Source organism: Typopeltis vanoorti, chromosome 12, assembly GCF_054136105.1.
Source record: "Typopeltis vanoorti isolate ZY-2024b chromosome 12, IOZ_Tvanoo_1.0, whole genome shotgun sequence".
In the NCBI taxonomy this organism is placed as follows: domain Eukaryota; kingdom Metazoa; phylum Arthropoda; class Arachnida; order Uropygi; family Thelyphonidae; genus Typopeltis; species Typopeltis vanoorti.
Genome location: NC_143560.1, coordinates 63,449,908 through 63,515,443, shown reverse-complemented (window position 1 = coordinate 63,515,443; position 65,536 = coordinate 63,449,908). Strand labels below are relative to the sequence as shown.

Sequence of the window (65,536 nt, the reverse complement as noted above, 5' to 3'; positions counted from 1 at the left end):
GGAGCCGAAAAAAAAACAAGCAGATAATTACATTAAAGGCAGATAAAATGGAATAATAACATTTCGACGGTGTAAGCGACAACTGCATCACTCGTTCCAGCTGAATATATGGCGCGTTACAATGATAATAATAATAATAATAATAATAATAATAATAATAATAATAATAATTAAACTAAAACAACTTGCGAGAGACACAAAAATTAATGTAGTGATTGAACTCACAGGAAATGTTTTATTCATCAGAATCAGGGTCCCATGGACCACATACACGATTTTCAATGTGCTGACCTTTCTTGTGTACAACAAATTGCATCCGAAGTGCAATATGCTGTACAGCTGAGCGTAAGGAGTCGGATTGGATATTCATAACAGCCCGTTTTATGTTCTCTTTCAATACGTGCAAGTTGGGAACGCCACCAACATACACAACGGATTTCAAATACACCCCCCACAGCCAAATGTCACATGGAGTCACATCTTACCGTCGGAAAGATCTAACTGATAACCCTCTCATTACTGAAATGCTGGCGTAAAATGCGCTGTGCTGAACGTTCAATGTGTGGCCATGCTCCATCCTGCATTGAAATTATGGAGTCGAAACATTGTCTTTGCTGCAATGCAGGAATGACAAAATTTTCCAAGATTCGTCGATATATCTCTCCAGTAATGGAGCAGGTTACAGGAGTAGGGTAATATGCTCAAAAAAGTATGGTCCTATTATGAAATCGGTTGTGAAGCCACACCACACGGTTACTGTTGGAGAATGCAGTGGTACTTGCTGGATCGCTTGGGAATGTTCAAATGGCCAAATTCTGCAGATGTGAGTGTTGACTGACGCATTCAGATAAAAATGAGCCTCACTACTCCACAATATTCTCCAAGGCCAGTCATTGTCGACCGCCATTCGGGCAAGAAACGCTAGCGCGAAGGTTCTCCGCTTATCATAATCTGTGGTAACTTATACGGATAGAAGTAAAGCATTTTCCGTAAGATTTTCCAGACTGTACCAAAAGCCATATCAAGTTTGCAAGCTATGGCACGAGCGCTTGGACCAGTACTGGTCCCTGTGTCGTCGAACACTGCGGTAGCAACGTCTGTTACTGTCTCATCTTGCACTGCTTTCCGTCCTCTGCCAGGTCTAACTCCTAGTGATCCAGTTTCTTCAAAATTCTTAATCAGAGCTCTCAGTGCTACAAATGACATAGAATCTGTATGCAGGTTATGAAGTTTTCTAAATTCCCGAAGTGCCGCTACGGCATTGCACTGTTTAAGGTAAAACAACTTAACAAGTAAAACACTCTTAAGCAAGGTAGGACGCATATTGAGCACAAGTCGTCAGTCATTCGTATAACTGCCTGAACGTTCCCAATCCTTTTTTGACTGGTTTCTGCTCCACCAGCGCAAAAATCTCCCCTATCGAAGACTTTTGGTACTAAATCTTTTTTTCGCGGAATTCATCTCCCCCATGCCTTCGAAAGTCTAAATATAAAATGTGGTCTCATTCCGTATATTAGTTTTAGCTACAGATACCTCCAAAGAGGGAAAGTTAATTTCGCCAGTTTTGGTGATAGAGAGCTTACAAAAGGCAATTGAATGTGTGGAATCTTCTTGGTGAGGTTGAGGACGTGGATATAGACGTTTAGTTATGCTTCGAGATGAATAGCCGTTGTTTAAAAATGTGCTTTTGATGTGGTCAAGTTCTATTTGAAGAACTTCTGAAATAAGAGATCTCGCCCGATGGGGCAGAGTGCAAAATAATACCAAGTTTCTGCGGAGGGAAATGATGAGAGGAGGCATTTAGGTATCTGTCGGTGTGAGTAGTTTTACGAAAAATCGAAAATTTGAGACAATTAGGAAACCTAGTGATCTTTAACACTTTCATTGCCAAGCTGAAAATTGGAATTTCGTGTGGTGGCCAACTTTTTTTATTTTTTATTTAGTTAACGACGTCCACGCGATAACGAGTGATCAGCCGTTTGGTGAGAACTCGCATCGCGCGATATCGCGTGTTTGGCAATGTACATGTTAAACCCAAAAAGGCCAGTAGGCCGTTCATCTCGAGTTTGAATCGTCTTCAGTGATGCAAAGAGAGTTTACAGTGGGACTTGAAAGCATGGAAAGTTGTGTTATGGAGCGATGAATCATTCTACACCCTCCACGGAGCAAATGAAGGTGTGAGTGTGACAGATGCCCGGTGAACGTCTCTTACCAGAGTGCATTATCGCAAGTATGAAATTCGGAATTGGGGATATATGATCCTGTTTTTCTGGTTTAGCCTCGGATCTGTGTATGAAAATTCTGGACAATGCAATGCCTCTTACTCTGTGCTGTTTCCACGCAACTGAACATTGTTTCTTTCAGCAAAGCAATGCACAGTGTCATAAGGCTGTTGCTGTAACTGCGTGGTTTGTGAACACGAACGTCTCCAAGCTGTGGAGGCCACAAGTGTTGAGCCCTGATCTCAACCCTACTGAACATCTGTGGGATGAAGTGGAGGGCTGGGTGAGGTCAAGGGACGTCTGCCCCACAACAGTGAAGGAGCTCATTACATGCCTACAAGAAGAATGGTCCAAAATGCCAATTGATCGCTATCTTGCGTGAAAAGTATATCTCGTAGGATTGCTGCAGTCATCGCCTGAAAGGATGTTCTATATCTTAAGTTAGGCTCCATGACTGTTTGTTCCTCACACTACGGTGTCCGTTGACCTCTTTCCAAGCAGTGTCTGTCCACATATATCCCACTGTAAATAAAAATTCCATATATAGAAAGTGAACACGCAATTTTAATTTAGATAGTATCAAAGAATATGGAAGTTTCTGCAGGAAACAGTTTTAGGTCCTTTGGCTATTTTACTCATAACAATAGACATATCATTTCAATCTAAACTTTCACAGGGTGCAATTCGTCTGCAGTCATTAGCATATAGGATCACGAGAGAGAGAGAGAGAGAGAGAGAGAGAGAGAGAGAGAGAGAGAGAGAGAGAGAGAGAGAGAAAGAAAGTTGTCTGCCGCACTGTCTTTCCTGGTTTGCTGTTATTTGTTGATAGGTACTCCATTAAATAATTGCTTGAAAGATGTAGCCTTGCTGCTTATTAATCATCAAAAGTTGACTAGGGTTACTTGAGCTGCACCTCCTCCCCTTTTGGCTTCTGAAAAATCCGGTGTTCCTAGAGAAAGGAAAAAAACTGCTACTTCTATATGAGATCGTCTGCCTCACCTTCAAATGACAAAACCCAAATAAAGATGCCTCTTTTGACGAAGAGAATAGAATTCAGGTCTTTTCCAATCAAACGGTGCAATGTCCCGTTGTTCTTCCATTCAGCTGCTACTCCGAAACTTATATCTCTTCTTTCCATATGGAATCGTATTTGAGGCAATAGGACGATAGTTATATTGCCTGTAATATGTTTTTCAGATTTTGTAGTCTGTTTTGTTTGGGAAAAACCTTGTCTTTGATTCAATCTCAAATAGAATCATAATATGGGAAAAAATTGATACGTTTGGGCGGTTCTATTTAATAAATCAGCGATAAGGGATCCAACAAAGCTACTTTGAATGATATATGCACGTAAACACAAGAAAGATATTTAATTAACCAAATATTTCGGTCTGGAAATAGCAGACAATCCTCAGTAGTATTACAAGAACTGTTTTAAAAAATACAAGCTAGAACACTAATAATAGATCGTTTAAATAGAACAAGCCGTATGATGTTATATCACTAATATGAAACAGAATACAGTATTTTGAAGTAGACACATGATTGAAAAAAAAAATTAATGAGTAATCTTGATTAAACTTTCCCAGATTTTTCATATAGAAATACAGTCATTACGATTCAGGTTAGGAAGATAAAGCAAGGCCTCTACGCTTTCTTTGAACAAATGTTCAAACCTATAACGGGATATATGCAAGAGGCGAATCCTGGACCAAAGAATGCTGTGGTCAATTTCAATCCCGTGCTGAGCCAATCCAGACTTTTATAATTATTTATAATTATAAGATATTTAATTTAGTTTGTTATGAAGAATAGACGATTGATGTTCTTGGATTCTTTTTTCAAGAGAACGTCCAGTTTGTCCAAAATAGGAGAGATCACAGTTGCAAGGAATTTGATAAACTGCAGGAAGAAATAAAGTTAAGCGTTTGTTTTTAGGAGAAGGAAATTGAGAAGTCAATTTGTTGATAGGTGAATAAGTAGCTGTTAAATCATATTTCTTAAAAATTCTTGCGATAGGTTCTGAAATACCGGAGATATAAGTAATTGGCACTCGACATGTTGAAACTTTGTTGTTTTGAGGAGGACTATAAGAATTGAGAAGATGATGAGTACTTTTTTCAGAAAAGCCATTAAGTTTCATGTGTTGTTTGATAGTAGAAAGTTCTTTCTGTAGATAATTAAAAGTAGAACAATTAGTTTTGGCTCTTCTGATGAGGAATTTTATAGTTCCTGTTTTTTGACATGGATGATGGGCTGATTCTTTAAGAATATAACGACCTGTGAACGTTAGTTTCCTGTATACTGTAGTTGTAAGAGTATTTGAAGGTGACCGGATGAGGAGAACGTCCAAAAAAGATAACTGGTTCTTTTCTTCTATTTCCATAGTAAACTTTATACGATGATGCAAGCAAATGATACTGTTTAAAAAGGAAGGTAAAGAGTTTTTGATGTGTGGCCAAACAGTAAATATGTCATCTATATATCTTACCTAAAAGGATGGTTGAGGGAAAATAGATGAGAAGAGGACTTTTTCTAAATGTTTTAAATAAAAGTTGGCTAAAGCAGGAGAAAGAGGGCTTCCCATGGCCGTTCCTTCTACTTGGCTGTAAAATTTATTTTGGCATACGACATATCCAGAGTGTATTACGAAATCGAATAGTTTTATAATGTCTTCAGGAAAGATGTCAGCAAGTAATTTTAAAGTGTCCTTGAGAGGTACATTGGTATATAAAGATTCGATATCAAAGCTAACCATAAGATCTGTAGGTTGGAACGAGACATTTTTTAATTTTTTTAAGAAATGTGAGGAGTTTTTTAAAAAAAAGAATTAGAGTTGCCAATGTAAGATTTTAATATAGCTAGATATTTGGCTATATGGTAAGTAGGAGAATCAACACAATCTACTATTGGACGAAGAGGATAGTCAATCTTATGTATTTTTGGAAGACCATAAAATCTAGGAGGTCTTGCAAAATGAGTTTTAAGTCTTTCAAATTTGTCTTTATCTAAACTGATGACTTCCTCTAAAAGAGAATTTAATTTCTTTAGTTGTCTGTTGGTTGGATTATAATCAATTTCTTGATATGTGGAGCGATCTCGAAGTAAAATAGAAAATTTTCTTCTGTAATTAGCTGAGTCCATAACTACTGTCGCTTTTCCCTTGTCAGCTTTGGTGATAATGAGGTGATTATTTTTTTTTCCCTCAAGGACTGTAAAGATTTCAATTCAGAAGGAGATACGTTGGAAGGAGGAAGTTTGGCCTTAAGTAGAGAAGAAGCGACTTCTAGGTGAAGAGCATTAACTTTATCAATAGTTAGATGACTGAGATTCCATTCAATGTTAACTAGGAAATCTAGATATGGTATCTTCTTAGGAACAATATAAAAATCATGGCCTTTTGACAGAATGAGGGTTTTGCTTTCAGTTAAAGGACGTCCGGATATATTGACAATCCAATTATCTGGAGTTATGAAGGGTTTGGATTGTCTAGAAGAAAGAGCTTCATATTTACGATTTGGATGTTGACTTAGTTTATTATAAGCACGTTGAGTAGAACGTTTAGCCACATTTAGAACTATGTGAGAAAGATGTAAATCCAAATTTGTGGAAATATAGGTGCGCAGATCAGAAATATGATGACTGATATATGATCAGTCATCATATTTCTGATCTGCGTATATACATCATATGCATATCTTTCTTGTGTTTACGTGCTTATATAATTCAGTCTTATGTCACAAGTATCCTTAAAACAGCAAAGCTACTTTGCACAATTCCGTTAGAGGAAGGGTTAATTGGAAATAGCATGAAAAGTTTCAGGAATTGAGTTATAGTTCACCCACCGTTTGTAGACCTCTCCTTGGCATTCCCCGAATATGCGAAAAATTGAATTGCTTAATTTGGTCAAAAGAAACTCGCACATAACTAAACTATTTAAATTCGACATGATGCTCAAAGAGCATGGATTTATAGCTTTGAGGCTACCACCATATCATTGCGATATTAATACTATTGAGTATATTTGGGCAGAAGTGAAAAGTTTCATTCGCCATCGCAACGTAACTGGAGATATTGATATGTCGAAACTTTTTAAGCTTTCAGAACAGGCGATCGAAAGTATTACAGTTCAAAACCGGGGAAAATATTGCTTTCATGTCACCGAAGAATTATGCGAACCTTTGGTGATCAGTTTAAGTGAAAGTGATGGCGATTCGGATACCGATTCAGATGACTCTGAAGATTAAAAGGATTTGATAATGGTATTTTTTTCCGACCTTTTTTTTTTGCATGGGTTTGTTAAAAGAGTCACAACAAATCATAAATAATTAATCGGTTTAGGACATTAAAGTGTCTCAGTTCTCTCAACTGTAAGTTTAGAATATCAAAGTTCATTTGAAAAAGTTTCTGTTTTTCTGTATAATTATTTTTATTTTATAGAAAACTTTCTTAAAAATAAACTTAGTTAAATTTTTGTTTTATGCTATACCTTTTTTAATTTTGTTAATATTCTACGTACATCTGTCCAACTGTTATACAAGCAAAATAGTTAGACTTTAAAAACTACAATGTTCGTAAAAGAAAAGCTAAATTTTCCGACCTGTAAAAATAAACAAACACATCCCAGAAGACAGATTGATTACCCTATTATCGGAATGGATTCTCCTTTTTCTGACATGCGCAGAAGTGTCGAGGGACCGCTAATCGGTGGGTGAACTGTTTGTCTTCTCATTTATGTTTGCGCTTTTAATGGTAGCTATAAATCACGATAAAGTGCAGGTATGATATTTAGATGGATTCGATTAATTCATAGTTTAGTGAAATCGAACAAAATACAGTTACTTACAATGACGCTTCCGTCTTTATTAACAAGGAGCGGCCGAGTTAAAATCGCACAGTTTGCTCCTATCTTAAGTTGCAGGCATTTATGTAATGACATTTCGAATGGGATGCACAATAATGATGAAATAGTAAATAACTGTACTAGTGGAGATAACACATCGAAATCCACAAAAATTCCTTTGACAAAATTACAAACGAAGCTGATGCTTTCTTTTACATGTAAAATATGCAGCACGAAAGTAACAAAATTGATATCCAAACAGTCTTATTACAGAGGCGTGGTTATTGTTACATGCGATGGTTGTCAAAATAGGCATTTAATAGCTGATAACTTGAACTGGTTTCCAGGCTTAGAGGATGTGAGGTAGGTAAAAGTACTATTTCATTCAAAATCTAGCAAAAGTTTCATTTGAGATGTATTCCACTTTGATGGGTTTTATTTATTATCGTTGTTGGTATTTAGTATCGGTAAACCCCTAGGTTAAAGAGACCTAGATTTGAATCCTGTCTGGGACACAGCGTGAGTTAGCTGGCCTCATATGGAGGTAGCAGAGTTTTCTCTCCTAGGAAATCAGATTTTTCATTTCTAAGTGTAAGAAAGGGTGGATAGAGAGAGGTGAAAAAAGATTATGGTAAGAGATTAATGGAATATAAAAGAGCGAGGCAGTATATGAGAGAGCAGAACAGGAAAATGTGAGTGATCAGAGCAGGGATAGAGACTTCTTTATATTATGATCCATTCCACACAAGAGAAAAACAGAACCTAAAGCAAATTAGTAATGTATGAGGATTAAGAGATAGAGAATCTGCTTTATTTTTTTTTAATAACAGTTGGAGACTGTAGTGTAGACCTTCGGGAATAATACTTCATATGGAAGGCTGTTCCAGAGAACAGAGTAAATGACATATTATTATTATTACATGACACCTCCAGAGAGTCCAAAGACTCATCAAGCGAGGGAGGACACCTAATCCACATCTCTCTGTCTCCACCACTCGATCCACTAACTACACCAATGGCATCAATCACCAGCCACCACCACTAGTATTTCCACAGACAATCACAAACATCCATGCCCACGCAGGATTCGAACCCACAGCCTTTTAGCCGGAGAGCGGATATGCCAACCAGGCCGGCTAGTCAGTTGAGGTGGAAAGAAAAGGAGATTTAATGGGCTAGCAGTTGACACTAAATAGATGCTACTTTTCATGTTATTTTAGGCAAATGTAATGGGAGTGATGAATGCTAGTTCTGTAGAACAGAATCTATGAAAGTGCTTATAGACAAAGCAGAAACAGATTGCGAGACATAGCTGAAGTGAGTGGTAAGAGCTCTCTTTAGATAGCATCAAGATTTGATGAGATAGATGTTATTGTATGCATTTTTTTTTTCACCATTTCAGCTATTAATTCATTCATCATTAATGGCTGAAATGGTGAAAAGTAGTGTCTTGAGGAAAAGAATACAGTTTTTTTATTATTTTATTTTATGCTGAAGAAGCTACAAATGTAATGTTTGTGCCAGTCAGAAAAGACTAGCAGTAAATATCAGCTTAAGAAGAGATGCATTGTTGTCTAGTGAGTTGGAGATGAGTGTTATCAAAGGTATGGTGAACATTTTTTTTTTCTCCCTCCAAGAAACAAGACATCTGTGTTTTGGTAGCATCCAAATTGATTAGGTTGTCATTACCCTAATAATGGTAAGAAGATAAGTGTTTAGATCACTAATATAGAAGATCTTGAAACTTAGGTTGTTTGAACACCGCAAGGTTTACCTACTAAGTAGGAGGAATGGAGAGTGTAATCATCAGCAAAGCTACATATAGGATTTGAGGTTAGTGAGAAAAGTTCATTAATATATAAAAGAAAGGGAGTAAGTACAACCCCCCCGCCCATAGGGCACATCTATATTGGTTGAGAAATTTCAAAAGAAGATGTCATTTACCATTGCAAGCACTGAATGATAAGAGAGAAAATTGGCTATTCAGTTAGAAAGTAGACCAACCTTTATGAAGTTTTTTAACTGTAGGTAAGTTATTCAGTCTCGTATGGATGTTTGTCCTTTCAGAAACTTGGATTTTTCATTCCACAACCAGACATACTTTTAGGAGAACACACACTCAATTTACATACAAAAATATATATATATTTAGTAGACATGACTGACTACCTTATCTTAAAATCACAGTTCTGAAAGTAAAGAATACTTGGCAAGTCATGGGCCTTACAAAGGCCAAAGTACCATGGATTATTATTATAAGTCAGACCATAAGATGGCAGTATTCTTCAGTACTATGACTAAATCCACATCTCTTGATTCTTATGCTCTTTGCTAATGCTGCCTGAGATAATAATTTCCCAAGAATTTTTTTTCTAATTACCAGCTGTTGATTTTTCTTTCTATGTTACAATAGCTAAAATCTCTGATAATGATTACCTGCTTTATTTGTTAATTATTCTAAACATCTTGTAGTTGTCACCCTCTGTAGTCTCTAGTTTATAGCAGCATCCCACAAAACATTCAGTGGCTCCATATGTGCCTTATAATCCTCCTCCTCCCATAATATCAGCTATTTCAAGGAAGGGCAGGAGGGCTGCAGAAATTGAAAAGTAACATGTGGGATTATATCACGTTTCTACAGTTTAGCAAGTCTGGTTTTGTCAGCCATGTCATGCCTTAGGAGAGTCGCATGAAAATGCTCTAGACATTCGAACATAGTCAGTACAGACCATAGAATTCTGTGAGACAATAGGAAATGTTTACCTAAAAGTAGTTTCAAATCTAAACATTTAGTCAACTTTCAGTAAGATTACTCATCCCAATTTAAATAGGAATGAACTTTGTTTACCAAAAGTTTGATAAACTGTCATTTTGAAGGAAGTCATTTTGAGTCAAATAGTTTATTAATGTAATTTGTCATTAAACCTGTTATTTCAGCTTTCCCTAATAAATCCCAACAGTGAATTGTTATATCTTGGTACAATTAAAATCAACCAATTACTCATTTACTTTCTGTTGTCATTTGAATTTACCTGTTTCTTTGCACCACAGGTGCAATGCAGTATGCATTATGAAATATTTGCATCTCTTAGTTTTTGGTTAGTCAAGTTTAAAGTTTTACAAATTTAATCAACTTTTTCAATAATACAGTGAAGCTTGACACTACTAGTGTAATGTTTTGGGGGGGTTTGTTTGTCTTCTTGTATCTCGTTCTTAATTTTTATTGTTTCTATATTGTTCCTTTATCTTTATTATTATAATTCTCTTATTCCTACAATATTATCTTTATCCCTATGTCAATTCCTATACCTTTAATCTTGTCTTGTTCCCTTATATACCTCTATTAACTTTAAACTTATACCCTTCTGTTCCTTATATTTTACCTCCAGTATTCTTATTTTTTTTGCCAATGATCTCTAGATATTTATTTGAATTAGTGACTGCGCCTCAGGAGATCCTTTTATGGCAATAAATATTACTACCTTCGGTAAATATCCTTCCTTGCACTTATATACAGTCGTGGCTACCCCCTTACTTTAATTTTGTATTAATTACACAGTCCAACACAATTTTTGCTGACTTATATATGAGACTTGTTTTTTACTAACTTGGGTGCGCTGATTTCAAATATCAAACCCATTTTTCTCTATCACGTCAGGTTTTTCCTCTATGGTGTTTTTTTTTTTTTTTGCTAATTTGTAAGTTTTTGATAGTTTTAAGGAGGCAGTACTATTTAGAGGATCAAAAAAATCGATTTTTTAATATTATTTTCTGAAAGCATGTACTTTTAAAAATCTGTTCCTAAATTTTTATCAAGAAATTCGAAAAATTCCCGAAGATATGGCCTATTATTCAAAGCGGTGCGCAGATCAGAATTGGAGCGCTCACCGCTCGCTTGTTAGTAAATGAATAAATGCGTAAGAACCTGCAATGGCATGCACTGGCGCTTTGAATGCGAGAGAGACCGATAATTAGATACATAACTACTTAAACAATATTCATTAAAAATTACAAGAATATTTATAAAAAAATAACAATTTTACTTACACATGAGTACTTTCCCTGCTACGATAAAAAGTGATCTTCGTATCTTGCTCCAGTAAGTTTTTTCCATTTAATCTTGAAGCTAACAATTCCGATGATTCCTTTGATAGGCCCAAATCTTTTACTAAGTCATTCAATTCCGCTTGAGTAAAACGTTGCGGTCCAGATCTAGAAATTAAATTTTCATTGTCTAAATCAACATCCGGGTCTTGCTCCTCAAGAACATCTGGCATATCCCGATCATGCTCGTTCTCAAGTAAAGGAAGTCCTTTATAAATTGGCACGGCTATTTCATTGGAATGAGCAACTGGCCGAATTGCTGAGTTGAGATTTGGATACACAGTTTTTTCTTATTCTTCTTATTATAACCAGAAGTCTGAACTAAACAAAAATAGCAATCATCTACGTGATTTTTCGGTTCACGCCAAATCATTGGAATGCCAAAAGCTAATTTTTGGCGTTTTCCCTTGCTCCACTGTCGTAAATTTTCTACACATGACTTACACACTTTATTTGGAGCCCATGACTTGTCCTGATCTGCAATTTTTACGTCAAAGTATGCAAAGTACACTTTCTTAACGAAATCAGTGATATTTGTCCTTTGACTGGGAACAGTAAAGCTGCCACAAATGTAGCAGAAGGAATCTAAACTATTGACACAATTTCAAGTAGTAGACATGATGTATTTTCTTCACTGCCGACTAACATGCAATTAACAAGACAAAAAAAACCAGAGTCTTTATTGAAACGTTATAAGCGCCCATCATACTTTCACGATCGATTAACGATTGACTGATTTCAATTGTTCTTTGTCTGCTATGATGCACATTTAGTATTCATTTGTTTTAGGCAGTTGTCATCGCCTACATTTTCATCATCTAAATGTATTAGGTCGGTTATCGGCCTCTCTCGCATTCAAAGCGCCAGTACGTGCCATTGCAGGTTCTTGCGCATTTATTCGTTTACTAACAAGCGAGAGCGGTGAGCGCTCCGATTCTGATCTGCGCACCGCTTTGAATAATAGGCTATATCTTTGGGAATTTTTCGAATTTCTTGATAAAAAGTTAGGAACAGATTTTTAAAAGTACATACTTTCAGAAAATAATATTAAAAAATTTATTTTTTTGATCCTCTAAATAGTACTGCCTCCTTAAAACTATCAAAAACTTACAAATTAGCAAAAAAGAAAATGCCATAGAGGAAAAACCTGACATGATAGAGAAAAATGGGTTTGATATTTGAAATCAGTGCACCCAAATTAGTAAAAAACAAGTGTCAGATCATAATCAGCAGAAAAAAAAATTTTTTGTTGGCCAGTGTTATCTATCTTCCCCGCTCACAAGCTCAGTTTGTTTTTGACAACAGCCCATCAAAAAATTAAATATCAGGTGACACTCTATTAATATATAAACAACAAATTTAATTCACATAAAACAATTTTACACTAGGCTTGCTGTAATAGAATAAATCATCTCAGCTCAGATCTATATAAATCAATTAGTGAAATTCCTGTATTTTAGTCACACACATTATATCACATATCTAACTAGGTTTTCTATTATAACACAAATCATTTATGCTGAGCATTGGTACATATTACTTAACTGTTAACTCTTAATTATCAAGCACATAGACCATATCTTTTATACACAAACGCTCCTTTCTTTTTATGCTGGGAATATTCTATAGGCAAAATTCACCAATTTGGCAAACAGTTACACTCTGACATATTTTGCAAACAAATCTTTAACTGTTAATTATGCCTATTCTGATCAGCCTCTACTTTACAGTCCACTAATAAAAGGTCCCTTAAAAACTCAAAGAAAAATTGGAAAAACAGATACACTCATGTTGGTGGTGACTACCCTCTATTGATCTGGCTTCACACTGGAGCTCTGTTCCTTTTTCTTCTGTGTCAGGTTTTCGCTCCCTGCTTGTGCCGGCGATAGACGTTGACGACCTATGGAGTCAATATCTTCTCGGGACACGGGCGGAGGATCTTCAGTTTACAGAGTAGTTATATGTGCGTAGAAGGCAACAGAGCAATTTCCTTCCCCTTGAAGATTCCTTCTCTTGGACTATAGCTCCCGGCGTAGAGTTGTCATCAGGGGTCTATTCGTTGCCTGGCAGATTGGTTCCTCTCATCCTTCCTTTAAGCCTCTGGCATACTTTCTCCAGACATTGTGTTCCCGATGGCATACTTCTGACGGATAACTGCCGACTGACTAACGATCTCTGGGTCACCGATGAAAACTTCTGGAACCAAATCACACACTCTCCACTCTTCTTTTTTTGATCTTTTCGCCAATGCCTTTTACTAATCCTTGCATGGAGATATGGGACCCCGCACATTTCGGTGAAAACCCTTGATCCCTTTCTCTGACTGACCCTTGCATTGTTTTTCTCCAATACTCCCCAAATCCCATTCATTCTGGCAGCAGACATTTGTTTAAAGCTTTTGTTGGCCCACCTAGCACTGACCTTGAGCGTTTCTATGTAGAATACACATACAAAATTTAATGTCTTTATAAGGAGCTAAAAATACACTGTTTACTAGTGGCAAGGTATTACCTTAATCCTACACCTAGAATATTCCCTTATTTTGTAGAGAGCATATACAGTTCCCATAGGGATTATTTACATTTAACAAACATCTATGTACAGGTTACAGTTCTTACTGGGTTTGACATTGGTAAAATTTCATGTAAAAATGCTTAGTCTTTATGGAACTATGTAAATATTTTTACAAAGGCCCACCCCTTCATGAAAATATTTTAAACCATGAAAACTGATGAAAATTTTTTTTATACTGTGTTTCTGCGTCATGAGTCACATATTCTCTGGATCAGACTATACTCCGGTTTGTCATTTATCTTATGGCAGGGAATGCCATCAGCCCGTCCTGTGGGCTCCTCTTTCTGCGACTGGTGCTGTGACTTACTGTTTTCCTTCCATTCTCCATACTGTTTTATGGTGTTTCGAGATCTCAAGAAGTATCTTGTCTGAAAATGTTGTTTGTTCCCTGAGCCATCATCTGCTAATGCTCTCTCCTGGTGATTTGCACGGTTCAGCTTCCTCAGCCTTGGGAGCCTCCTGCGTCACGAACCGGTAATCGCAGTGCATCTTCTTTGGACATGCACACATCATCTCTCCTCCGATTAAGACAGGGTGCCCTTACCCTTCTCCTCCCCCAATGGCTGAGATCCCCCTTCTTTAACAAGGCGTCAAAAGAGTCACCTAAGCATACAAGCCTGTCATCCCTCTTGTGGTACAACTTCTATCTTTCAGAATGTACAACTGTAATTTTATCCGGCTGCTGTAATGCTCTCTCCGGGGATTTGCACGGTTCAGCTTCCTCACCCTTGGGTGCCTCCTGCGTCACGAACCGGTAATCGCACTGCATCTTCTTTGGACATGCACACATCATCTCTCCTTCGATTAAGACAGGGTGCCCTTACCCTTCTCTTCCCCCGATGGCTGAGATCCCCCTTCTCTAACAAGGCGTCAAGAGTCGCCTAAGCATACAAGCCTGTCATCCCTCTTGTGGTACAACTTCTATCTATCAGAATGTACAGCTGTAATTTTATCCGGGCTCTTCAAGTCTCGGATTCTGAAGTTCACTGGGGGGGATAGCTTTTCCACTATCTCATAGGGGCCTACCGCACTTCTCCTGAACTCCCCCCCCCTTTGAACTGATTTTTGCTCCAACAGAACCCAGTTACCGGGGCTCAATTCTTTATACTTCCTGAGCTTGTTAGCATAGGTTCTGGTTTTGAGTGAGCTATTCCTGCTAGCTTCTTCTATCAATTCGTAAGTTACTTTGTTCCGTTCAACCAAATCATTTAGGTATTCATCTATATCTTCAAACCCGGAGTCAATGTGAGAATGCCTTAAATCACATGGGAAACTAGGTTCAAATCCATAGAGGACTTCCACGGGGCTCTCCCTTGTCACCGAATGAATGGCAGTCCTGCAGGCAAATAGAGCCTGTGGCAGATACGTGTCCCAACTTGTTACCCTAGTGTCAACAAGTTTAGCCAGAGTGTGCTTTAGGGTTTTGAGCCTCTCACACAAATCGTTACCTTGTGGGTGGTATGGGGTGGTGAATATTTTCTTGATTCGTAGCGTTTTGCATAATTGTAGCATCATTTCAGCCGTGAAGTTTGCCCCTTGGTCAGAAAGGAGGGTGTGAGGTGTTCTATATCTCGACACAATAAGTTTCAGGAATTTATTTGCCACTGTCTCTACGGTTTGGTCCTTCAACGTGACCGCTTCTGGGAATCTGGAAAACATGTCTATTGTGACTAAAATATACTTATTTCCATTTTGCGTAGTGGGCAGGGGCCAAATTATGTCTACTGCCACGGCCTGGAAGGGCCAGGTTGGGATGGGAAATGGCTGCATGGGGGCTTTTCCCCTAAAGGTAGCCTTCTTTTGATATATGTGGCATGAAGATACATAAGCTAATACATCTCATCCTCATTCCCCTCCATAGATATCTGGCTGAAATGCATCGCCACATTCGCTCAAAACCCTAATGCCCTGCCAAATCAGTCATGGAATGCATAGAAAATCCATAGGATCATGATTAATGGGACCAGTATTATATCTTTCCATCTTCCATTTATCTCCTGTTCAGTTAGCAGTAACCCATCATCATCCAGGTGCACTGTCTTCAAGAAAGAGAGCTCACTGGGCATGGGCTCTCCCGTCTCAATTCTTTTATGTACAATACCCCACATGGGGTCTCTCCTCTGGGCTGCTATGATAGATGATTTTTCCAAGATTGAAGGTGGGTTTTTTAATTATTATCCTCTAGGCTGTTGATGTGTATTGGGCAGGGATTGTCATTATTAGTGCCTTGTTTATCACTTCCATTATTTAGGTCAAGGGATCTCGACAAGTAATCGGCCACCACATTTTTCTTGCCAGGGATGTATCGAGTGTCTATGTTGTACTCGTGGAGTTCCAAGGTCCACCTAATAATCCTCTGGTTTTTTCCCTTCATGGAGGATAAGAAAGAAAACGGCTGGTGGCCCAACCTTATCACTATTTGTTGTCCCAACAACAGGTATCTTAATTTTCTGAATGCAAACACTATTGCCAAGGCTTCCTTTTCTATGACAGAATAGTTTAGTTTGGAGGACGAAAGTTTCCTACTGATAAATGCTATGGGTCGGAAATCGTTCCCATGCTTCTGTTCCAACACCGCGGCAACGGTGTGGTGTGAGGCATCAGCCGAGAGAAAAAATTTCTCCCCAAATCTTGGGTAAGGACAGAGGTTCTTGTTAATGCTGGATTTAATGAGTCATAGGCATTTTGCTGTTCATTCGTCCATTTAAACTTTCTTCCTTTCTTAGCTAACAGTTGGCTCCATGAGCAAGGAGCAACTTGGGATGAACTTCCTGTAGAAGTTAACCATCCCTGTGTACCTCTGCACTTGTCTTACAGTTCTTGGGATTTCTGCCTCCAAAATGGCACATACATTGCTATTTGTAGGGATTATGCCATTCTCTCTTACTTGGTGGCCCAAGTAATTCACTTCTCGCAACAAAAATTGGCACTTGGAATACTTCAGTGATGATTTGGCCAGATGCAGTCTCTTCAACACTGATGATATTATTGACTTATGTGTTTGTAAGTCCTGTGAATAAATTAACACGTCATCCTGAAAACAGATGCCCCCCCCCCCTTGCCCAGGATACCTGCTAGGACAGAATTCATGAGAGACTGGAAGGACATGGCAGAGTTTTTCGCGCCTTAAGGAAGCCTACACAGTTGGTATTTCTGCCATTTCGTTGTGAATGCAAAATACTTCCTATCCTCTTTCCTTAACAGAATTTGATAGTATCCTGAATTTAAATCGAGCTTCGAGAAGTATTTCGCATTTTCAAGTCCCAATAATAGTTCTTCTATTTTACACAAGGGGAAATCGATCGGCTTAGTGACTTTGTTGACCTCCCTCAGGTCTAAAACAAACCTGAGACTGCCATCAGATTTCTGCACTAATATATATATGCTATTCCATTGGGAGTTCAACTTCTCTATTATCCTGGCTTCCTCATACTCTTGCAGCATTGTTTGTAGTTTCTCCATTTGCTTGACCGGTGTTTGGTATTGTTTTACGTGAACAGGTTTCGTCGTCGTGATATGAATGGTGTGCTCCACTAAATTTGTACAGGATAGTGAGGTGATTTCTTCCGTGAAAACCGCATCATATTGTTGGAACACAGGAGAAAATCTTCAATCCTTACGTTCAATCTCGCAGGTTGTATGGCAAGTGGCATCCCTTATTAGTTCCCCTTTCCAATTGGGACCTCCCTCCGTTTGTCTTGTTGATTTTATTTCCAGTGCTGCATTCGACCCCAAAATTTTTTTTCTTTTGTTGTTCCTTGAGACCGGAATTTTTTCTGAGTTCTACACCACATAGAGACACAGTATTTGTGGCATAATTGCATATGAATTGGTATCTTTTCAGGAAGTCAGTTCCTAAAATTACGTAGTCGGTTATGCTGGTGGTGACTGGGAGAACAATCAGGTCGTGACATAAATTTAGTTGGGCTAAAGGTAGAGTGATGACCACACTTAATTTTGTCATAGTGTGGAGCTCTGTTTTCGCCACTCCTGTCAGTTTGATTGGGTGGGCGAGCTCCAAGACTTGGTTTGGAATTAGGTTCCTAAGCTTATTAAATAAAGGCCACGAGATGACAGATACATGGGCTCCTGTGTCTAAAAGGATCTCACAAGGCACATTCTCTATAAGACCAGTTATGGTCGTCAGTGATTCTTCCTGCCTCCTGTTCATCCTCCCCCCACACACACTCAGCATTCTATATTACTTGAATTCATTCGTACATGCCCTTCTTGTCTTACTTCTGATACTTGACTTAACAGTCTTACATTTAGTCGTTAATTTAGTCCCAACTCCCCCTTTTGCTATGCCCCATTGTGTCTTTTTATTATTCTCTTTCATTTTCCTTTCTATCTGCTGCATTTTCTCCTTGATTTCCTCCCCATCTGTTTTCAGTTCCCTCACTATCAGGGATTTTACCTGTTCTAAATTGAGTATTTCATGTGAGTCCTGTGTTGGATTGTGTGTTGTGAGGTGTGATATTACATGGTCCTTCCTTTCTGCCATTTCCGATTGAGTAATTTTGTTAATGGGGATCTTGTCTGAATTTTCGATTCTCTCTAGTGTGAAATTAGGGGATTGATTAATGTCTCTTAGCACATCCTCTCTTTCCTTTACAACTGATAGCATTCCCTTAAATTGTTAATTTTCTTTTTATACGCAGTCTTTCTGAGTTCTTCTCTCACTCTTATTCTAAACTGCATAAACACTACCCAATCTAAATGGCTCTTTTCCTCATCTGGCACATTCAAGCTGCTTGCTAAAGTGAGCAGCCTATTGTAATAGTCTGTGATAGGCTCTTTATTTTCCTGCTTGCACTTTTCCAGGCTCCACAGGTTCGGACCCACGCTTCTAGTCTTGGAAAACTGGGATATCAAGGTATTTTTGAACTGATTGTACTCAAAAGGGTGCTAGTGAACCAAATGCTGTGGACGCGATTTGAAGAGCTCCTGATTCAGATAAGTTTTACTATGAATAATTAAGTATACATGCGTAATTGTTTGAGTAAGAGCGGCTGTAAACGTTGTACGCTACCGGTATTATTAGTGTGGGGGATTTTTCTTGCCTAAACTAAATTACGAAATCATTATTATTAGACCTAGTAACCTGCAGAGAGGAAAAAAATTGCGGCGGCATTGTCATTCCATGATTTTAATTTAGATTTCAGTTGTTTCGTTAAGTGTGAGGTCTGTTATATGCATTCCTTCGATTACATAAATGATTAGTGGATGTTTAGTGCGGATGGAAGAAGGGTGTGTGCAAAGTGTGACCTGAACGAGGAACTGATGAATGCAAATATGAAATTGATGACAGAAAGTGTTAGTACCGATTGTGTCACGAGTGCACGTTTGAAAGAGAAGGATGGTGAGAAAGAGAGGCGAAAAAATGTTAAAAAATCAGGGAAAAAAAAAGAGCGATTTGAAAACCGTAACGGATGTTAAAAGGGACGAAAGTGAGGTGGAAAGAAACAAAATTGAGAGAACGAATGAAAGTAGAAATGGCGTGATGCAGAAATTGCAAGTGAAAAAAATTGAAAGAATAAATGATTGCGAAAAAAGAATGAATGATGGTGAAAGTTGGACGCATGTCGTACCGAAAGTACCGAAACAAAGAAAGATGAATGATAGCGAAAGTTGGACGCATGTTAGTCCGAAAGTACGGAAACAAAGAAAGATAAATGAGAGTGAAAGTGAGAGGAATGATAGTGAAAGTTGGACGTATGTTGGACCAAAAGTACGGAAACAAAGAAGGATGAATGAGAGGGAAAGTGAAAAGAGGGGGTCGAGAGTTAGAAAGATTTAATGATAGAGAGAATGTGTCACGAGATTCAGAAGGTGAATTGGATTGGATGAGGCAAGAAATGAAATGGATGCGGAATGAAATTAAGAGAATTCAGGTCAAAACTATTAAAATAAATCATGATGGCATGAAAGAGTTAACGAAAGATGAGCGAGTGGCGTTGTATGGCGACTCCATTATTAAAGGTGTGCTAGAGGATAAAATGCACAAGGTATGTTTTCCAGGCAGTAAAATGAATAGACTGATTGAGGCATTGGATATGAGGCGGGAGCGAGCAAAAGAGTTAATTGTATTAATTGGTACAAATGATTTGAGATAGAACAAAGAGCATGTCAAAATGAATGTCAGGAGACTCCTTGGAAATATAAAAGAGAATAGTGTGACAGGAAGGGTAGTCAGTGTGTTGCCTAGGTATGATTGTGGTGAAATGAGGCGGAGAGCAAGGATTATGAATGTCTGGCTGAAATGTGTGAGGAGATGGGAGTACAGTTTGTTAATGTGTGGAATGAGTTTGAGGGATGAAGTGAGCTGTATGGGAGCGATGGACTGCATTTGAGTGGTTATGGTGTGAGTCGCTTGGAGAGACTGCTGCTGGAAGGTAGAGAAGTGAACAGAGAATGAATCAGATCGAGAGGGGGAGTGATGTGGAAGAATAGGAGAGTAAGACAGGAGAGATTGAAAGAAGTGGAAATGAATGGGGAAGTGAGTGGTATGAGTAGAGAAAATGAGAGAATGGGTGTGCAAGAGGAGCAGGGAAACGGGGAGGCTCAGAGTGGATAGGGGGTATACAGCGTGAGAAAGGTGGATGCTCCAAGAGGAGGTGAGAGCATGTGTAGGCTGGAAAGAAATGGGATGACCAGGGATCAAGAGGAAACAGATGGAATTGCAAAGGGTTCTAAAATGAAGCAGAAAAGGAAATGGCCCCAGTCCAGCATGGAGAGATCACATCGAATGAGTGGTATCACTGGAACTAGCTGTAGATCCAGAAATGAGCTGTTGTGTTTATATACCAATGCTAGAAGTATAAGAAACAAGGCGGACGAAATGGTTGCACTAATTGCGTCTGTGCACCCAAAGATTGTTAGAATAAGTGAGACATGGTTAGATGAGGACGACATCCTGACAGGAATAGAGATGGAAAGATATGATGTGTTTCGTGAGGATAGAAGGGGTAAAAAGGGAGGGGGAGTGCTATTGATGATAGAGAAAGAGTTATGTCCATACAAGGTAGAGATGCAAGAGGGAAATAGGGCCAGTGGTTTTGAGGCAGTATGGTGTGAGATAGAGGTGAATAGAATCAAATACTTGGTGGGATGTTGTTATAGACCTGGTAATGTGGATGATGGTGATAGTGAAATGTATAGTCAAATAAGCCAAGCAAATAAGAAAAGGGTGATCATTATGGATGATTTTAATTATGGCAATATAGACTGGAATGAAGAAATAGCAACTGGAAGTAAAGAAAATGAGTATCTTGAGTTTTTGAGGGATAACTACTTCAGACAGTATGTGACAGAGGGCACACGAAGATTAAGGGTCTTGGATTTGGTCATCTCATCGGAGGATGTAATTATAAATGAGGTGTCAAATCATCCACCAATTGGTGAAAGTGACCATGAGGTGATTACCTGGGTGATTGCCAGCAGTGCAAGGACCCCTGTGAAAAAAGGGTATATGTGGAACTACAAGGGAGTGATTATGAAGAGCTCAGGAGACAGCTTGCAGGTGTAGCATGGAATGAGGAGTTAGCTGGAAAAGAGATCAATGCAGCTTGGGGGATTTTCAAAAACTATTTAGTAGATGCAATGTCTAAATGTATACCACGGGTGAGAAGGTTAAATAAGGTAGGTGTGAGATGGATGAATAAAGAGATTAAGCATGCGATACAGAGAAAAAGGGCATTGTGGAGGCAGCATAAGAGAAGTGGAAGTAACCAATTTCATGAGGTCTACAAAGACCAGGCAAGGAGGGTGACTTGGTTGGTGAGAGTAGCTAAAGAGAGGTATGAACAGCAGTTAGCTAATGAAGCCAAAAAGAATCCTAGGGAGTTCTTTCAATATGTAGCCAGCAAAAGAAAGAATGATTATGGAAGGATGACATTGATTGGAGGAAATGGTATAAAGACAGCTGTTGCAGAATGTGTGGCAGAGATACTTAATGAGCAGTTCATAAAGATCTTTCAATCTTGTGAATGTGACATCATGGAGAGATTGAGAGCAGTTGATGATGGGGAGGAGAGACTGACTGTAAGTGAGCAAGAGGTGTTTGGGGAGTTGAGTAAACTAGATATAAATAAGGCTGTGGGACTTGATAATATATCACCGCGTATTCTGAAGGAACGTGCCAGAGAGTTGACACCTGCCTTGATATATTTTTTTAATACGAGTCTTGCACTTGGTCAAGTTCCTAAAGAGTGGAAGGAGGGCAAAGATTGTGCCACTTCATAAAGGAGGTGATCGAACTCAAGCATCAAACTATAGGCCTATCTCTGTGTCAGGTGTTGTGGTTAAGTTGTTGGAGAAGCTTGTGAGAACTAGGATCCAGAGTTGGTTTGACAAGAATGGTATAATCTTTGATGGACAGCATGGATTTGCTAAAGGGAGGTCATGTTTTAGTAATCCACTTACTTACTTACAATAAAGTGACTGCTTCCTTGGACAGAGGAGAAGGATACACAGTAATATACTTGGATTTCGCAAAAGCTTTTGATAGAGTACCTCATGATAAGTTGACAGTCAAACTAGAGCAGATGGGGTTGGATATTAGATTAGTGCAGTGGATTGGAGACTGGCTATCTGATAGGTATCAACAAGTTGTGTATGGGGGGTGCGATATCCAGGAAAAGGAAAGTCACTAGGGGAGTGCCTCAGGGGTCTGTTTTAGGACCATTACTGTTTAACTTGTATATTAATGATATTGGCGAAGATTTGGATGGAGATATTCAGTTGTTTGCAGATGATTCAAAGTTGGGATGAACCATAAAGAGTAGTGAAGATGTTGTGGCCTTGCAAGAAGACTTGAATAAATTGAGTGATTGGGCAAGCAAATGGGGATGCGAGTTCAATGTTGCAAAATGTAAGGTTTTAAAATTTGGAAAACAAAGATGGGATGCAGAATTTATGCTTGGTGAGAATATATTGTTGGAAGTAGAGGAAATAAGAGATCTGGGGGTGATAGTGGATAAGGATCTAAAATTTAGGGAACACATCACCAAAATTGTGAAGACAACACAAAGACTTCTGAGAATGATGTGGAGGACACTGACGTGTAGAAGTAGGGAGATTCTTGTTCCATTGTATAAGGCTTTGATTAGGCCACACATGGACTATTGTGCCCAGATTTGGTAACCGGATTTTCAGAAGGATGAAGAGATGTTGGAAAGGGTCCAAAGGCGACTGACTAAGGTAGTTTCTGACCTCTGGAATGTTGAGTATGAGGAAAGATTGAGAAGATGTAATTTGCAGAGTCTAGTGGAGAGAAGGAAGAGGGGAGATATGATAGAGACCTACAAGTTGGTAAGGGGTTGTTATAAGATGGTGGAAAAGTTCTACAGAGAATAGTGGGAGATCAGGGGAGAACCAGAGGTCATCCCTGGAAACTGTATAAAGAGGATGTGAGTAGGGGAGTGAGAGGCAGGTTTTTTTCGTGCAGAGTTGTGAATGATTGGAATGCCTTGCCTGAGAGTGTGGTGTCTGCAAGGAGTTTGAGTGTGTTTAAGACACGGTATGATGAGATGTGTGTGTGATAAAAGGACCTCCCAGATGAGTCTTTGACTCCATGAGGTCTTGTTTAATAATAATAATAAAAATAAAGTGTCTCTCAGTATAGGAGAGGAGTACAAAAAGTTCTTTGCCATGCCAATCAGTTTGTTCCTTAGTATGACTAGAAGTTGAAAATCCGATCAGCTTCCAATGTTCCTTAGTTCTTCTACAAACTTAAAGAAAGATAAGACATTGTCGTTGTCCTCTCCAGAGAATTGAGGGATTAAAAGGTGAGGATTCACCATTCTGAAGAATTCTCTATCCCCCATTCTTTCAGTACTGGTAACTCCTGAATCAGTATTATTCACATTCATGGTTAAAAGGATTTTCTTTTACACTTTATAAATACTCTCTATAATTATAATTATACACTTTCTTGTTTAATTGCCTGATTTTAATTTTTTGAAACTGTTCCAATCCACTTGTATCTAATTTAATTACTGTGGTGGATGTTATCCTGCCGATGGCTGCACCATTGTAATATTTGGGGGGGGGGTTCTTTGTCTTCTTGTGTCTCATTCTTAATTTTTATTGTTTCTGTATTGTTCCTTCCCTTATCTTTTTTATTATAATTCTCTTATTCCTATAATATTATCTTTATCCTTATGTCAATTCCCATATCTTGAATCTTGTCTTGTTCCCTTATGTACTTCTGTTAACTTTAAACTTATTCCCTTCTGTTCCTTATATTTTACCTCCAGTATTCTTATTTTTTTTTTTTTTTTGCCAATGATCTGTAGATATTTATTTGAATTATTGATTGCACCTCAGGTGATCCTTTTATGGCAATAAATATTACTACCTTCGGTAAATATCCTTCCTTGCACTTATATACAGTCGTGGCTACCCATTTACTTTAATTTTGTATTAATTATCTATCTTCCCGCTCACAAGCTCGGTTGTTTTTGAGAACAGTGCATCAAAGAATTAAATATCAGGCTGAATATGGTCACTCGATTAATATTTAAACAACAAATTTAATTCACATAAAACAATTTTACACTAGGCTTGCTGTAATAGAATAAATCATCTCAGCTCAGATCTATATAAATCAAGTAGTGAAATTCCTGTATTTTAGTCACACATATTATATCACATATCTAACTAGGTTTCCTATTATAACACAAATCATTTACACTGAGCATTGGTACATATTACTTAATGTTAACTCTTAATTATCAAGCACATAGACCATATCTTTTATACACAAACTTTTTTTATGCTGGTAATATTCCATAGGCAAACTTCACCAATTTGGCGAACAGTTACACTCTGACATATTTCACATACAAATTCCTGACAATTATTTAACTTCTAATCTTTAACTGTTAATTATGCCTATTCTGATCAGCCTCTACTTTACGGCCCACTAATAAAAGGTTCCCTTAAAAACTCGAAGAAAAATTGGAAAAACAGATACACTCACTTTGGTGGTGACTACCCTCTATTGATCTGGCTACACACTGGTGCTCTGTTCCTTTTTCCTCTGTGTCAGGTTTTCGCTCCCTGCTTGTGCAGGCGATAGACGTTGACGACCTGAGGAGTCAGTATCTTCTCGGGACACGGGCAGAGGATCTTCGTTTTACAGAGTAGTTGTATGTGCGTAGAAGGCAACGGAGCAATTTCCTTCTCCTTGAAGATTCCTTCTCTTGGACTATAGCTCCCGGCGTAGAGTTGTCATCAGGGGTCTATTCATTGCCTGGAAGATCGGCTCTTCTCATCTTTCCTTTAAGCCTCTGGCATACTTTCTCCAGACATCGCGTTCCCGATGGCATACATCTGACGGATGACTGCCGACTGACCAACGACCTCTGGGTCACCGATGAAAACTTCTGGAACCAAATCACACACTCTCCACTCTTCTTTTTTTTGATCTTTTCGCCAACGCCTTTTACTAATTCTTGCACAGAGATATGGGACCCCGAAATGTTCGGGGTCCCATATCTCTGTGCAAGAATTGGATCAGTGGTGGAAACCCTTGATCCCTTTCTCTGACTGACCCTTCCATTGTTTTTCTCCAACACTCCCCAAATCCTATTCGTTCTGGCAGCGGACATTTGTTTGAAGTCTTTGTCGGTCCACCTAGCACTGACCTTGAGCGTTTCCATGTAGAATACACACACAAAACTTAATGTCTTTTTGAGGAGCTAAAAATACACTGTTTACTAGTGGCAAGGTATTACCTTAATCTTACACCTAGAATATTCCCTTATTTTGTAGAGAGCATATACAGTTCCCATTGGGATTATTTACATTTAACAAACATCTATGTACAGGGTACAGTTCTTACTGGGTTTGACCTTGGTAATATTTCATGTAAAAATGCTTGGTCTTTATGGAACTACATAAATATTTTTAGACTAGCACATCTTAAATAAGTGACCGTAATATCTTTAATGTCATTTTATATATATATATATATATATACATATACTAGGGGGGGGCTCTGTCCCCACTGACACCTACCTATCAAACGTATACAAAGAAGTCCTGCATGTGTAAGGAACTAGAGAAGAATTAGGATCTGAAAGTTGTCCAACTGTATCATGTAGACTGCAGACAAGAGTATGCAAAAGAACATGCAGGTAGATTATTATGTTTATACATGAATGCTAGGAGTATCAGAAACAAAGGGAGAGAGTTTGTTGCCTTAGTCAATATGTTGGGACCTCAGATTGTAGGCAGAGACCTGGCTATCAGAATTAGACATATTTACTGGTACTGACTGTAAAGGTAACAGTATTTTTAGGAAGGATAGACAGGTCAGGAATAGGAGGGGCGTGCTGCTAATGAGGTGAAGAAATGCATCACCAAATATCATGTAAAGCATCACCAATGGGTGCAAAAAAGAGTATTCATAATGGGAGACATCATCAAATTACTGACATGTACCCTCAAGGAGTGTACGAGATATGATAGTACTAAATGAAAAACTTACATCATCACTAACTTCCTAATTACAATTTTCCTCCAAATCAATCTGTTACCTGTCAAGTCTCCAACATTATGAGATCTTATATTTCTGTCTTGTAAGGCACTTTTTACTCTATTAATCCACCAATTTGTCTTCCTCTGGGTCTTTTTCCTGCCAACTTGGTAGTGAACACTTGTTTTGCTAATCTTTCCTCTCCCATTCTGTTTAAGTGACCATACCACCTGGGATTAGCTCCCCTAATACATTGCTGGATGGTAACATTGTTAAGTTCTTTCATAATATCCTCAGTTTTAATATGATACTGCCATTGAAGCCATCTAATCTTTCTCAGGACTCTCATATCTGCGGTATCTAGTTTTTGGTCAAATGTTTTATTTGTATCTCAGATCCATAAGTTAAAATTGGTTGGAACACTGCCTTGTATACGGTAAATTTAGCATTTTGAATAATTTCTCTCTTATTCCATATAAATTTATTCATTTGACTTCCTACCATACCAACTTTGTTGATTCTGTTGTCTATTTCCATATTTAATTTACCATCTTCAATAAAAATCATGCCTAAAGTAGTTGAAATGTTTTTCTTGTTCTATAGGTTCTCCATTCACAATGTAGTTGATGTTTTCAATGATTCTGCCTATTTTCATTGTCTTTATCTTGTTAATGCTAACCTTCATACCATATACATTACTGAGAGGAGACCTCCACATAGCCGTTAAAGGAATGCGGAGAACCGACCAGGGCTTCTGACCTAATGTCCAACTTCACCTTCTCGTGGTGCACCCTGTTGGGTATCTACTTTGATACTGAACAAACAAGGATGGGCTGGCAATTTGGGATTTAGCCGACCAAATTGTATTCTTATTGGTTAAACCAAAATAAAAAAAAATGATGGTACAACATGACAAAATTTCATGCCGGCTGGGGCGTCGCCCTGTTAAACAAGGCCCCCGTTGTTTTCGCCAGGGAACCAGGGCGAACAGCGAAAAGTCAGCTACTGGAACAAATATGAAAACAAACCCCAACTCAACATCACCAGAGTTAAAGATCGGTACTATCAACATTAGAAGCCTGAATGGCAAAGAAATGGAGCTAGCTGAGGAATTAGATAAGTACCAGATCGACATAATAGGGGTGACTGAAACAAAAAAGACCAAAACTGGTGAGATCTTTCTGAGCAATAAATACAAAATGTTATATTCAGGCAATAACAATGAAGGAAAAGAAGGAGTAGCCATAGTATTCAACACAAAATACGAGGCTAATCTTCTTGAATGGCAGTCAGTCTCAAGTAGAGTAATGTGGGCAAATATGAGAATGGGGAAATGGACAATGAGACTTATTTGTGCCTATGGTCCCACAGAAGGTTCTACTAAGGTAGAAGTGGAGGAATTTTTTGACGCTTTAGAAAAAGCAACTGACACAATGAAAAAGGAAAAGTTGGTCCTTGTTGGGGATCTAAATAGCAGAGTAGGAAATGATTGTGAGACATACAAAAATATTTTGGGAAAATTTGGAGAAAAGAGCAAAGCTAATAATAATGGCAAATATCTGTTGGATTTCTGCTCAGGACATGGACTGGTTATTACTAACACCATGTTCCAACATAAAAATGTGCACAAATTCACATCGAGAGAAGAGGCTAGGAATAAGAAAAGTCTCATTGACTATGTTATTGTTGATAGTGATGTTTTCTCCCTGGTGCAGGACACCAGAGTGTACAGAGGATTTGAAATTGGAAGCGATCACTATTTAGTCTTGAGCAGGATAAAATTGAATTTCATATTGAAAAGAATAACATGCAAGAAAGTTTTAAAGCGAATAAAAGTTGAGCAGCTCTCAGATGTGAACTGTAGACTAAAATACAGAAAGATTATTGAAAATAAAATGAAAGAGTTTGAGAACAGGATTCAAACCTTGGAGATTCAGTGGCAAACTCTGAAGAAAACATTGATTGATTCTGCCAGAGAGGCACGTGGTGAGGTTGTGTGCAAGGATAAAAAAATCAGAACTCTCTGGTGGACACAGGAAGTTAAGGAGGTAGTGAAGGAAAAGAAGAAAGCATATCAAAAGTTCCTGGCAAATAAGTCAGCTTTTAGTCTTACAGAATACAGAGACAAATGTAAGAAAGCTAAAGAGTGTGTAAAACTAGCTAAACAAAAGTCATGGAAGGATTTTGGCAAGAATATAGAAAATAAATATCAAGAAGGTGGCAAAATATTCTGGAGGTTGTTGAAGAAGCTTAGGAATCGAGGAAAGAGTGCTGTAAAAGGAGTTAGAGATGATAAAGGTGACATGAAAACAGGAGAAAAAGATATCCCTGAAGTATGGAGTAATTACTTTGAAAAACTGCTAAATGAAACAAGCAGTGATGACAGCACAGTGATAAAAAACACTGACCAGTCAGGAATACATATCCATACTTGAAGTAGAAAAAGCCATTAAAGGCTTGAAATGTGGAAAGGCAGCAGGAGTAGATGATATTCGACCAGAAATGCTGAAGTATGGTGGTATAAAAGTCTTACAGTGGCTGCACTGCATAGTTCAGAAAGCCTGGACAGAGGGACGAATTCTCGATGATTGGAGTAGAGCTCCCATAGTACCCATATATAAAAGGGGAAATAAAACTGAATGTGAGAATTACAGAGGTATTTCCCTACTGAGTGTTCCCGGCAAGATCTATGCAAGTATACTTGAGAAACGGTTGAGAAGAATTGTGGAAGAAAAGCTTGGTGAAGAACAAGCTGGATTCAGGCCAAATAGAGGCTGTCAGGATCAGATGTTCACTTTACGACAAATAGTCGAGAAATCATGGGAATATAACAAAGATCTGTATTTAAGTTTTGTCGATTTGGAAAAGGCATATGACAAGGTGCCAAGAGAGAAGCTATTCAATACGCTGCAGTTATATGGTGTCAATGGGGCATTATATCAAGCAATACTTAGTCTTTATTTGAGTTGTAAGTCAGCATTTAGAATTGAAGGAAATACAGGAAGATGGCTTAATGTTAAATCTGGTGTGAGACAAGGATGTACATTATCCCCTCTGTTATTCAATATCTATATGGATCACATTATGAAAGAAAGTGGTATTAAACATGATATCAAAATTGGAGATGTTAATGTCAGCTCTTTGCTTTATGCGGATGATGTTATACTTCTAAATAAATCCGCTAGAAGTCTTGAAGATTCTCTGACTAAATTGAATAGCTGTTGTTGTTTGTAAAAAGACAAAGACAATGAAAATAGGTAGAATCATTGAAAATGTCAACTGTGTTGTGAATGGAGAACCTGTGGAACAAGTGAAACATTTCAGCTACTTAGGCACCATTTTTACTGAAGATGGTAAATTAAATATAGAAATAGACAACAGAATCAGCAAAGCTGGTATGGTGGGAAGTCAATTGAATAAATTCATATGGAATAAGAGAAATTAGTCGGAACACTAAATTAGCTGTATACAAGACAGTGTTCAAACCAGTTTTAACTTATGGATCTGAGAGCTGGGTCAGAAGTAAAACACTTGACCAAAGACTAGAGACCGCAGATATCAGAGTCCTGAGAAAGATTAGAGGCGTAAACAGATGGCATCAATGGCAATATCATATTAAAAATGAGGATATTAGGAAAGAACTTGACATTGTCAGCATCCAGGAATGCATTAGCAGAGCTAATCTTAGGTGGTATGGTCACTTAAATAGAATGGGAGAGGAAAGATTAGCAAAACAAGTGTTCTCTGCCAGGTTGGCAGGAAAACGACCCAGAGGAAGACCAAGATATAGGTGGATTGATACGGTACAAAGTGCCTTAGACGATAGAAATATAAGATCTGATAATGTTGGAGTCTTGACAAGTAACAGACTGATTTGGAGGAAAATTGTAGATAGGAAGTTAGTAATGATGTAAATTTTTCATGTAGTACTGTCATATCCTGTACACCCCTTGAGGGTACATGGCAGGAATTTGATGATGATGATAATCATCATACCATATATTATAACATTTATTCAATTTAGTCAGGGAATCTTGAAGACTTGTACTGGATTTATTTAGAAGTATGACATTATCTGCATAAAGCAAAGAGCTGAGATTAACATCTCCAATTTTGATATCATGTTTAATACCACTTTCTTTCATAATGTGATCCATATAGATAATGACTAACAGATGTGATAATATACATCCTTGTCTAACACCAGATTTAACATTAAACCATCTTCCTGTACTTCCTTCAATTCTAACTGCTGACTTACAATTCAAATAAAGACTAAATATTGCTTGATATAATGCCCCATTGACACCATACAACTGTAACGTTTTGAATAATTTCTGTCTTGGCACCTTGTCATATGCCTTTTCCAGATAATACAAAATCTTTGTTATATTCCCATGATTTCTCAACTGTTTGTCATAAAGCAAAAATCTGATCCCGACAGCCTCTGTTTGGCCTGAATCCAGCTTGTTCTTCACCAAGCTTTACTTCCACAATCCTTCTGAACTATTTCTGAAGTATACTTGCATAAATCTTACCAGGAAAATATCTCTGTAATTCTTGCATTCAGTTTTATATCCCTTTTTGTATATGGATACTATCAGAGCTCTACTCCAGTTGTGAAGGCCTTCTGAACAATAATCAGTGCAGCCACTGTAAGACTTTTATACCTCCATACTTTAGCATTTCTAGTTGAATATCATCTACTCCAACTGCCTTTCTACATATCAGGCTTTTGATGGCTTTTTCTATTTCAAGTATTTATATGCATTCCTGATTGCATGTCAATTGGGTGTTTTTTAACCATTCTGCTGTCATCACTGTTTGTTTCATTTAGCAATTTTTCAAAGTAATTACTCCATACATCAAGGATAACCGGTCGGCCTGGCTGGCCGAGTGGTTAGCGTATTCGCTCTCCAGCCAAAAGGTTGTGGGTTCGAATCCTGTCGTGGGCATGGATGTTTGTGATTGTCTGTGGAAAAACATGGTGGTGGTCGGCGGTAGATGGCGTTGGTGTGGTTGCGGTCAGTTGGTGGAGACAGAGCTTTAGAGCAGGTGCCCTCCCTCGATGAGTCTTTGGACTCCCTGAAGGTGTCAAATAATAATAATAATAAAATAACTTTTTCTCCAATTTTCATGTCACCTTTATCATCTCTGATTCCTTTTACAGCACTCTTTTCTCCAATTCTGAGCTTTTTCAACAACCTCCAGAATATCTTACCTTCTTGATATTTATTTTCTATGTTCTTACCAAAGTCTTCACATGACTTTTGTTTAGCTAGTTTTACACAGTGTTTAGCTTTCTTACATTTGTCTCTGTATTCTCTAAGATCACAAGCTGACTTATTCGTCAGGAACTTTTGATATGCTTACTTCTTTTCTTTCACTGTCTCTTTTACTTCAGGTGTCCACCACTGGAAGTAAAAAAGTTATGTAGTTCTGATTTTTCTATCCTTGCAGACAATCTTACCACACACACCCCTCTCTGGCTGAATCAATCAATGTTTTCTTCAGAATTTGCCACTGAATCTCCAAGGTTTGGTTCCTGTTCTCAAACTGTTTCATTTTTTCTTGAATAATGTTAGTGTATTTTAATCTGATAGCTGCCCAAGTTTTATTCACTTTAAACTTTATCACATGTTCTTTTTTTCAGTGCGAAATTCAATTTTATCCTGCTCAATACTAAATGATGATCACTTCTAATTTCAGTCACCAGTGAGAAAACACTATCAACAATAACATGGTCAATGAGACTTTTTCTTATTACTTGGTTCTTGAACATTGTATGTTAGAACATTGTATTAGTAATAACCAGTCCATGTTCTGAGCAGAAATCCAACAGGCATTTGCCATTATTATTAGCTTTGCTCTTTTCTCCAAATTTTCCCAAAATATTTTTGTATGTCTTGCAATCATTTCCTACTCTGCTATTTAGATCCCCAACAAGGACCAACTTTTCCCTTTTCATTGTGTCAGTTGCCTTCTCTAAAGCCTCAAAAAATTCCTCCACTTCTACCTTAGTAGACCCTTCTGTCGGACCATAGGCACAAATAAGTCTCATTGTCCAGTTCACCATTATGATATTTGCCCATATCACTCTACTTGATATTGCCTGCCTTTCAAGAAGATTAGTCTCATATTTAGTTGAATACTATATCTGCTCCTTCTTTTCCCTGATTCTCATTACCTGAATATATTATTTTTGTATTTATTGCTCAGAAAGATCTCACCAGTTTTTGCCTTTTTTTGTTTGTCACCCCCAATTATGTCGATCTATCCAATTTCTTAGCTAGCTCCATTATCATTCAGGCTTCTTATGTTCATAGTACCAATCTTGAACTCTGATGTTGAGTTGGGATGTTTTTCAGGATTTTCTCCATTTGGGAGACTGTAATTATCCAAATATTGATTGGGTAGCAGTAAAATCTCATGAGCAAAATGAAACTGAATTTATTGAGCTGCTGCAAGACAACTTCCTCCAGCAGTATGCAACGGAAAGAACTCGAGCTCAAAGAGTGTTAGATTTGATTATAGTGTTATCATTTGTTGTTTTAAGGATACTTGCGACATAAGACTGAATGATATAATCACGTAATCACAAGAAAGATATTTATTTAACCAAATATTTCGGTCTGGAAATAGCAGACCATCGTCGGTGGTATTACAAGAACAGTTTAAAAAAAAAAATATATACAAGCTAGAATACTAACAATAGATCGTTGAAATTAGAACATGCCGCGTGATGTTATATCACTAAGTATGAAACGAAATATTTTGAAGTAGAAACATGATTGAATTTGCTATTAAAAAAGAATCCAAGAACATCAATCATCCATTCTTCACAATAAACCTGAAAAGTCTGGTTTGGCTCAACACGGGATTGAAACTGACCACAGCATCCTTTGGTCCAAAACTCGCCTCTTACATAGATCCCGTTATAGGTTCGAACGTTTGTTCAAGGAAAGCGTGGAGGCCTTGCTCCATCATCCCAACCTGAATCGTAATGACTGCATATCTATATCAAAAATCTGGGAAAGCCTAATCAAGATTACTCATTAATTTTTTTTTTTTTTTTTTTTTTTTTTTTTTTTTTTTTTAATAGCAAATTCAATCATGTTTCTACTTCAAAATATTTCGTTTCATACTTAGTGATATAACATCACGCGGCATGTTCTAATTTCAACGATCTATTGTTAGTATTCTAGCTTGTATATATTTTTTTTTAAACTGTTCTTGTAATACCACCGACGATGGTCTGCTATTTCCAGACCGAAATATTTGGTTAAATAAATATCTTTCTTGTGATTACGTGATTATATCATTCAGTGTTATCATTGATTATATAGGTCAATTCGTACATGTGATATCATTCTCTGTGAAATGTTCATCTCTCATGACATCACTTTCTGTATTCTCACCATCATGTTCGAGGCTTAATGGATTGTATACAGCACTCAGAAAGGATTAAAAACAGAATTTAATTCTTCCTATATTTTGTCTCAGTCAATGAGACATCTTCAGGGATTATAAAAAAACTAATGTAACATAAAAACAAATAACAAACAATACTAAGCCCAACCACGTGGGTGACGCTAAAGTCTTATCTAGGTGGAGTGCCCTTTAAGGGTGGTTGTAGGTGACCTGGAATGCAAAGTGGGACCTCTATTAATAGATAAGCATTTTCCAAATCTTAGGAAACACTTAATGCAACCATATTTGTTGAGATTTGGTTGATTCCTGAGAGCTGCTACTGATTCTAAGAATAGTCTTTCTCTTTTGAATTTGCTGTGGTGGAGCATGGTGGTTTTTTCCCATGAGATCCTGTAGGTCGTATCCAAGACATGGTCAGCCAAGCCTGACTGACCATAGTCGTGGTTGCAGATGTATGACTTATGTTCCTCCAGGCAGATAGTAGCTAATCTGCCTGTCTGTCCAAAGTACGCCAGTTTACAGGAACAGGGTACTTTATAGACTTCAGGCACTGAGAGAGGAGGGAGCTGATCTTTTGTAGAGCTGATAAGGGTAGCAAGTTTGCGGTGGGGCTTAAATGCTGTGTGTAGAGTGTACGTTTTTAAAATCTTGGCTATATTTTCAGATGTGCCACGGATGTAGGGTATGGTGACAGCATTTCTAAACTCTTTTTGAAGAGGAGACCGGGGAATGGGGGGGGGGGGAACCTGATCATTTTTTTAATGCTGTGATTGCTGTAGCCATTGGAGAGGAAAGTGTTGTGTATGTGGTCAATCTCAGTTGTAAGGGTGGTTCCACTGGAACAAAGATTGTGGGCTCTTATGGTATGAGTTTTAATAATGCCATATTGTTGAGCAGGGTGGTGGTGGGAGCATTTGTGGATGTATCTGCCTGTGTGCGTAGGTTTCTATATACCGTGAAGGAAAGTGTACCATTGGGAAGGCATGTAACTAAGGTGTCTAGGAAGGGTAAACAATTGTTCTTTTCCTTTTCCATCGTGAACTGGATTTTTGGATGTAGGCTGGTGAGGTGACTGAGGAAGGCGTCTAATGTGTCTGGGCCATGAGGCCAACTAGAGAACACATCATCTACATATCTTAGCCAGATAGAAGGAAGGTCTCCAATGGCTACAGTGATCACAACATTAAAAAAATAATCGCCCCCCCCCCCCATTCCCTGGTCTTCTCTTCAAAAAGAGTTTAGAAATGCCGTCACCATACCCTAAATCCGTGGCACATCTGAAAAAATAGCCAAGATTTTAAAAAAGTACAACCTACACACAGCAGTTAAGCCCCATTGCAAACTTGCTACCTTTATCTGCTCTACAAAAGATCAACTCCCTCCTCTCTCTCAGTGCCAGGAGTCTATAAAGTACCCTGTTCCTGTAAACTGACGTACTTTGGACAGACAGGCAGATCAGCTACTATCTGCCTGGAGGAACATAAGTCATACATCTGCAACTACGACTATGGTCAGTCAGGCCTGGCTGACTGACCATAGTCGTGGTTGTCTTGTCTTGGATGCAACCCACAGGATCTTGTGGGAAAAAACCACCATGCTCCACCACAGCAAATTCAAAAGAGAAAGACTATTTTTAGAATCAGCAGCAGCAGCTCTCAGGAATCAACCAAATCTTAACAAATATGGTTGCATTAAGCCCCCTAAATTTGGGAAACGCTTATCACCAGAGATCCCACTTTACATTCCAGGCCACCAACAATTGCCCTTAGAGGGCGCTCCACCTAGATAGGACTTTAGTGTCACCCACATGGTTGGGCTTAGGATTGTTTGTTATTTATTTATATGTTACATTAGTTTTTTTGTAATCCCTGAAGATGTCTCATTGACTGAGACGAAATATAGGAAGAATTAAATTCTGTTTTTAATCCTTTCTGAGTGCTGTATATACAATTCATTAAGCCTCTACACACGGACTGTGTTCTCACAGGTTTATGGCGAAAGCATGCCTTCACAACCCTGCTGTTGCATCCTAACACAGCATGGTCTACCTTTTGTTTTTGGTGGTCAGATACATCTTCTGTATCGTTATAACATTTAATAATCCGATACACAAACATTTTACTGATCTCGAGTGTTTTTAGCATGTTGAAAATAACAGATGGCTGCATTTCAGCCTTGTGAAGTGCTATTACAGCTGTGTGGTTCTCATAATCTCTCTACTGCATATTAACCTGCACAGCTAGTCAACTCTCTCCACTGATAAACATGCAAATGTTAGCTGCACACAATGCCACTAACCGAACCGGACTCATGCAATTCTGTTGGCAGAGCAGGGGTGTGTGGAAGTTGTAACAGTATTTATGGCAAGACTGTGTATACTATTTTAGGTAACTGTCAACAGTATTGTTTGCAGAATATTTGCATTTGAAATTATTACTGTTGTTTTTGTGGCATCCCCTTGTGAGGGATGTATGCAGATTACTTATTAAAGTTTTACATATGCTACTGTTAATATATTTCGGCTGAAATAAGTTTGTAGATAATATAGTTTAATTTCATGTTTGATAATTTCTTGCTTATTTTATGCTTATAGAAAAGTGGTGAAACCACCAGATGAATGATCCTGGATGTCATCATGGTGTAGTGGTACTACTCTGCAAAAATTAAACAACAGAAAGGGAGGTTTGTGAATGTTTGTTTGCTCTGATTTAATAAAACATTTCATATCTATTTTAAATTATACATTCCAGATATATATATATATATATATATATATATATGTTCATATTATTTACTGACTGAATTCTGAGAATTAGCCAAACAATTAATTTTAATTAACACATGTTTCGTCGGAATGCCGATTTGAACATTAAAAGCAAACATAAAAATCCATAAAGAAACGTTGTACCACTATAAAACAGACTATGAACTGGCATTAAGTTTGAACTGAAGCTACAGTCTAGGCTAAAGTTCTGTTGTTAGGCATCTGCGAGTGTGTGACTTCATGAGTGCGCCAATATCTGATAGCAGAGCTATATGAATCTGGCAAATTATAACTAAGGTTACTGTTTATGTGATAAGAGTCCAGGACAATTTCTAGCTCTGCTATCAGATAGTGGCGCACTCGTGAAGCCACATACTCGCAGATGCCTAACAATACAACTTTATCCCAGACTGTAGCTTCAGTTCAAACTTAATGCCAGTTCATAGTCTGTTTTGTAGTGCACAATGTTTCTTTATGGTGTTTTTATGTGTGCTTTTAATGTACTCACACCTGAAGAAGTAGGCATTCCGACGAAACGTGTGTTAATTAAAATTAATTGTTTAATTCTCGGAATTCAGTCAGTAAATAATATGAACATATCTACATACCGAGTAAATACCACGGATAATCATATATATCTACCCTATATAAGAATGATAAGCCTTTTTATGTCACATTTTTTGAAACATTTTGAAACTCAGGGGCTACCCTGAGTGTCGAATCATCAGAATTCAAGGAGAACCAGCCTACCAGTCCGGAACTCGGAGGGGTTGGGCGCCGTAGGCACTGGGGGAGGGGCATAGCCCCTAGTATATATATATATATATATATATATATTGCACCACATGCCTATTTCAGTGTGGGTGTGCTGTCATGTGGCTTATGCAATCCTCTCTACAAAATTCACATCAATTTGACTGGATAATTACATTTTTATCGATGTGTGAAAGTTTGAAAAGTACATATCCCATCAGTGTGCATCTTAATTGGTCCAATGCAATTAATTGTACGATCATAAAATGTTATAAATAATGTAATAAAGTGTTAATAGATAGGAAGTTGAAGTTTAGGGGCCATGTGGCAAAGATTGCAAATACAACTCAAAAGATAATTGCAATGCTGAAACAAACGTTCACATGTAAAGATAAGGATGTTATTTTGCCTCTTTACAAGACCTTGATGAGACCTCACTTGGACTATTGTGCGCATGTCTGGTCTTCTGGTTTCCGTTGTGATTTTGATATATTGGAGAGAGTACAAAGGAGAGTGTTAAAAATGATATCAGGATTGTGGAATACTGATTATGAAGACACATTGAGAATTTGTAGACTGCAGACACTAGCAAACAGGAGAAAGAGGGGTGATATGATTGAGACTTACAAACTTCTGAAAGGTTCATACAGGATTTCAATTGATGGAGGGGTGAGGAAAGGATGAGAGGGCATCCTTGGAAGCTGAGAATGAAGGCCGCCAAGAAGGGTATGAGAGCTAGATTTTTCTCTCAGAGGGTGGTGCGTGATTGGAATGGATTGCCATTGGATGTTGTGAGTGCAAGCAGTGCGAATGAATTCAAGAATAAGTATGATAGCTGGTGTAGTATGTGGCCTCCCTGGAGATCTCTCGTAATACATAATACATTAATACATAATAATAATAACTTTAAATACTTTAATTTATCAACTAATTGTAACCAAATCTGTGTAGAGTGGGAGACAATGTGTTTAAGATATATTAAAAAAACAATAATGAAGGAGTATGCTATATTTGGTTGGTATATTTGAATTACCCAATGGTGTACATATAATAGTAAATTTAGAAGAGGAGGACGAAGTTTACCTCCTTCGACTGCAATCATAAAGTCCGCAAAAGCTCTGGTAGAAAACAGGACATTAAGTAGATCATCAACACTGTGTTTCCCATTGTAAATATGGGCAAAAAAATTATAAATTATTTCTAGAAAATTATATATTAAAAACATGTCCATATCAGTGTCTTAAACACGTCAGTTCATGCTTCACACATGTACAAAACAGATGAAACTCAGAAAACAAAAATAGCAACTCATAACAAAAGACATCATCCACTTGGATTGGTTGAAATGATAACCAATCACAGCCACTGATTTCTGGGTGATATTGTCTCTGCTCATGAACCTCCATAGCTCAGTCAGTATAGATGAAGCTTTTTGGTTGGAAAGATCTGGGTTCAATTCCCATTCTTGACGTAAGGAACGTTTATCTGGTTTCTTTTGACAAAAGGTGAGTTAGCTGGTCTCATGTGGAGGTAGGGAGTTTTTTCACCTGGAAACTTGGGTTTTTCATCCCCCAGAACAGGCAAACCGGTTCCCATCAACACATGCATCTACAGACATAGGACACTCTGGGAGGCACAGGGTTACGTAACCACCTTATCCTTGAATTATGGTTGCAAAGTCCAAGAATAGAAGGTGTTGGAAGGTTGTCGGCACTTAAGTGCATGTTAGAAACACTGATGGATGGATGGATTGTCTCAGCACACCCCCTTCCTTGCCTTCTGGGTGGTTCAAAACCACTGGAACACTAAGCATTTGACATCATCTGTATATCTGCTCAAAGAGCTCAACTGTGTCCGTATTTGGGACTGCGAGTTATTAATGCGAATGCAATGCAATGTTTACATGTCAAAAATTTATCCTCTTCATGAAGCAATTAGTATATTGTGTTTAATTCTAGGAATCATGTGAAGCCAGAAAATAATTATGAGAGTCTTTAACAGAAATAAATGCAAAAATATAATATCGATGATACTAATATTCCATGGGTGTGCACCGCACACCCAGAATATATGCCCCTGATGTGTGTGTGTGTGTGTGTGTGTGTGTGTTAAAAAATGTTAATTTTCTTGACCATAACAGATAAAAAGACTTCTAATGGGACTATGTTGATCAAGTACACATAATAAACAACTATGCTTTACCAACTAGTTTCACCAACTAAGGCTGTTCGCATCTTCAGGGTACATAACTGATGTAAGGCACTAAAAGTAAAAAAACTGTTACAAACTATAATCAACCGATTCAAATTATATTAGACAAAAGAACACAGCACGTACAAAACATGCATTGAGCATGCATGATCTCACTTGTTATTTAGGAACGTTCTATGGTTGGCACTGTAATTCAGTTCTGGTGAGTTAAGAGATCTAATAAGGGTCTTCCAGATCACAGGCAAGATTAATCCTTGGTTCCTGTTAAGGTTTTGTGTACAGCAGGCAACTAATGTGGCTTCTTTAATAAATCAGGAGCAGAAGTGCTCATCTATATAAGGAATTGTGTTTCTATCCCACTCTATGACATGGTTCGTTCTTGAGAAGTGAAAAGCTAACCCCGATTTTTCTTCTCTGTTATTATTGACATCACCAATGTGTTCTTTTTGCCTAATTTCAAGGCTCCTTGAAGTCTGGCCAATATAATTCAAGCCGCATGAGCAAGGTATGTTGTAAACTCCAGCATATTTGAAGAAAAGATGGTTATCTTTTGGAGATCTTAAGAATTGTCTACGCGTTTCTGTGGGTTTAAAGGCCACTCTTATTTTATGTGGTCTAAGGAGTCTTGCAATCTTATTCGAAACTGTCCCTAAGTATGGAATGACGATGGTAGAAATATAACGTATGTCATCTCGTTGTCTTTGTGGGGGGTCAGAGAAAAGTACCTTGTGGACGAGTCTTCGAGGAAATCCCTTTCATGGTAAGGTTGTTAGATATCAGGGATAGTTCTTCCTGGAGGTCCTGTTGCTCTGTTGTAAGGAGAGAAGCATGGTTCTTCAGCATGTGCACAATGCTAAGTTTCTGGGAAATGTGATGGGAGGAAGTGAAATGTAAATAACATCCTATATTGGTAGGTTTGCAGTAAACTGAGAGGTTGATACCACCATTCGTTAGCTTCTTAATTAAAGAGTCCAGAAATGGTAATTGGTTATCTTTTTCAAGTTCTAGAGTATTGATCTTGTTTAGGAAGTCTAACAGGTCCTTTTTTGTGTGGTTCCAAACAGTAACACATTGTACAAAAAGAACATTGTACAATTTGAAGAAAAAGAAAGAGATTATCATATTAAAAGCAGATAAGGGTAATTCCACAGTGATTTTAAACACCAGTGATTACGAAGATAAGATTAACAGCTTACTATCGGATACATCAACCTACCATGTCTTAGCCACAGGTCCAATACTAAAAAAACACAGACACCAACGATTTAATACATCATATGGTGAACTGGCCTATAGACTTAAAACGAAGATTGAAATCTATGCATCCACTAACTCCAAGACTATATGGTGCTCCTGAAGTACACAAAAATGGAATACCACTACACCTGATTGTAGATGGAATCAATTTGACCACTTATCTGTTATCTAAACACCTGGCAGGCCTCCTCAAACCACGCGTCCATAATTCAGATACTTGTATACGAAATTCACAACATTTCGTAGAGAAACTGAACAACATCTCAATCTCCAATACAGATCTACTCGCTAGCTTAGATGTTACATCTCTATTCACTAACATCCCTGTGGAGGAAGTCATCAACATTTTAGGAAGTTTGCTCCCACAAGATATTACTTCTCTATTCTGTCATAGTTTAACATCAAACTTTTTCACATGGAATAAAACCATATATCAGCAATTGACTGGCCTTGCAATGGGTAGCCCCCTCTCTCCATCTTGTGCTGATCTCTTTATGGAGGATTTTGAAAGTAAAATCTTATCACAAGTAGTCCCTAAACCCACAGTATGGTGGAGATATGTGGATGATTTATTGTTTGGAACCACACAAAAAAGGACCTGTTAGACTTCCTAAACAAGATGAACTCTTTACACCACACAATCAAATCTGCTCTAGAACTTGAAAAAGATAACCAATTACCATTTCTGACACTTTAATTAAGAAGCTAATGAATGGTAGTATCGACCTCTCAGTTTACTGCAAACCTACCAATACAGGATGTTATTTACATTTCACTTCCTCCCCACCACATATCTCAGAAACTTAGCATTGTGCACATGCTGAAGAACCATGCTTCTCTCCTTACAACAGAGCAACAGGACCTCCAGGAAGAACTATCCCTGATATCTAACAACCTTACCATGAAAGGGATTTCCTCGAAGACTCGTCCACAAGATACTTTTCTCTGACCCCCCACAAAGACAACGAGATGACATACGTTATATTTCTACCATCATCATTCCATACTTAGGGACAGTTTCGAATAAGATTGCAAGACTCCTTAGACCACATAAAATAAGAGTGGCCTTTAAACCTACAGAAACGCATAGACAATTCTTAAGATCTCCAAAAGATAACCATCTTTTCTTCAAATATGCTGGAGTTTACAACATACCTTGCTCATGCGGCTTGAATTATATCGGCCAGACTTCAAGGAGCCTTGAAATTAGGCAAAAAGAACACATTGGTGATGTCAATAATAACAGAGAAGAAAAATCGGGGTTAGCTTTTCACTTCTCAAGAACGAACCATGTCATAGAGTGGGATAGAAACACAATTCCTTATATAGATGAGCACTTCCGCTCCTGATTTATTAAAGAAGCCACATTAGTTGCCCGCTGTACACAAAACCTTAACAGGAACCAAGGATTAATCTTGCCTGTGATCTGGAAGATCCTTATTAGATCTCTTAACTCACCAGAACTGAATTACAGTGCCAACCATAGAACGTTCCTAAATAACAAGTGAGATCATGCATGCTCGATGCATGTTTCGTACGTGCTATGTTCTTTTGTCTAATATAATTTGAATCGGTTGATTATAGTTTGTAACAATTTTTTACTTTTAGTGCCTTACATCAGTTATGTACCCTGAAGATGCGAACAGCCTTAGTTGGTTAAGCATAGTTGTTTATTATGTGTACTTGATCAATATAATCCCATTAGAAGTCTTTATATATATATATATTTATTTATTTATAACAAGATTGAATGACTAGAACTGAGAGAAATGAAAACAAAGTTTATTAGTACTACACAACTAGTTTCAGCTTGTATCAGACTTCGTCAGGTGCACATTAAAAAAGAAGAAATAACCAGTAAAAACACAAAGAGAAAATAACTGTAAACAACATGGAAAATTAGCATATATATATTTCAACTTTGAAACATTGAAGTCTCCGCATTCAAAATTGTTCCCTCGTTAGCTTCATTGTTGGGCTAGCATCTCGTGAACGCCAGTATTTGACCACAGCACAGTGACAGTCTGAAAGGTTGTAACTCAGGTTGTTAAGATGTAAGGGGGGGGGGGGGTTTGAGAATGATTTCCTTTGATTCTATTATCTTCTTTTCTACTTATTTTCTACTTATATTTTCTTCATTAGAATTGGCCGAGAATAGAACATGACTAGACAAAGCACTGGCTCGCATTCTCTTGTAAGTAAATGTATCAATAATGTATCTCTTGTGCTCCTCAATGCGTAACTTGATTGACTTCTCTGTCTGGCCAAAGTAAAGTATGTCACAGTTGCACCAGATCTGGTAAACACCAGGATATTTAAGATTATAATGTCTAGGTTTTGGATGGCTCACAAGGGATTGGATTTTAGGAAGAGGAGTAAATAAAGTTCTTATGTTGTATTTTCTTAGAACCTTGGCTAATTTGGGTGAGACAGAGCATATGTATGGAATAGAAATATTACCTTTTACACTAATGGTTTCTTCATTACGGCGACCGGGAGGATTAAATAGGAATTTATCAATAATTTTTTGAGAATAACCATTTAATTGAAAAGTAGACTTGAGAAAATTTAGTTCTTTATTAAGTTCTATCTCGTCATTAAGAAGAGAGCAAGCACGATGTCCTGTAGTAGAAATGATTCCAAACTTCTGAGGAGGATAATGATGGGAATGACTGTGGAGATATCTGTTAATGTATGTAGGTTTTCTGTAAATCAAGATTTTAAGTTTTTCTGAGGAACGGGTCAGTTTGACGTCTAAAAAAAAAAAAGGAAGAGAACCATTAGCTTCAAACTCAGCCGTAAATTTTATGTTTTGGTGTTGACTATTTAGATGTTCAAGGAAATTCAGGAGAGAATCACGGCCATGACTCCAAATCAGGAAAATGTCGTCACTATATCTTTTCCAAATTCTTGGTTTTAAAGGATAGGAAAAGATGGCTTTAACTTCCAGATCTTCTAGATAGATGTTAGCAAGTACAGGAGACAACAGATTACCCATTATTGCAAGACCATGATTCTGTTTATAGATGGTATCCTGAGGTGATGCAATGAGTAAGTAAGGCCATAATCTTTTTAGATATTTTATCCTTGAGTAGAACAAGAACTTTGTCTATAGGAACATTGGTGAATAAGGAGACTATGTCAAAGCTTGCCATGATTTCATCTTCCTTAATAATGATATCTTTTATACATGATACGAAATCCACAGAGTTTTTAATAAAGGACGATGAGTTACCGGAAAAACATTTGAGAGATTTTGCTAGATATTTGGAAAGGTTGTATGTTGGAGAGTCAATTCCTTCTACAATAGGTTGAAGTGGGGTATTTGCCTTATGAATTTTAGGAAGTCTATATAATCGTGATATAAGTGGATGGAGAGAACGAAAGGCGAATGTTTCGAGGTAATTCGGAGGTAGTTCTCAGTAAATTGTTGGTCCAGTTGTGGAGTTCAAGAGTGGGATCTCTCTCAAGGATCAATTAAGTGTCACTCCATAATAATTGCATCATCTTATTTTGATAGTCATCAATGTTAAGAACAACTGTGGCGTTGCCTTTATCTGCGGGAAGAATAATTATATTTTTGTCATTTTGTAACTTCTTAAGAGCCTGTCGTTCCGATAAAGAAATATTGTCTGTAGGGGGTTTGGTGTTGTTGATGATGAAAATGGATTCAATGCAGAGTAGGCTTGCCCCTTGGGTAGGAAGAAAGCAGGTAGCTTTTTTCTATCTTGGTAAGTAATAATTCTTTCAGAATAGATCTAGGAGATAAAATGAAATTTAGGCCTTTACTGAGGACACTTTTTTTACTGAGGACACTGCATCAGAAAGATTATAAGTTGATTTGTTAATCACAACTTTTGTCAGGATGGAGGTGTGGTTTCAAAGAAGTCAAATTACTTTGCATTTTTTTAAGGGCTTCGAATTTTTTAATAAGTTTCAATTTATTGTCGTTTTGAATTTTGGCAGCTTGAGATTCACTTCTCACTCTAATAAGATTCCAACTGTCACTACCTAGAGATTGTTCAATATCCTGAGATAACGTGGTTTTTTTGTTAAATAAAAAGCGAGAGTGCATTTTGTATCAAATACTGTGGTCAAATAATGGCGTTCACGAGATGCTATACGCATGCCTATGCCCAACAATGAAGCCAGCGAGGAAACAAGTTTGAATGCGCAGACTTCAACGTTTCAATGTTGAAATATATATACACTAATTTTCCGTGTTGTTTACAGTTATTTCCTCCATGTGTTTTTACTGGTTATTTCCTCTTTTTTAATGTGCACCTGACGAAGGCTGATACAAGCTGAAACTAGTTGTGTAGTACTAATAAACTTTGTTTTCATTTCTCTGTGTTCTAGTCATTCAATCTTTTTATAAAAATGTACAACAACCCAGTAAATCGAGCTTCACACACACACACACACACACACACACACACACACACACACACACACACACACACACACACACACACACAAATTCATTATTGAATAGTGGTTTGAAAAAAACAAAAAAAACAACAACTGATAAATGTGTCAAATTAGAGTGTAGTTTATGAAACTTTGAATCCCTATTTCGCATCAGAGATTCATAAATTGTTTCAATTTAATATCATAAAAAGTCTTTTTTTTTTTTTTTTTTACTCAGATTGAAAGTTATAATATGTTGTACTATGTTGCTCTTCTAATTATATTTTTTAAAAAAATAACCAAATCTAAATAGATGAAATGATTTAATTACTTTACTTGTATATGTGTATGAAAAATAATACACAGATCTAACAAAGAAAAGATGTCATGAACTGATGTTGAATTTACTGATTGCAACAACAAAAACAAGTTACATTCAAATACCATGCTATTTCTACTCAAAACTAATTAGTAAGTAGAAGCTGTCACATTGACTGGCTAAGAGAATCAGCTGAAAAAGAAAAAAAAGGCCTGATAAAGATTCCTTGCCTAGATTAGGCAAGCATTTAAAACTGTATCATTCTAAGAACAAATGACCTGTTTTCCTCATGAATAGGCCATGGAGGTCCATTTGTGAAGATAAAATTAGAAAAATCAAAAATATATGTCTAGAGTACATAATCCCAAATTGTGTTAATTGTATGTTGTATAGAACTTTTTATTATATTTAAAATTAATCCTCCCCTCCCCATTTTCTTTGTAATAACAAACCCCCTTTTATTATTACATTCCTGTAAACACTTGATATGCACTTAGAAGTTCCATATCAGGATACTGTTGTAGTACCACATAGAATTGTTACATTATTACTAATTTGACAGTTGACTTTCACCAAATAAGTCTTATCTGTCAGGACTTCAATATTGCCATAGCTTATGTTTCAAGTCTTCTAAGGCATTTCTTACTGCATCCCACTTAGATCTTGGTCCTCTGGTTTTTTTCTCTGCCATCTTATCATGAAATACCTTTCCCATTCTGTTTAAGTGACCTGTGCTTAACTCTGCTCACAAATTTTTGAATGCCTACAATGTCAAGTTCCTATCTAATAGCTTCATGCTTAATGATATTGCCACAAATGACATCTGTTAACTCCTCTAATTTTTTTGTCATATTTGTGTCATATCTGTGGTTTTCAATCTTTCACCAACTGTTTCATTTCTGACCTAATTCTCATATCCATAAGTTAAAATTGGTTTCAACACTGCCTTGTATTCAGCTGTTTTAGGTTTTGGACTGATTTCTCTCTCTTCTGCCATATAAATTTATTCAGTTGATTTCTTACCATACATCTTTGCTAACTCTGTTGTCTATTTAAAATTGAAAACTTTTAATATATATAATTCATTATAGATGGTGGTTAAAAATACAAAACAAAACTGATAAATGTAATGTTTTACTTGTTCTATAGCTTCTTCATTCAGATTCAGCTGAATGAAGAACCTATAGAACCTATTTCAGTGTTCTGCCTTTTTTTTAGATAAAAAGATAAACATAGTGTTTATCTTTTTATTGCTGATTTTCCTACCAAATTTATTTAAGCAGTTATTCAGTTTAGTTAAGGAACCTTGCAGACTTATACTGGATTTATTTAAGAGTTATAACAGTATCTTCATAATGTAAAGAGCTGATTTGAATATTTTTAATTTTGATAACAGACATAACTGTCACTTTCCTTTATAATGTGATCCATGTAGATCATGGGTGTCAAACTCACGGGCCGCATGCAGCCTGCGACGAATATTTTTGCAGCCCAGCCAAACGTTTGCCAATGGAAGTGATTACTACATATAGCTGTGTTGCATGCATTTCCTTTGCAAGCAGGCAAACCATTTCCCCCACTATTTCTACCAGCCGATTATATACTTACTATCACGTGCCAGTGCCATGTCTATCAGTCTTTTTTGAACTGACTTGTTTGGTGTGCGTAACAGGAAATATTTTACTTTCGGTGAACAAGAAAAATAAGTTTATTTTTCTTGTTCATTTCTTGTTCTTGTTCATTACGCTTATTAATTTGTGCAGTTATTTAGTGTCTGTAAGTTGATGTTCAAGAAAAAATATCAGTTTTTATTAAAATATTCTATTATTTTATGTTAACAATTATTAATTTTTATCAGTCCTTTGTATTCAGCATGTCTATCGAAACCAAGTGATAGTAATAAACGAAAAATTGCTGACAAACATCAAAATTTCCAAAAAAAAGTGGGAATTGGAGTATTTTTGCTGTGAATTAAAAAATAAAATAATCTGCTTAATATGTAATGATGTTATCAGTGTACCAAATTATACAACATTAATCATCACTGTGAACAACATAAATCAAAATATAATTACGAGGGATTAATGAGACAAGAAAAGTTGAAAGAGCTCAAGTCGGGACTGAAAAAACAACAGTTCGTGTTTACTAAAGTATCACCAGAAAGTGAAGCAGCGGTGTGTGCAAGCTACGTCTTGTCAGAGTTAATAGCTAAACACTTGAAACCTTTTACTGAAGGTGATTTCATTAAGGAATGTCTAATTAAAGCTCCAGAAATTATTTGTCCTGAAAATATGAAGACTTTTCAAACAATCTCTTTGTTTGCAGAAAGAATTACTGATTTGGTCGAACTCCATACTCTCGTGACGAGAGTATGGAGTTCGTGCTTGCAACATGGATTTCAAAATTTTTGAGGAATTATTGGAACTAGTACCAATGCATAACACTAGTACAGGACAAGATATATTTAATTGTGTTTTTGAACTTCTGCAAAAATACAATCTACTTCTGTCAAAATTAACTTCTGTAGCTACAGGTGGAGCTCCTTCTATGACCGGAAAAAAACAATGGTTTCGTGGCATTACTGCAAAAAAAAGTGAAATTTATGACAGATCCGAGATTCATCATACACATTGCATTATACATCAAGAAGTATTATGCGCGAAAGTAATAAACATGGAAAATGTGTTGGCATCTATCAAAAAAATCATTAATTTCATAAAATCTCGAGGCTTAAATCAGCGACAGTTCTCTGCTTTCTTAAGTGAATTAGACAGCGAATATTCCGGTTTGTCCTACTATACTGAGGTACGTTGGCTATTCTGCTCCAAGATTCTTAAACAATTCTGGGACTTGAAAGAAGAAATATGTCAGTTCTTAATAACTAAAAACACAAGCCTGTTTATTGATGCAGTGTGGCTGCAAGATTTATCCTTCATGGTTGATATAACAAAACACTTATATGATTTAAATTTAAAACTGCAAGGAAAAGATCAGATCATTACGAACATGTGTGACCAAGTTAAGGCATTCAAATGTAAACTAGTTCTTTGGGAAAAGCAGTTGAAAAATGAAGATTTAACACACTTTCCAACATATAATATGAACAAATCAAGTTTAAGTGAAACTGCATCGTATGAAAAATATGCAGAAAAAATTGTAAGCCTTAGAACTGAATTTGAAACAAGGTTTGCAAAATTTTTAGAAGACAAGTTCTCTTTGTTTTCTTCGATTTTTTCAATAAATATTGAATCAGTACCTAATCAAATACAAATAGAGGTAATTGAGATCCAGCGCGATTCAGATTTGAAGGCAAAATTCAGTGAAGTTGGCATGCCTGGATTTTACAAATATTTACCTGCCAGGTTTAAAAATACTCAAATTCACATATGAAATTATATCCATGTTTGGAAGTACATATCGGTGTGAGCAGTTATTTACAATTATGAAGGGAAATAAGTCTCCTGTCAGATCCAGAATTACTGACATTCACCTTGGATCAGTTTTGAAAGTAATCACTGCAAACAAGATTTCCCCCGAAGTAGGAAAGATAATAGCAGAGAAGAGATGCCAAGTGTCAGGGGGAGAAAACATTAATTTTATCATTGTTCTTTTTTTATACTGTACTTTTCAAAATAAACCTGCATTTTTATGAAAATTTAAGTTTTTGTTTTTTTGCGACCCACATAAACTTAAACCTCGTTTATTTGGCCCGTGTTAGCCTTTGAGTTTGACATGCTTGATGTAGGTGATGAATAACAGTGAAGATAATGTGCGCCACTTGTCTCACACCTGATTTTACATCATACCATGTTTCTCTACTTCTTTTAATTATAACTGATATGTGGACTATGAACATTAGACTCAGTATAATGTTTCGTTCACACCATATAATTATAGCATTTTGAAGAGCTTTTCTCTTAATGCTGCAGGTGCAGATAAATATAATTATGAGAATATAAATGGGACTTTGTACAAATTCATGTCTTGCATCAATAAATATGGTTGTTTTCATATAAAACCATGCAAGAATTCATACAAAAAATTTGATGCTAGATTTAAATTTATAAGATCCAGAAAAATAATATAATAATCAATGCAGTTACTCAGGCCTCAGATTTGAATGAAATACTATTAAAAGATTCAGTAGTGTCTGTGAGTTCAATGGGATATTGCAGTGCATGCATACTAACACCAGAAGTATCAGTAAGTAACAGTGATGAGGAGTTCTCGGTTGATTAGCTTGAAATGGTCAAAAATTATATGCATTAGTGAGACATGATTAACAGTGGAAAATATTATCACAGAGATAGAATATAAGAGAGACACTGTAATTTCAAGAATGATACTGAGAGCAGAACTGAGGGAAAGGTTTTACTAATGACAGCAGAAGGACTGCAACCAGAAGAAAAGAAGTAGAAATTTAGCAAGAAGCATTGATGTGGACAAAAGCCACGGACAAAATAATGTAGTTGGTTTCTACTCTAAGCCACAGAAAGTAATGGTGATATGAATAATATGTATTGACACATTAGCTCAATGAGCACAAAGCAGTCATTACAGGAGACTCAACTATGAGGATATAGATTTAAAGGAGGAAAGGGCACAGGGAAAGAAGGAAACAGAATTTATGCAGCATTGAGAGAGAATTACCTGAACCATTATGGAAGGTACTAGGGGGTTTGAGAATATTGGATTTGGTAGCATCAGCAAATTTGTCTCTAAAGTAATACTCATAATACTTTGCCTTGTATTATGCAGTCATACAATCTTGGTGTATAAGGTGATGTGGAATCTTTAATTAACTGTGTAACTACAAAGATAGTGATTATGACATTCTCAGTAAGTAGCTTGAAGCTATGCTATAGCTTAAGAAATTATAAGGAAAGGATGTTGTTAGCAATGGGAAATGATTGAGTGGTATAGTTTGCCCACCGTTTGTAGGTCCCTGCTTCGCGTCTTTCCAAGAATAGTCGATTCATGCTGAAGGGGAGAAAGAAATGAAGGACATCCAAATTGGTCGCCAACACGCGAAATCACGTACTTTAGAGGTAAAATTTTCCAACTGTTATACAAGCAACATAGTTAACTACAATAATCATAAAAGAGAAGTTAATTTTCCGACCGGTAATAATAAACAACTCATCCCACTATACAGACTGATTACCCTATTATCGGAATGGATTCTCCTTTTTCTGAGATGCGCAGAAGAGTCGAAGGATCTCTAATTGGTGGGCGAACTATATTTAAGGAAAGCATTATTGGATTGCATACCCAGAATTAAGGGGATAAATCAGGTGACTGTTAAATAGATAAGTAGCATCACTAAACATGGGCTGCAAAAGAAGGAAATGTATGAAGGATATAATTTAGAGAATGGTGATCAGCAAGCTCATGAACAATATAAAGCACAGGCAAGAAGAGTGACTAGCATGGTGAAGAAAGGAAAATCATATAGGATAATGGAGTATAGTACCATCAGCAAATGGATGGATTTGAGGTTAATAAAAGAAGATTAATTAATTAATGTATGATGATACAGTGTCCATGAGGCCCCTTATGGGGACATGTGGTAACATCTCATGAAGCCCGTATTGACTGTAATGTATTTTTATCTGTCAAATGCATTGTGTTCTTCTGGCTGGTTTGCCTGCTTTCAGGGATGAAAAACTCAAGTTTCTGGAGGAAAACATCTTCCACCTCCATATGAGACCAGCTAACTCACTGTTTGATTGAAAACAACTGATAAATGTTCCTCATATCACAGACAAGATTTGAACCTGGGTCTTTCCAGCCAAAGAGCCCATCTTAATCAACTGAGCTATGGAGGCTCTAATCAAAGATCATTTATGTATTTGGAAAGGAGTGTGTGTGATAGAGAACACAGCACTCTGAACTGCAATCATGACATGTAATGAATGATCAGAGAGAAAGCTGACAATCCAATCATAAGTGGTAGGCAAGAAACATTAAAATGGAAGCTTGGTTAAGATCTCATTATCAGATCAGATGCATTCTTGGAAATACCAAGAGCAACAAGTGAGTTTCTCATTTTCCATAGTTTCTCTAAATTCCATATTGGTGATTACTGATTAACTTATGAGTCTACAAGTTGAAGCTGGCTTTGAAGACTCACCTCAATCTCTTGAAAATAATGGCATTCTCCACTACTTTCAAAAAGATTGTAATAAGTGCAATATGATCTGAATGCTTAAATATAGTTAATTCTCACTCTGGACAATATATAGGCACCACAGAAATGGTTTGCTGTGAATTCCTTTTAGAATAGCATTGTACCTGTGGTGTTTGATCAGACTTTTCATGATGAGAGTAGTTAATGAAAGTTTGACTACATAGAGTTACTCTACAAAACTTTTTCATTCTTGATTCACCAAATCAAATTTGTAATTAAAAAATTAACTTTTAATGGTTCTTTAATTTTATAATTCCATAATTGTTTGTTGCATGGTTTTAAAAATATCAGTGTGTTTTATTTTATTTTTTTCTTTTCTAGTTCGCAACACTGAGAAGCATTCCTTATAGAATTGAAGCAGAGGGGTACTCATATAAAGAAGAGTGTGTGACGTTGATTTCAATTCTTACATTAAAATATTTAAACAACAAAAAGCTCAGGTACCAAAAAAAAAAAAAAAATCACCGAGGAGAAACCACAAAAGCATAAACTTATGTGATTCAGATGTTTACATAGACAAGTGTCACCCTTAAATTTTAGCTTTCACTATAGTATGTGTAAAATTTTTAATGCACTTAGTTTAAGAGAGATTAAGTTTAGTGTATTGATGAAAGAATAGATAAGCATGCTTTTACCTTCTAATTTTGAATATGTTATTTCCTCCAATAATTACAACTGTTTAAAAAAATTAGCATGTATTTATTAACTGATAGAAGTTGGAAACAAGGGAAAATAAACAAAGCACATCAACTATAGATAATTCTAAAGAGGGATGATGAAGTATTTGGAGGGCATGTGACTGGTATGTATGGGAAGGACAGACAGTTATTTGGTCCTTTTTCCATTGTGGGGTGAATTTTGGATGTTGGTTATTTGAATGTACTGAAGGTGTGTCTGGACCATGTGGCTAAATAGCACACATCATCTAAGCGCCTCCACAGTGCAATTGGAAGAACAATGGGACGTTGTGTCCTTTATTTGGAAGAGATCTGAGTTTGATTCTTGTCATCATGAGAGGAATCTTTATATAGGTTTTTTCAATTGAAGGTGAGTTGGCTGATCTCATACGGAAGTAGCAAATTTTTCTCTTGGAAACTCCAATTTTTCATCCTGCACACAGATAAATCGGCTAGGGGAACATGCAATTTACAGATAAAAAATACTGTTGGTGATGGTGGTGGTGGAGATAGCATTGTGTGTTGATGGTAATAGTAGTGGTGTTATATGTATTTGGAGGATTTAGTAATGGAGAAGGTGAGTTTGAGTAGTTGGAGAATTAAGTAGGAGAGGCTGAGAGATATGTGTATGGGTAGTGGGAGTGCCCTCCTACGATGAGTCCTCGGAGGTATCACATAATAAATAATAATGTATGCAACAGGTATTATTTGAATCTTGCATAATAATGACAATGTACATTCCTGGATTAATGGTTAAATATTATTAGGGAGAGATTAGATTGCTTGCAGCAAAATTTGATTTGTTCCATCTGCTATCAAGTTCTTTCAGTACAAAATAGAAACGTTACTTTTTTTTTATTTTTAAAGCCTTCTGATTATTAAAATAGCATATAACAAGAGCAAAACCAACGGAATGAAAATAAGAAAATGGAATTTTCCTATTTCTGTGGCAGAGAAAATAAGAAAAGAAAAAGTTCAAAATTTTTCAAATTGGAAATGCATAAAGATGACCCACGGCCATGATACTAGAAAAGGATGGATCAACTCCCCCTCCCCCTTAAGGACATTGCCTTAGTCAATTCTCATTGGAGAAATCATTTCAGCTAGATAGATGGAGGACCTCACCATCTATCTAGTTGTCAAGCTTGAGTATTGGATGTTATTCATAACTTATTTTAATGGCATTACAACACCAAACAAAACTAAATTGGCTTATATTTTACTGGATTTCAAACCAGCATCTTCAAACCTAAACAACATGTTACAGTTTACACACTTCAAATTGTAACGGACAAAAGATTTCAAATCCTAATTTGGTGCCTTTCAGTGTTGAATAAATTAAGTATTACAGTGGAGTAGGAGCGAATCTTAAAATGAGTCTCCTAAATTTCTGACAGATTAATGTAGCTATATTTGTTAAGGTTAGAAGAATGCTTCATAGCTATTGCTGACTAAAAATAGTAACTACTTCTATAGCACATTGGTTTTCTTCCATTTAATCCCATGTGAAGAGATGTCCAAAGCATGGTCTGCCAGTCCTGACTTGCCATAATAATGATAACAAATGTATTTCTCATGTTCTCCAAGGCAGATGTTAACAGATCTTCCTCTCTGTCCATAGTACGCTAAGTCACAGTAACATGGAACTTCATACACTCCAAGATATGCTAGAAAATGGAGTTTGTCATTAGGAGAGTTGGTCAGGGTTGCTTATTTGACATGTGGTGTGAAGATTATATTTTATTAGTACTTTGGCTATCTTTTCAGATGAACCTTGGATATATGGAATAGTGGTGTTTTGTTCTTGTGTATTTAGGGAAGGAACAGACCTCTATCTGTTTTGGCTGAAGTTGAACATGCTATAAAATGAATGAAATCTAACCATGCTGCTGCTCCTCCTGATGGCATCCCTGCTGATATTTTCAATGAAAGATTGTGGAATTCAAGTATCAGCTTCATTCATTATAAATTAAAGATGTCAAGAAATTATACTCCTGGTTTCATCCTTTATCCAAGTGTAAGCAAACAAAGTTTGTGCATGAAGTCACTTCATGACTAGACTACTTGTATATGGAGGCTAATGACTTCACATCAATTGCCTTTTTATCAGTAATAAGGTGTATATGGAAATATGGCTTCTACATTACTTCAACCTTAGTATCACTTCTGGGTCTGGCTCCCACTTGATGAGACCTCAATAAAGGTAAAAACTGGCCTGGGTGGTTGCCCTTCCCATAATGCATACCATTATACATGTCCGTAAGGATATGTGCATTGCATTATGGGATACCAAAGCAATTGATGTGAAGTCATTAACCTCTATATACAAGTAGCCCAGTCATGAAGTGACCTCACATGCAAACTTTTGTTTGCTTACATGTGGATAAAGGATGAAACCAAGAATACAATTTCTTGGTATTTTTAATTTATACTATAACCAAGTGAAAAAATTTTCAGCACTTCATTCAGGTTTTTTATTTGGGATACATAAGATATATTTGTTGGTTTTAAGGATATCTAGATTGTAACTTTCTTCTAAAAAGGTGGTAAGTCAGACTATGGTAATTATCAGGGCATATCTTTATTATCTATTGCTGGAATATCTCTGCTTGCATTTTTGCTACCTGACTAAATCTTCCAGAATGTCGTTGTTTCGGGCTGTTGGTCAATCCTTGGAATAATTTACATGATCTTTACTGCATGTCAATTCGAAGAGAAATGCCATGAAAAATATTGCCACTTTGAATGATATTTATGGATCTAACCAAAACTTTTAACTGTCAACCAAGAAGCTCTCTGAAAATTTTATCAAACGTTTATTATTCACCAAAATTCATCTGGTTTTGATTTGAGATTATTAGATGACAACATTTCATCAAGTATAATCAGCACCTGTCATTCAGAAGTTCCATTCTTGGTTAAAAAAAAAAAAACAGGTATTAAACAAGGCTGTATTTTAGCAATCATAACCTATGCCCCTTTACAGTCTTCATTGCAACAATTCTTCATCTTATTGATGGAAAATTTTCTTCAGGCATAGATATAATCCATAGGATGGAGGAAAAAACATTTTAACCTTTAATAGATGCCAATGCAAAACAAAAACAGTAATCAAAATAGTACAGAACTCTAGGATGATGATCACGATGTCATTTCTTTTCATTCTGAAACCAATCTTTAAGTCATTTTTGACATTTTCCAAGCAACCTATCAATGAATTGACCTGTGTAACTTATCTTTACTTATTCTGCTTAATTACTTATCATTCAGTGGAATAGGTGAAACCTTAGAAAACGTATAATTTTTGAGAAAAAAATACACACATGAGCACAGGGGAATGATATTTAATTAATTGTATTAAAATTATACAAATAAAATTTTTTTCAAGTATTTTAAACCATTATCAGTGTGACAAACAGAATTGGGAAATTCAGATTTAATGGATTCACAGCTACCTTTACAACAAAGAATGTACCATTCCCTTTATCTTGCCAGTTATCTCCCAGCAAATGCTGACATTGAAGAAATTAAGTGTTGTGCAGCTCTTGGATGTTTGAGAAAATGAGTCTTTGATAACAGGTACAGCCATGCTATAACCAAAGTTTGGGTTTATAGTGCTGTTATAATCCCACTTTTGCTATGTGATTGTGAAACTTGAACTGCATACCTGAAAAGTTAGAAAAATTTACTAGTCCTGTCTTAAAATAACAAAATTCAACAGAAAGACAGTTACCATCTCTGCTGGATTAGTCTTATCATCTCTATACCAGATACCCACCTTCCAAAACCCCTTATCAGAACTGAAAGAGAACAATGAAAAAGAGGACACCAAAAGAAGCATTGGTCCACACAGTTAGCCTAGTGGCTTTGCACTTTGCAACCATATGCCTGGGGAAGGAGTGTCCTAGGTTCAATTCCTGTCGCCGACGTGAGGAGCTTAAGAATCTTCCTCAGCCATAGCCAAGTTAGCCCGTCTTCAGCATGGACAGCAGGGTTGTTTCTGCCAGTTTATCTGGGGGTTTTCATCCCGCAAGCAGCCAAACCAGCCCCGTGAATACACAGGGATACAGCCAAGAATACTTACAGGCATAGGGGTGACTATCCTATCCTCGTACTTCGGTTTCGAAATCCAAGCATGCTTGGAAGGTTGTGGTCCTTAAAGGCCTGTTAAAGCCATTGGGATAGGAAAAGAAGCAATGAGGATATCTTCAAGACAAATCCAAGCATGCTTGGAAGGATGTGGTCCTTAAAGGCCTATTAAAGCCATTGGGATAGGAAAAGAAGCATTGAGGATATCTTCAAGACAAATATGAAGAAATATGATCTAAACACAAACAACCGGGAAGTCATGGCTTTAGAATGGCAAAATATAGGATTCTAGTTGCAATGTGCAGGTCATATCGCAAGAAATAATACTCACAAATGGACAAAGTTGATATCTGAATGAATGTTATCCTAGAGATCGTGTGGAAAGGTTTGTGTTCATCGCACACATGTTGATTAGATTTTAACAGTATAGATGTGAACACAGATTGATAACAAAATAACTATTTATTGACTTAATTGCTAATATTTCGCTAGTATTCTATCCAGCATCTTCAGAGCACACAAACAAAGTTTGTTACAGTAGCGAGACAACTGCAATCCGGTGTAACAGTGGGACTAGTATGAATAATTGTAGCATGCAACACAAAGACTGACATCCTAATTAGGCGGCATCTAAGTTGGGGGGGGGGGGAGAAAGCAGGTATTAATTTGGTCTTAGAATTGATCCTGTGTGCAGGGGTATCCAAAACATGGTCTGCTAGACCCAACTTGCCATAGCGAAAGTGCCGGATATATTTTTTGTGTTGACTGAGAAGGATGTCCACAGTTCTTCCTGTCTGTCCATGAGGTCTATGAAGTACCCTGTTCATGTCATTGAGCCTACTATAGACAGACAGGAAGAACTATGGACATCCGCTTCAGTGAACACAAAAACTATATCCGGCACTTTCGCTATGGCAAGTGGGGTCCAGCAGATCATGCTTTGGATACCCCCGCACACAGGATCAATTGGAAAAAAATAAAAGTGCTGCACAGAAGCTTTTACAAGTCAGAGGTTGTTCCTGGAATTAACAGAAGCCTTGAAACATACTCCAAACCTTAACAAGTATAGCTCTATAAATCTACCAAAGATTTGGGAGACAGTCATCCTAAGACCAAATTAATACATGCTTTCTTCACATTAAATTGTTATGTCGTTCATTATATTATAAATAAATGAAATATGAAGTAGCAACTTGTTTTAATTCATTTAATATTAATTTATTTTATTTAATAATTTGGTCCGGCCCTTGACTCGGAGACAGAATGATAATTTGTTCCCTGAACTAGGAAAGGTTGCCCATGCCTGCACTACTCCATGCAAAGAAAGACAGTTTAAAGTGTGATTCTGGTCACCAACTGGAGGAACTTTTTCCAAACTTTTTTTTTACTTGTTTCGGAAGTTAGTTGATCTGGCACGACAAGTTTTTTTTTTTTGCATCCTGTAAACTGAAGAAAATCGACCCTAGTACTTACTCAATTTCAAACAATTATATATAGTATTAGGTCAGGGACTACAAGATGGCTACCATACTCTTCTCTTCAGGTGACAATTAAAATCATAATCTTTGGATAGCTATTCTGTGATTGGCTAAAGGTGTAGGTGAGCTACTCGCTAGTCTTCAAAAGTTAGGACTCAATGGCCATCCCTACTCCAGATGGGGAATAAAAGGGGTTAGCAGATATGAAGAAGAAAAAAATCGGAAACGTTAACAATGTAACATTGAATAAGAAATAATAAATATAATGTTTGCAGTGTCTCATGCATTCTTCATTCGTAACGTGGAAAACATGTCAGGTGTTCTATAAAGGAGGACCATGACTGTTGAGAATGAGGCCTTGATTTTTGTTTTTGTCTGAGCTGGACACTAGATCATCTCTAGATTGTTTGAATTTTCGAATATAGTTGAACTCAATGTATGGTATTTTTGTTATTGCCAGCTTCATGTTTTGCATCTGTTGTATGAAATGTTAAGTCTGATTTTTGAGCCCTTTCTTTGTGTATGTTCTTTTATGGATCGAAGATATTTTCTTCAGAGCTGCGAATGCTATTTTCAAGTTATGTTGTTTGAAAATCATGGCTGTTTTGTTTGTGACGTTTTTAAAGTACTGCAGAATGATGGCACCTTTGTAACTTGTTTTCTTGACTGTTGGAGATTCCACTAGAAGGTTTTGTAGAATGTCATTTTTTATGGTATCAATTTTTCTGAGAAGCTCTCATATGTAGATCAGTTATTTTTATTTATTTTTTTTTTCACCACTTGATATGCCACTTAAGGATTTTGATGATAAGTTACATGTAATTATTCAATCGTTTGTTTTTTCTTTTTTCAAATTAACAATGAAGCATGCATGTGACATAAGCAACGCAAATGTATTATTTCTTTTTCAACATGACATTCTGTGAACATTTCAGACATTATATACTTGTGTTGAAGTAAATGTGTAAACATTTACCTGAAGGAGGACACCATAGCTGTGTGAGAAATTAGTTGAATCAATAAGTCATTTTAGTAACAGCCACAGAAGCTCATCGATATCAACCAACAGGTACTGCTAGCTTCCAAACCTACAAGTAGAATTTCTTCTTCCTCTTTCAATTGCATCTATTTCTTTAGAACCCCCCACTCTTTCTTCTTTAAAAACTGTAGCACCTGCAGATATCCAAGACGTACGCCAAGAACATTCCAATTTTGCTCCTAACATCTTCTCCGCTCTTTTAAATATAAATCTGTATGGCTGATATTTAAAAAATTTATATGATGTGTGCAGAAATAGGCATTTTAGTCATTCTCAGTTGACCAGTCCCACGACCGAACTTTTTTTTTTTTCTTTTTTCTACTCAGTACCGATGGGATTGTTTGTGCACGAAGTCTTCTTAGTTAAAAGTCAATTTTTTTTTTAATTTTATTAATTTTTGATTTAAGTATTAAATAAAAAACGTTTTTATTAATTTCATTGTTTTAATTTACTCAAATTTAATTAATGAATTAAAATCGAACATTGCTAGTGTTATAGAATACCTTTTAAATATTCAGCCGTCATTAATTTAGCTCATTAAATTCTTTAATGTACATTCGATTTTCAGGATGACACTATTTCAGAATGAAATTACTGCAGTTTGTATAATCGTGTGCGTTAACATATTTGATAAATTAAATATCTACCATCTGGAAATATTATTATGATTACAGGTACACCACCGAATTTTCGGCAACGGATGGTCCGGCACCTTTTTTTCCGAACAAAATTACAAGAGTCTAACTGAAATTCCCACTGTGTGTGTGTGTGTGTGAGAGAGAGAGAGAACGAAAAAGGGCCCACAAGATTCAGACACCAAGGATACAATTACTATCCTAGGCAGTGGCGGCTCGTACATAAACACTGCGACATGGCAGCACCCCTAAGGAAAAAATGAAAAAATTAAATTTTGTTTGTGTTTATAAATAATAACAATGCTTACAACATTATATAAATGCAATACGTGTTAAAGGTTGTTTCGACATTGATTGAATAGTGAATAATTGAATTTAGATTACGAAATAAATGCACTGCGATATAACTCAGTGTCAGAATTATCACTTTTGGCCAATTGCAGCTAGGCTCGCCGATATTCGTTTGCGCTTCTCATTGCACGTTACAAGTTATTCCGACACTGCTCGTTTGGGCAGTGTATCGTATGCTTGCGCACGAAACTATTATTGGTGCGTGTTTGTGGTGAGGGTGAACTAATTTTTGTAAATTTTATTTTGTTAAAATAACATATAATTACAAGGCTGAATTATGATGAGTATCACTGTTTAAAATATGAAAAGAATTATATTTTTTCAATTATCGTTACACGAAACAAATGCACTGCAGTCTAACATAGTGTGAGAATTATCGCGCCAATTGCAGTTAGACTCGCCGATATTCGTTTACGCTTGTCATTGCACGTGACAAGTGATTCTGACACTGCTCGTTTGGGCAGTTTATCGTATGCTTGCGCGCGTTATTTCTGTGAGATGCGAAACTTATTATTGGTGTTTGTTCGTGGTGAAGGTGAAATATTTTTAATAAAGCAATTTTTTAATATGTAAATTTATTTATTAATAAATTGGTTACTGATTAGGAAAAAAAATTTTTTTTTTATTTTATTTTGTATATGCAGTACCCCCACTTAAAATTTTCACCGACCGCCACTGATCCTAGGGTACTCAAACGTAGCAGGCATTCACAGATGTAAGCCACTAGTGGTAGGAAAAACTAAATGCCCTAGAACCTTGATAGGAGTTAAATTTACCCTATAACATAATAGGAAATCAAAAATGCGGACTTACTACTGTGATTACGTTAAAATGATTTTAAAATTTTTGTTTTTTGTGCCCTGAAGCCAGGGCACACTGATATCTATAGGTTACCGGAGGAGGGCAAACTCTTCTCAATTCTGCAATTTTGAAGAAAAATCAGGCCAAGCATCACTATACAGACTCTGAAATTATGGATATTATTCTGAATCCTGATAAAAACAATGAAAGTGATGAAAATAAATGAAATATAGATGAAAGTAGCCATTAACAAGTTAATTCACCGTTAAAGCACCACATATTCGAAAAGGAATAAGAGTTAATGAATGAACATAAATTTTCATTAATGCAGTTATTTCAATATTCTTTGAGTAATAAATATAATAAATTATATAATAAATAAATAACAGCAATTAATAAACATGTTTTCATTTATACTGTACTGCACTTAACTGATAAACCTGTATCATTTGTATCTATACTAATGTATATATTTCGTTAAATTATTTAATTTGCATTTAAAGCCTATTTAATTAATATTTTTTATTGATACTAATAAACTTGTACTATAGCATTTATAGTAATGTACTCGTATTTCGTTTTAATTCATTCACATTTAGTATTTGTTTAAGTTTCTAGCGGTCCATGGCGATTTAGAAATATGGGAAAGGCGTAATTAGCGAGTCAGAGGTGTGCCGATGAATTATTATTCCTCTCTCTCGCACACTTTTACCGCAAATTCTGTTACATCTCTCTCTCTCTTTCTAAGAGTACGACAAAAAGACATTCATGAATAAAAGAGAGTGAATTGAAAGAATGTGTGCACGCCTGACCTCACGTGAGAACACCTTTTTCCTCAGCCTACTTAATTGAGTTGTTTATCTTGGAGGACTAAGCAAGAATGTTTTCCTTGAATTGTGTAAGCGCGTAGCAACTGGTTCTCAGTGTTCTTTGACCTTCAGTATACAAATAAACAATTCTGTTCTGTGAATGAAATCAAGACAGAAATTAAAGAGTGCGATGACGGGTCATGTATGATCATGTGCAGGAAATCAGATTGACATTTTCTCTCAATATTCGATAAGAAACATGAATATAATACCAAACTTAATATAGAAATAACACTGCGCTTTTCTTATTATAAGGGAACTATATAGATTACTAATTAAATATGCCTTTCTATTAAAGTCAATACATATTTAAGAATATGACAGTGCGTCTTTCCTATTATTATATTATAGAAGAAATTAAATATACATGTTTTGTTTGAAATAACATACAATTCACTTGACCGTTAGTGCAGATTTAGTATTATATATTATATTTGTGCAAATAAAGTCATTAGTAAAATATAATTTTTTCCCAAAAATCAAGTACAGTATATTTCCATGATATATTGAATATGGAATGGTATAGTTATGTTGAAAACCAGTTTTAATTCTGCGTTATTAATTTCAGTTAGCTGTATAAGGTGTACATCAAAAAATACGTCGAGTTCAGTCCAGCTGTCCGTCCATAAAAAGCCCCGCCCTTTTTTTTTTTGTCATTTGTTTATTTAATGCAAGAGATTGATATTCATATATTTAAAATGGTAATGAATTTCGTATTTCATTTATTTTTCATATGTTTTGGAGTACAGTTTAGATCTCTTTGGCAAAATTTAACATTAAAACGTTTTAGCCGTACACAGCTATAATAACTCTCCTCTTGCCGAACCATTTTATCTAGTACAGGTAACCCTTGTATAACGCGGATGTTAGGTTCCATAAAAATACCGCGTTATATAAATCGTGTTATGCGAGACTCAGATCACATAGAAAAAGTAGGGTTATGTTCCGAAATCGTTTTTATTTTAATTGTATAAACAATGATATATCCAACAAAAATATATTTTTTATTTAATTCAGGTAATTCATGTAAGTTAAGAAAACATATAAACTATAAAACAAATACACAATATAAACTTATAAAATTACAAATTGTATGTAAACTTCATTGCATATGATGCATAAATGTTTTAGGCAAAATAAAATAAAGCGCATATTTTAATCGTCATCACTGTCTTCAAAAATAACATTTCGTAGATGTTCTTTATTTACGAGTGATTGGACATCATTTCTATAATTTTCATTGCATACTTCTGCTGGTTTTAATTATCCAAGAAGTCATTAATAACACCTTGCTTACCACTATGCTGCAATTTTTTTATTAAGTTCAAATATGGAGCTACACTAATATCCAGTTGTCTCTTGAATTTTCCGGAGCGCTCCATTTGAGGGATCATTATCCGTAAAATAACTTTCTTGCCAAGTCCAATCCTTCTGCTGATTTCTTTAAATTGAATTCATTAACCGATTCAGAATCTTCGGCAGAACTTTCTCCGCCATTTGGTTCGACGTCTTCTATTAATTGTAGAGCTCTTTTCTTCCTCATTTAAATCTATCCCCCATCAATTAATTCACTAATTTCGTTTTCAATCATATCGCAAAAGCCCTCTTAAGTGGCCATTACTATAAAAATAAAATTTTTACATAAAAAAAGCATTACATATTGTATGTAACTCACCAGAAAATAAAGTGCTGAGCTTGGACTTATGACTTTTAATGTGCTTTCTTGGCAGAAAACGAAGACAAATTTCAACAATAAACATTTATACGATAAACATTTCACGTACAAGTATGTGCTAAAAGGTATTTGCCCTAATATAAATTCGCTACTTATAACTACGTGCACGATACGGGCAGACGCAAATTTAACGAAGATAAAATTAGATTTTTATGTCGCGCGTGATGAAAAACATATCAAAAGATAAAGGGTTAGTACAATTTGTAGACCGCGCTGTATAAGTACCGCGTTATACGAGGATTACATGTAATTCGAAATTATACATAATTATAATCTCGTATCATTTGGGAATTGCATTAGTCATAAACAGGATAACCATTCTTTATTCACGCCAATCCAGACATATTTTCTGACATCGAAAAAAAAAAATAAACATTTGAAAAATGTATATTTATTTATCGTCTTACTGCATCAATCTGCACAATATTTTTAACAATTATGTCACAAAATAATTAGAAGATAAATAATTATTTTATATTCCTACATATTTAAAAACTTCTCAACTGAGTGGATTGTTCTTCATTTGACTCAATCGCCCTCTTGAAATCTTGCATTTTGCAATATTAACATAAAAAATGTATCTTAGAATAATGATATTACATAAATCCGTTAACGCCTTTTAACGGGTTTATAGGGAGTAGGCGAGGCCGTTTAAGTCCTATAAAATTCTTTCTTCCTATCATGGATTTTAGGCAAAGTGGCCTGTTCTGGTTTTATGCCATCGCTTTTTTGGTCTTCCAGTTCTTCTTTTTCCGTTTATATCCGTATAATATTTTCGGTAGTCTGCGATTGTCTATTCGATTTAGATATTATACCCAATTTTTGTTTGTATTCAGGGATGGTAAAATTTCTTCATTTGTTTTATAGTCCAAGTATATTATCCACCTTGGGATAAAGTGCGATCGAGTGCAAATAAAGATTTATATCTATGCTTTGTTGATTAGGAAAAAGCTTTCGATAAATGTTAATCGCTGTTTTATTTGATATTATGCATAAAATAGGAATACAGTAGTTGGAAAAATTATCAGACTGTTGTTCAGAATATATAAAACTCAAGAAGCCAGGGTTAGGTTTGAAGGAGAGGATACGGAATGGATCCCCATAAGGAAGGGTGTGAGGCAAAGTTGTGTTCAAAGAGGCCTTGGAGGACCTGAAGGATGGAATAAAGATAAACGGACATCTAATAAATAATATAAGATACACAGATGATATTGTACTCATGAGCGAAACAGAGGAAGGTTTGCAAATAATTTTGAAAAGACTGAACAGGGTTGGAAATGAGATATATAAAATAAAAATAAACGTTCAAAAGAAAATTGATGGTTTCAAGGAGAAGAAATGATGGGATGGAAACAGCGGCGGCTCGTCCATAAGGGCTGCAGCCTCTCCAGTTAAAATGAAAGTTCCTGTTTTGTTATTGCCGTTCTTAAATTTTTATATATTTATCTAAAAATCGTTATTTTCTTGTTAGGGTTAGTATCAGTACTGGCTAGCATACTCGACTACCTAGTGGGGATCACATTGTTGGGGGGTAACGCGTGATTTACATGTAATTTGGGCTGGTAGCATTGCAGCCCAAGACACGTTGGTACTACACGAGCACAAACAACACAAAGTAACGTCGTCGTTATCGTAGGTAAATATTGTGCGATTTTTCTGTTTTTTATTTATTTAATTTATGTCTGTAGAAATTAACGAAGAGAAGAATTTTGTTAAATTCTGTTATATTTTAGTTTTATTAATGATATAATTTTTTCAATCCATATTGATTTTTTTTTTTTTTTATTGCTACAGCCCCACCAATACAAATTCTTACGAGCTGCTACTGAATGGAAATCACTGAACGGACAAAGAATAGAAAGTGTAAAAAGTTTTGAATACCTTGGGAGCTGGATAACAGATGACAATAGATCTAACTATGAAATTAAGAACAGAATTAGAAAAGCAAAAGCAGCATTTTTCCAAATATACTACATATTAGGAAACAGAAATCTGAACAAAAAGTTAAAAGTAAGAATCCTCAAGACGATGATCTGGAGCGTGAGGACATATGTATATGAGTCCTGGATGATCAATAAGGAGATGACTGACCGACCAACCGATTGAATGCTCTTGAAGTGTGGTGCTTGAGAAAAATGGATTGTATCAGCTGGACTGAAAAAGTGAGCAATGAAGAGGTTCTTAAAAGATTCAAGATGAAAAGAGACTATATGACTAGTATTCAAAGAAGAAAAATAGTATTTACAGGACATTTGATGAGGGGTTCTTTTGGAGAGCTCCCCAGAATAGTATTGCAGGGG

General features: G+C 36.5%; 1 protein-coding gene and 1 pseudogene across 1 annotated transcript; both read left to right on the top strand.

The window, feature by feature from the left end:
* The first annotated feature begins 6,921 nt into the window (after positions 1-6,921).
* Positions 6,922-52,204, top strand: LOC150100842 (uncharacterized). Its single transcript, XM_090401611.1, has 3 exons — positions 6,922-7,428; positions 36,252-36,340; positions 51,884-52,204. Exons 1-2 carry the CDS (start codon positions 7,004-7,006, stop codon positions 36,277-36,279), a joined length of 453 nt encoding a protein of 150 aa, XP_090257737.1. The 5' UTR covers positions 6,922-7,003; the 3' UTR covers positions 36,280-36,340; positions 51,884-52,204.
* Positions 47,806-48,762, top strand: LOC150100843 (general transcription factor II-I repeat domain-containing protein 2 pseudogene; annotated as a pseudogene).
* Positions 52,205-65,536: the final 13,332 nt, after the last annotated feature.

Excerpts from the sequence above, each read along its gene's own strand:
- LOC150100842 (XM_090401611.1), top strand. The coding sequence starts at position 7,004 with ATGATATTTAGATGGATTCGATTAATTCATAGTTTAGTGAAATCGAAC. Across the intron at positions 7,429-36,251 it reads CCAGGCTTAGAGGATGTGAG|AAAAGTGGTGAAACCACCAG; the intron begins GTAGGTAAAAGT and ends TTATGCTTATAG.